The sequence below is a fragment of the Corylus avellana genome, chromosome ca10, assembly GCF_901000735.1.
Source record: "Corylus avellana chromosome ca10, CavTom2PMs-1.0".
NCBI lineage: Eukaryota > Viridiplantae > Streptophyta > Magnoliopsida > Fagales > Betulaceae > Corylus > Corylus avellana.
The window spans coordinates 7,218,429-7,289,801 of NC_081550.1; the positions used below are offsets into that span (position 1 = coordinate 7,218,429).

Below are 71,373 nucleotides of genomic sequence, written 5' to 3' on the forward strand. Positions count from 1 at the left end.
TACTTCCTGAGTCTAGCCGATCCGACTCAGAACTAGCAGAACCTCAACTCTCCAAGCATCTCAACCGGTCGAAGTGACTCAATTTTCAAAGAGATAACTCATTCACGATTCGATATGCCTAGTGCGATGTCGTTTCACGTTAGGGTTTATCAGATTCGTTCAACTCTCAAAAAAATTTCCTTTTCATTTCCAAATTGAAGAACGTATCGCATATTTAAAATTAGGGTTTGTTGATTAAATAATTTACCTTCTTCAACTGAAAATATCCTTATTGCTATTTCATTCGAAGATTTTTTGTTCTTAGAGCTTTCGTTTTTTCGAGTTTTTGTTTTTAAGTCGTAATTGTTGCGGCGAGAATTTGTGTTGGGATTTTTTTTTTTTTTTTCTCTCTTGAAGGAGGTATAAACTGTGGGTGTTTTAGCTCATATATTTTGAATTAGATTCTTTGCTGATTTTCATTATGTTACTGTATCTTGGTCTTGATCATGTTCAATGTTTTCCTAGATTAGAGAGGTTCTTGTAACATATTTTCTAGTTCTTATATGTAATTTGAGATATTTGAATGGACAATGGAATGGATAGATGGATTGAATATGAAAGATGGGATGATAATAGGGAATGGATACTTCGAGAAGCTCAAGAATCTCTAAGGCTGATTTGAGTAGAGCTAATCTAATTTCCATTCCATAACAACTAAAAGCCCAACTCGCAACCAGCAGAATCCTTTCCTCCAGCCCATAGACTAATTCCTCATATATCCCAACGGCAACGTTTCCATCCAGTTGTCAAGCATTATTGTAATGCTTTCCAACTCTTTTCTCTGCACCACGCAGAATGTGCCAAGTTGCCAGCCACTTCTTTCCACCACACTCCTTGCGCCATATGTCCCTCCTATTAGTTCTTCTCCCCAAACGCACAAGGCGTTCTTCTCCCTCTCTTCTTCTCAGTCGCCATAGCCACTTTATTGAACAACTGCAGACCAATTTTCACTTCCTCAAAAATGTTCATGCCTTTCTCTTTTTGCAAGCCAACCCTAGCCGTATCTTCTTCCTCCCTTCTTCTCAAACGCCCAAGTAATGCTTCTTGCCTGGATCAAAACACCATCTGAGGCATCAAAGAAAGAAGACACCATCATCTAACTTTCTTTGCGGAGTTTTATCAAACTGCACTTCATTGCAAGAAAGCCTCTCAAAATTCGAAAAATTTTTCACCAAATCTTGCTCCCCCAATTCTTCGTTCTTGATTTCTTGTTTGATCTCCACCTTCTCATGAATCAAGTGTAGCTTCTTACAATCCATGAACTCGCACCCGGAAAACCAATCTAAAGCATCATCGTTGTTGGCCATGTTCTGGCTGATATCGTCAAAGCTTTCTGTCGTTTGATCGTCGACACCCTCTAATGGAGTAGGGATTTTCCGGATTAGCATGTCGTTTGCGTCTTCTTGTACAAGATCTTGCCCCACCCCTTCGCTCAATATTTCATTCAGATTGTCAAAAGCCCTCTGATTTGCTTCTTGTGTCCTTGCATCATCTTTTTGAAACCTGAACTGTAATGCTTCAACAATTTTTTTCCACTTGTTATACAACCCAAGACCTTCAATCTCATGAAACCAATTGAGAGCTTCTCCTTTCATGTGAAATACAGCAATGGGAATTCGATCCCAAATTGCAGTTTTGTGATGTTCAAAGAACTTGTTGGGCCGTGGATCAGTTCTAAAAGCCCAACAGGCCCCAAGCCCGATCTTGACTAAACGGAATACCCGACAAGGCCTAAGACAATCTTTCCTCGAGGAGGTCTCGGATTCGAATCTGAGACCACTCCTCGGGAGGTATCTGATGCGAAGTCCGAGACGCAACTCGAAAGCAAATAGTCAAATGCCAAGGGTGAAACGGTCATTTTACAACTAAGGATATGCAAATATTCAAACTAGTCCCAGTGAACATTATCTCACATTCAAAAAAACCTTTCTATAGCATAGAAGGTTATCCACCTACGAACAATCCCTATACAAGCGGGATAAGCTGTTATTCAAATTCAAAAGGTTGTTTAAACTCAAAACAAAACCTTATCACCTTGTCCCAGGATTCCTACCTGTATCAAATAACTGGGAAACAGATATTTAGGGATAGGTATCCCGAGACGTACGGGGAACAAATTCCACTTCATGCCTATAAATAGAAGTCCCGATTTCCATCAAAGGTAAGCACAATCTTGATTCTGAAAATTTTGGTTGCTTAGCCATTCTGTCGTCAAATTCTAACTTAGGCATCGGAGCTCCCCCGCAGGGACACCAATAGGAGCTCTAATCCTGTTTGTTCTTTTCTGTGTGTGGCCTGAAGCGTTTCACGAAGTTGTCAGCACCACCTTAAGGTGTGCCACGTCACCATCCTGGAAAACTGTGTATCAACAGTTTGGCGTCGTCTATGGGAAACTTCCTTTTCATTTGATTAATTCTTATCATTCTGATATGGTGACTACACGCTCCCTCTCAATTGGTGCCTCAACCTGACATACCTCGCGCAGCTACTGGAGCACCTCCTGACTTAGCTGGATTCATAAAGCAGATGACCGAATCCATGAAGGCTTTGCAAAAGCAAAATGAAGATCTCGCCACTAGGCTCACTGTTGTTGAAGGTAGAAATAGCCGAGGGGATCAAGAACGGGAAGAGAGGAGGGCTAAAAGACACGAAGATAGGCGCAAGAAGGAGAGACGCGCTGAAATTCATAGGGGGAAGAGGCCTTGAGGTTCTGATCACGAGGATGACGCAACTTCAGTTCAAGCCAGCCATCATACAACTGTCCAGAATGTAGAAGACAGTCAGCGGGTGAATCCCAAGAGGTCTTGTCGTACTAGATCTCGACGGGAGCAGTCTCCCCGCCAGGAGGATCGTCATACTGAAGGGCATAGCGAGAGCAACGTTAATGCTGATTTGCAGGATCTTAAGAAAAAATACGAAGAGGTGGTCCTCCTGATAGCCAATGGCGGAGATCAGTCCAATGCAGGGGAGTTCATTGAGAACACGAATCTGCCCTTCACTGAATTTCCCCATCCCTGACAAATTCAAGATGCCCCGAGTTAATACCTATGATGGTATTGGGGATCCAACGCACCATATGGAAAGTCTTCATGCGCATTTCACCCTTCATGGTACCCCAGATGAGATTTCATGTAGGGCTTTCCCCTTAACTTTGGCTGGAGTAGCTAAGGATTGGTTTGGTAGGCTCCTCGCCAATTCAATAGATGATTTCAAGACTCTTGGACGCCTCTTCTTAAGTCAGTTCTTGGCTACCCGAAAGAGGAAGAAAAATCTGACTTATTTGCTATCCCTTGTTCAAGGGAAAGAGGAGTCACTAAAGGAATTCATGCTTAGATTCAACCAGGAGAAGCTGATTATTGAAAATCCGAGTGAGCAAACAGTACTTGATGCTTTGATGCACATGGTAAGGGCAGAAAGGCCACTGATGGCTGAGTTGTCGAAAAGTTCTAAGTTAGTGACTCTCAGTCAATTTATGAAAAAGGCTGACGAGTACATTAATCAGGAAGAAACTGTCAAAGCTCTCATGAAGTCTCAAAGGGAAGAAATTGAAGCCAAGAGTAGTATTGTGAAGGCAGCACCGGCTAGTGTTGGAAAGAAGAAAGAGAAGAATGTGAAGAAATCAGGGAAAATGGTCCAATCGTACCCAAGGATGGACCCTCGGAAGTTGCAGAGCCCGAAGTTCACTCCACTAAATACTAGCATGACTGAGGTATTCATGGAGATAAGGAGGGATCCTGCCTTCAAATGGCCAAGCAAGTTGAAAGGGGACCCTAAGAGACGTGATCCTCAAAAATACTACGAGTATTATCGTGACCATGGTCATTTAACCGAGGAATGCATAACCTTGAGATAGGAGATTGAGAATCACATCAGAAATAGGAAGTTGGTGAAATTTCTGGCAGATGAGAGGAATCGAGGAAGGAATGAGGAGCCCCCGTTACTAGAAGGAAACTGAGAAATTCCCAGAAACCGATAAGTAAGGCCGAGAGAAGATCGGTATGTTGAACTGATACACAATCAGCAGGCAGAACCGAGACGAGACCGGGATGCCCATTAGCCTCGCCATCACGATGTAGTAAGGGAGATTCACACCATTTCGGGAGGACTAGCTGGTGGAGGAATTTCTAGTTCATCTAGAAAAGCTTACGCAAGAAGAACGAAGGCTCATGACTAAGTATTGTCGATAGTTCAGAAGTAGCGAAGAAGGAGGTAATGGCTATATCCTTCTCTGAAGAGGACGCTATGGGGTAATATTCTCCCATGATGATGCAGTAGTAGTTACGCTAACGGTTGCCAACCATAAAATCCACCGAGTCTTGGTGGACAATGGTAGTTCGGCTGACATTTTATATTGGCCGGTCTTCAAACAGATGGGTGTTGACCGAGACAGGATGCAACCATTTGATTCACCATTGGTAGGGTTTGCTGGAGAACAAGTCCAGCCAATGGGACTCATCTCCCTTCCGGTTACAATGGGGACAGCTCTTAGACAGTGTACAACTATAGTGGACTTCTTGGTGATCGATCGACCATCTGCGTACAATGCGATCATTGGTCGACCGTCCCTTAATAAGTTGAAGGCTGTAACCTCAACTTACCATTTGATGATGAAGATTCCCACAGAGGATGGAGTAGGAGAGGTAAGAGGAGATCAAGCTGCAGCAAGGAAATGTTATAATATTTCTTTGAAGAAATCAGATCCTGCCCTTTGACGGTCGGCGTGGTGGGTAGCCGAAGCAAAGATCCCCTAAAAGGGGAACTTGCCGAGCCCTTGGAAGACGTGAAGCTGGGAGAGGGAAAAGTAGTAAAGGTTGGAACATAGCTCGCCTCGGGAATCCGAGACGCTCTCGTAACTTTCCTCCGAGGAAATATGGAAGTATTTGCGTGGACTCATGAGGATATGCTGGGAATCAGTCCCGATGACATTCTCCACCAACTCAATGTGGACCCAAGCATGAAGCCAGTAAGACAGAAGCGAAGGAAGTTTGCCCTCGAGCGGAATATGGCCATCGCTGGGGAAGTAGAAAAATTGCTCAAGGCCCGGTTTATAGAGGAGGTATATTATCCTGACTGGTTGGCCAATGTGGTGCTGGTCAAAAAATCCAACGGGAAGTGGAGAATGTGTGTAGACTTTACAGACCTCAACAAAGCATGCCCGAAAGACAACTTTCCTCTGCCACGCATTGATGCGTTGATAGACTCAACAGCTGGATATGGCCTGTTAAGCTTTATGGACGCTTTTTCTGGTTATAACTAGATCTATATGCATCCAGAAGGCCGCGTTTATCACTGACTGAGGCCTGTACTGCTACAAGGTCATGCCTTTCGGTCTGAAGAACACGGGAACAATGTATCAGAGACTGGTTAATAATTTTTTCCGAGACCAGATCGGGCGTAATATGGAGGTATATGTTGATGACATGCTGGTTAAAAGCGTGCTACCGGAAGGTCATGTAGAAGACCTACATGAGACGTTTAGACCTTTGAAGGAATACGAGATGAAGTTGAATCCCGCGAAGTGTGCGTTTAGAGTGGCCTCGGGTAAGTTTCTCGGTTACATGGTGTCAAACCGAGGAATAGAAGCTAATCCCGAGAAGATCCAAGTAGTCTTGGATATGCATTCACCTAAGAATATGAAGCAACTTCAGCAATTGACGTGTAGGATTGAAGCATTGAACCGGTTCATCTCTCGATCAACTGACAAGTGTCTACCATTTTTCAAAATCCTAAGGTAAGCATTTGAGTGGTCCGAAGAATGTGAAGAGGCCTTTGAGCAGTTGAAGAAGTACCTAACAAGCACACCCCTGTTAAGCAGGGCTGTTCCCGGAGAAGCATTGTATTTATACTTAGCTGTCTCCACAACAGCTGTTAGTGGTGCCCTTATCCGAGAAGAGAAAGGCATTCAAAAGCCAGTTTATTTTGTCAGCCAAGCATTGAGAGGAGCAGAAGAGGGGTACCCTCAGATGGAGAAGTTAGCATTTACGCTGACTATTGCTTCCAGGAAGCTACGCCCGTATTTCCAAGCTCACACTATAAGAGTCTTGACTGAGTATCCATTGAAGAAAGTACTCAGAAAGTTAGATCTGTCTGGCAGATTAGCTAACTAGGCAATCGAACTCGGAGAATTTGATATTAAGTTCCTCCCAAGGAACGCTATCAAGGGGCAGGTATTGGCTGATTTCCTAGCAGAATTCACCAACCTACCTGTCACCTTAGAATGGCAGAAAGACGAAACATGGGTGGTCTACGTAGATGGATCCTCTACAAGGAAGAATGGTGGAGCCGGTGTTGTATTAATCACCCCGGATGGAGAAGAGTTATGTAGCTCCTTGAGATTGGAGTTTAAGACCACCAATAATGAGGCCGAGTATGAGGCAGTTATAGCAGGACTCAGTTTAGCCCATGAAATAGGAGCTGAGTTCGTCAAACTACGAAGCGATTCGCAGGTAATCGTCGGACACATCCAAGGAGAGTTTGAAGCCAGAGGAGGTAAAATGAAGCAATACTTATTAAAAGTACAAGATTTACAGAATGCTTTCAAGAAATTTTGTATCGTAAAGATACCAAGAGAAGAGAATGAAAGAGCTGACAGGCTAGCCAGGATGGCGTCGGCAGCAGCTAACGAAACCGAATAGCCAATCCAGACATTAACAAGACCTGCCGTAATCGAGACAGTCTCGGTCTTGGTTACCGAGACCATACCAGAATGGCAGAGGAGCATAAGGGAATACTTGGAATAGGGAGTTCTCCCATCGGATAAGAATTTGGCTACACAAATCAGAACTAAGGCTGCCAGATTTACCATCGTTAATGGGATTCTTTACAAACAAGGCTTCAGGCTACCACTCCTCAAGTGTATCTCCAAAGAAGAAGGTGATTATGTCCTTCGCGAAATCCATGAAGGAATTTGCGGTAGTCACTCTGGAGCAAGAGTATTAGCACATAAGGCGATCAGAGCCGGTTTTTACTGGCCAAACATGAGTTGGGACTTATTGCAGACAGTCAGAAATTGTGACAAATGTCAACGCTTTGCCAACATTGCAAAACAACCCCCAGAAGATCTAATTCAAGCTTTTCGCCATGGCCTTTCTCATAATAGGGGGTAGATATAGTCGGACCACTACCTCGTGGGAAGGGGAATGTGCGGTTCGCAGTTGCAGCAGTGGTTAACTTCACCAAATGGGCAGAAGTAGAAGCCCTAGTGAACATAACAGCCAAAAGCATAGAACGTTTCTTGTGGAAGAACGTCATATGCCGCTATGGTATTCCACGTGCGTTTGTGACTAATAATGGGAAGCAATTTGACTACGAGTCATTTCGAGAATGGTATGCAAAGCTTCATATAAGAAACTACTACTCATCTCCAGCTCATCCCCTGGCAAATGGGTAAGTAGAAGCTACCAACAAGACAATTTTCAAAGTTCTGAAGAAGAAACTTGGAGATCGAAAGGGTGATTGGGCAAACGATCTTCCAGAAGTCTTGTGGGCATACCGAACAACGAAAAGAACACCCACCGAGGAGACCCCGTACACCTTGGCTTTCAGAACAGAGGCAGTCATACCAGCCGAAATGGGCTCGGGTAGCTACTGAATCGAGACTTTTCATCCCGAGACTAATGATGAGGGTCTCAAACTACAATTAGACTTTCTACAAGAGAAACGGGACCAGGCCCAAGTAACCAGGTCGGCATACCAAGAGAAAGTGGCTCGGTATTTTAATAAACAGGTCAAGCACAGAAGCTTCAAGATCGGGGACTTGGTGCTGCGCAAGACCACCATTGCCATCAAAGATCCGGCAGAGGGAAAGTTAGCCCCAAACTGGGAAGGACCCTACAGAGTGATTGAGTGCCGAAGGGCAGGAGCTTACTACCTTGAGAGCATGGATGGAAAAGCACACCTCAGGCCGTGGAATGTTGAGCACCTAAAAAAATACTTCATCTAGCTTATTTCAGTAAGATGATTCTTGTTTGATTCTCGTTCGATTCTTATTTTCCTTGTAATTTTCATTACATTTTATTTTATTAAATAAAAATAATCTCCTGAAGTTTCAAACACCTTTGAAGTCTTTCAAAAGCAAAGTAAATCAAATTACCCTCAGAGTAGACGGCCGAGAGGCCGTTAGGAAAATTTAGAACTTTTCCGAGACTAAACCTGTAAAGGACGTAAAACCTTTAAACAAGGTGTGTCCAAAGAAGGTTTAAACTAGTAACCTACAAAGGACGTAAAACCCTCAAACATGGTGTGTCCAAAGAAGGTTAAACTAGTGACTTGTAAAGAACGTAAAACCTTCGAAAAAGGTGTGTTCGAAAAAAGTCAAACGAGTAGCCTGTCAAGAGCAGAAATCCTTAAAAAAAAAAAGATGTGCTCGAAAAAGGTTAAACAAACTTCAGAAAAGTAATTTATTAAGAACATTAATTCATTCAAGGAAATGGGTGTTCGAAAAATATTGCTAGTTCACTCCAAGAAATAAATAAAAAACATCTCATTCAAGTCTCAAGTTTGTCATTTACAAAAGAACCAAATGTACTAACTACTGATTACAAGTCAAAAGGAAAAGTTTAGCCTTCCTTGGGGTCTGTAGATGGAGCCTTGGAAGCAGATCGGGTCTCGGTACCATGACCAGAAGTGGTCCCTTCGTCACCCAAGGACGCCTCGGAACCCGAAAATGGCTGATGAGCAAATCTGTCGATCCCCTCAGCATCGGGCATCAGATCCAACCCGAGACTGATAAGCTGTTTTAAAGCCTTGTCATAAACAGGAATAGTCTCGGGCTTGACCGTGTCAAGGTCAATGGTGCGAGCAGGATCCTTGGCCCAAGACCGAAAGGTCTTAAAACCGAGAATGATCCCATCGGCCCACGCACTATCCCAAGTCCAGGATGCATACGACAGTTGCTGCAAATAGTTGGAGGATTAGGCCTCGGCTTCTTTAAGTCATAGCTTCTTCTCTTCAAGTTTTTCGCGGAAAAATTTAAGTCGCTCCTCAACAACTGCCTGGCCTTTGATAGCCTCTTCAAGTTTAGTATTTTGGCCGGCAGCCTCAACCTGAGAAGCGTTCAATTGCTTCAAAACCTTTGCATGCTTCTCCTCAAGTTGGTGCAGGTCCTCATTTACAATGGAATGATCCTCTTGGAGTTTCGAGTGATCAGCACGAAGGGTCTGCAACTCAAAAGATAGAGCCGAGACCCGGGATTCGGCTTGTGCAAACTTAGCTTGAGTCTCCGACTGTTGCTGGCCAACAAGGAGCAGTTCTTTGTCCTGTTGAGCCAGCACATCCTTCAATTTTGCATGCTCATCCTCAGAAGCTGCAAGCCTGCTTCAGAGGCTCTCGGATTCTAAGGCGGACTCCTAGAAAAATTTCAGAAGTAGCAGTATAAGACTACTAACTTCATAGCTCCCTGCAACAAACAAAGTTAATCAAACAGAATACAACTCAGGCCAAAAGAAAGCCCTATGAAGAGTGATACTTACACACAACTGATTGAATAACATTGACTCTACCAAACCCCTAGTAGAGATGTCTCGTTCACCTGTCAAGCTATCTTGGGGAACCAGCTCCACTAAAGCTTGAAACGGGTTCCCCAGTAATTGTCCACCGAACCGGGACAGGGGCTTCTCCACGGTCCATTCGACGTTATGAGGTTTCACTAAGGAGTAGTGAGAGCAAGCCTCGAAACCAGTACCAGCCTCAGCCTCGGGAATCAAGGTCGGGGCCCGAGACGCGGCCTCAGCCACTTGAGTCAGAACCCCAAGCCACTCATCGGCTATCGGGGACAAGACCCAAGGTCTCACTTCTTCTCCCACCTCGGCACGCAGTCCATTCTCTTCCAGCTCCATCCCTATCGAGCTATCTGAGAATGGGTCTATTAAGAGATGTTGAATGTTGGGGCCCAAATGGACCGGTGATATCGACCCCACCGGGATAGCAGTAGTAGGAGTAGCTCCAGGAAGTTCTAAGGGGGTCGCTGCTGGAGGAGTTGTAGCAATAGGATGGTTTGCGAGAATATTCTTGTAGGCCGATATCAGAGCCACATCAGGCTCTAGATTAGCCTTCCTCCGAGCGGCCAAGAGGTCGGCGAAAAGGGATTTCCCCTTCTCAGCCTCGACAATAAGGCCCTTGCCCTTCACTAACCCCCTTTTCTTCGGTTGAGGAGCCTCACGCTCCTCAGGCTCGTCAACTAAGTGCAAAGCCTTTTCTACCCGAGACTCATCCACCTTCTTCTTGCCTTTGTCAAGCATAGGCTTCTGAGGGGTAGTGCCTCGGGTATTGGCTGCCGGAGGGCTCAGATAAACGGTTGGACGATGGTCTCTTCCGAGACCCACCGGTGTCCTCTCTGCCGGCATATAAACAGCGGTTCAGTGCACTAGTCGTAACCCAAGCCAGAACCATGTTAACTCGGACCGTCTCATCCTCTGAGAAACACAAATTCTTGTGGAGACCCAAATGGGGGGTAGTCATTTCCCGGGGCACTCAAGGCCCCTCCGCTTTCTCTCCAGGAGCAAATTCCCATTGCCCATGCGCAAAGAAATATTTGTTTTACCATCCATGGTTACTGGTGAAGGTCTTATCCATAAAAAAGAGTTTTCCCTATCTTGATTGAAAGCTATATAGCCCATCACTGTTGGGATTCTTCTGGAGTCGGTACATCTAGAGAAATTCTGAAACCGACAAGTCCTTTCTTTCTCCAAGAGCCATGGGCCAAACAACCACAGAGGCGAAGAACATCCTCCAGCCATTAGGAACCAATTGGTGGTGAGCCAGATTCAAGCGACTGAGCAGCTCACGGACGACCTTGGGGAAAGGAAGCTTGAGGCCTGCACGAAACATTTCTTCATAAAGGCAGACCTCATGGCTCCTAGCATCCGCGATGGTGCCCTTCTTCTCTTCATCAAAACGGAGTTTCACCGTTTTTTGGATATAGCAGTCCAATCTAATTCGGCGCTCGTTAGCCGAGGTCAGATCTGGCTTCCACAAGGCTGGGTAAGTTTTGCCCAAACCACCATCAGACCCTGATCCTTCTCCTTGAGACATGGTCGGAAAAGAGTGGAAGAGGAAAAGCAAAGTAAAAAAAGAAATAGCAGATTAGAAAAGAACAAACGGTGCAAAGACTTAGTGCGAATAAAAGAAAAAAAACAAAAAAAAAAAAAACCAAAGGATTCCCAGAGACACGCGTGCAATAAATGCGGCAAAAAAAGCACCTTTGTAAATTCCGCATAACAGCTCACAGCCGGCAACTGAAAGGACGTCTGTCCCGGCACTAACAAGTGGGGCAACCGATACGCCCTCGGTCAGTTCAACCGTCTAGGCAAAATTTGGTTTCAGGTTTCCTGCCGAAATTTGAAATCCGAATTTCCCACCTCAAAGGTCTCGGATTTTTACTTTGGTGTAATTTCAGAACACCGATCCACTAATGGACAAAAATTTTCATAATCTTTCAGATCAGGAAATTGGGGGGTAACTGTTGGGTCGTGGATCAGTTCTAAAAGCCCAATGGACCCCAAACCCAATCTTGACTAAATAGAATACCCGACAAGGCCTCGGACAATCTTTCCCCGAGGAGGTCTTGGATTCGAATCCGAGACCATTCCTCGGGCGGTATCTGATGCGAAGTCCGGGACGCAACTCAAAAGCAAATAGTCAAATGCCAAGGGTGAAACGGTCATTTTACAACTAAGGATATGCAAATATTCAAACTAGTCCTAGTGAACATTATCTCACATTCAAAAAACCTTTCTACAGCATAGAAGGTTATCCACCTACGAACAATCCCTATTCAAATTCAAAAGGTTGTTTAAACTCAAAACAAAACCTTATCACCTTGTTCCAGGATTCCTACCCTTATCAAATAACTGCGAAACAGATATTTAGGGATAGGAATCCTGAGACGTGCGGGGAACAAATTCCACTTCATGCCTATAAATACAGGTCCTGATTTCCATCAAAGGTAAATGCAATCTTGACTCTAAAAATTTTGGGTGCTTAGCCATTTTGTCCTCAAATTCTAACTTAGGCATCGGAGCTCCCCCACCGGGACACCACCGGGGGCTCTAATCATGTTTGTTCTTTTTTGTGTGTATCCTGAAGCGTTTCATGAAGTTGTCAGCACCACCTTAAGGCGTGCCACGTCACCATCCCAAAAAACTGTGTATCAGCAGTACTGATTTGCCATAAAGATCCAGGTAGAAGGATTTTTACTTGTAATCTTTGAAATTCCATGCATGCTATATGTTTTTCTTGATTATTTGATTTCAAGCCTTTATCTTTCAGCAAAGTATTGATGCTTGCCGTGAGTGCTGCCAATTGCTTCTTCATCTTCAATAATTCATTCTGGAGCCCTCCGCCATTGTTGAATTTATGAAATTTTTTTGTATAATCGACTGTCTCTGATACCACTTGTAACATATTTTCTAATAATTTGAGATATTTGAATGGATAATGGAATGGATAGATGGATTGAATATGAAAGATGGGAAGATAATAGGGAATGAGCACTTCAAGAAGCCCAAGAATCTCCAAGGCTGATTTGAGAATAGCTAATCCATGAAACTTTTACTGAATAATCCTATTCTCTTACGAATCTTATATAGAGTTAGCCCCTAAACTCAAGCCTAACTCTTTGGTCTTTACTCACTAAAGGACTTTGTCCCACTTAACCAAATACGTCCATTACACTTGGAGGAGCCCCTACTATTATATCCCTTACAGTTCTCTGTAATTAATGCATGTATAATATATTAGAACACTATAATTAGCAACGAATTTTTTGGAAAAAAAAATCCCGCAACAAGCAACATAATGTTGACACATATATTGGCCCTTAGTGCAGACTATCAGCAAGATCATCACCTGAGCTCATTTCACATTCTAGCCCTATAAATTTTAGTGTTTTCTCTTCTTTCTTTTCCTAGTTATCTTGGTTATGATTAATTTTTGAAAGCTAAATATTTATTCATGCATTATTTCTCAAAAGTTAGAATCTTCATAAGCAGGGGTAGGGATTGGATGTCAAAGAAAAGTCAGTAATGGATTGCTGTTGTATATGTCTTGAGAAATACTATTTAGTAGACTGTTATACGACTACCATACAACTGGAATAATATGACAGTGAAAATCAGCAATTGATTTTTCTTTTTTACAAGCTATTGTTGATCTAAAGCCTAATTTTCACTGCCACGTTATCTTAGTTGTGTGGTAATTGTATAAACGTTTACTAAATAGCATTACTCGTCTTGAGAAATACTATTTTACTGTTATACATTTTCTGGCATGCTATGCAGTCTAATTAAAGACCCAGCTTTCTTATCTGTGGATGCATTAGTTGTAACATATGTTTTCTTAATCATTTTTTTCAGGTCATACTTTTAATTTGCTATAGTAATCTCAATGTCGAGATCACGCAATGCCATTGTTGTCACTGGCTTAGTTGTTTTTGTATCTGCAGGCTTGGCATTTCCCTTTTACATGGCGTAAGTAAATTGTCATTTTTAAGGCATGTACTGTGGAGAGTTGTATTCTATTGAGTCAGTATTAATAACATGGTTTCTATTATTCAGATCATCAAGACAGTCTGTTATTGACCCATCAAAGCCATTGCCACCGCAGGCAACTTTACTAGGGCCGTATATAAACACCGGCTCGCGTGACATTGGACCTGACCATCGAACTTACCTGAAGAAATGATTTATATTGTGAAGGACCTGTTCTTGGTGTAAGTGAAATGTGTTTCAATCATGTACACTTTTGGCAGATAGACATTTTTGGATTCTGGACTGTTAAAATAACTAAAGAAGACTAGAGAATATAGGGATAAACTGAATATTGTATTTCTGTATATTTAGAACTGTATACAATGAGGCCTATTTATAGTTGAATAAGGCCAGACAAAATAGGAAATACAATCACGAAATTAATGTACAATATTACAGAATAATATCAATGTATATACAGGGAAAATATATCAAATCAGCAATTATGGTGATTATCAGAATATAATCAGAATATATTCTGATTATATTCTAACATCCCCCCTCAAACTCAAGGTGGTAATGTAGATGCCAACTTGAGTTTGGAAACAAGATCATGGAACCGTCCAGGTGGATGTGCTTTGGTGAACACATCGGCCAATTGATCAGCGGAAGCAATGGGACAGAGACGAAGAGTTCCCTTTAAAAGATGATGGCGCACAAAATGACAGTCGATCTCAATGTGTTTAGTACGTTCATGAAATACATCATTATACGCAATTTGAATCGCACTTTGATTGTCACAAAAGATAGGAGAACTGGAGGTCTGAGAAACACCCATATCATGTAGGAGCCAGCGAAGCCAGAGGAGCTCAGAAGTGGTGTCAGCAAGAGCACGATACTCAGCTTCGGTGCTAGAGCGGGCAACAACAGATTGTTTCTTGCTACGCCAAGAGATGAGAGAATCACCAAGTAAGAAACAATAACCCGTGGTGGAACGACGATCAGTGGGATCACCTGCCCAATCAGCATCTGAATATACATGTAAGTCTAATGATGAGTGAGAAGAGAAATGCAAACCATGAAACAAGGTGCCCTTCACGTAGCGAAGGATGCGAAGAACAGCCGCATAATGAACTGAGCGTGGCGCTGTCATAAACTGACTAACAAGGTGGACTGCATAGGCAAGATCCGGTCGTGTCACAGTAAGATAGATGAGACTGCCAACTAACTGTCGATAGAGAGTGGCATCAAAAAGTAGCTCACCATCAGTGGCACGAAGTTTGACATTTGTCTCTAGAGGGCTATCAACAATTTTGCAATCAGTAAGGCCAGCTCGTGAGAGGAGATCTGAAGCATACTTGGCTTGAGAGAGATAGTAACCATTTGGATCAGAAGACACTTCCAATCCAAGAAAGTAGCTGAGAAAACCCAAATCCTTCATCTCAAATTGTTGGCTCAAAAACTGTTGAAGGTTACGAATACCAACAGTATCATCTCCAGTAATAATCATATCATCAACATATAGTAAGAGGAGAATGAGACCAGCATCAGATCGCCGGATAAAAAGAGCAGAGTCATAGGGGCTAGAAACAAACCCAATCTGCGCAATAGTGGAACTGAATTTGGCAAACCAAGCCCGTGGAGCCTGTTTCAGACCGTACAATGCCCGGCGAAGTCGGCAAACCTTGTGTGGCGGATGATCGTACCCAGGAGGAGGCTGCATATAAACTTCTTCACTAAGATCACCATTAAGAAATGCGTTTTTCACATCCATTTGAAAAAGATCCCAACGACGCACAGAAGCCACAGCAAGGAGTGATCGAACAGAAGTAAGACGAGCCACTGGTGCAAAAGTCTCCTCATAGTCAATACCATACTCCTGATTGAACCCCTTTGCCACAAGACGTGCCTTGTATCGCTCAATAGACCCATCAGATTTTGTCTTAATCTTGTATACCCACTTGCACCCTACCGCAGTTTTGCCTGGAGGTAAATCAACTAAGTCCCAAGTATGGGTTTTGGAAAGGGCATTAAGTTCTTCTGACATAGCATTCTGCCAAAGAGGGTTAGCATGAGCCTCACGGAATGAGTGAGGTTCATGGAGAGTAGCAAGAGCAGAATAACAGTGATAATCATGAAGATGGGAAGGAAGAGATGTTACCCGAGTAGAACGACGAGGGATAGAGGGAGCGGCCTCAAGAGTAGATGGATCAACAGGCAGGGCAGTGTCATTGGGGTCGACCGTCGGAATGTCGTCTGGAGAGCTTGTCATCCCTGCATCAAGATCAGTAGTGTCGGGGAGCAAATCCACCGAGACATTAGTGAAGATAGGAGAAGAACTAGAGGGACGAGTAGGAAAAGACTCCATATCACTAAATAGCCTATGTTCCCAAAAAGTGACGTGCCGCGAGATGCGGAGCCGTTTGGAAATAGGATCATAACAACGATATCCTTTGTGTTCAATGCCATACCCAAGAAAACAACATAGACGAGAACGAGGTTCTAATTTTGTTCGTTCATGGGGTGGAAGGAGCACGAAACAGACACAACCAAAGATGCGGAGAGATTGGTAATCAGGAGGAGATCCATACAGAAGTTCATAGGGGGACTTATTTAAGGTAGTGGGAGATGGGACCCTATTAATGGTATAAACAGCGGTAAGAGCGGCTTCTCCCCAAAAGTGTTCAGGGATAGAAGCAGATAGGAGCAAAGCCCTAACAGTGTCTAAGATGTGCCTGTGTTTACGTTCAGCTCGACCATTTTGTTGAGAAGTATTTGGGCATGAGCGATGGGGAAGAGTACCATTTTGTTTGAGGGTAGTAAGGAAGGTAGATTCACGATATTCCATGGCATTATCAGAACGAAAAATTTTTATGTTTCGAGAAAATTGGGTTTGAATCATCCGTTGAAATTCAGAGTAAATTTTCGGAAGTTCAGACCGATTTTGTAAAAGATAAAGCCATGTGTATCGAGAAAAATCATCCACAAAAATGACAAAATAGCGGGATCCACCCATGGTGGGAATAGGCGCAGGGCCCCATACATCAGAATGCACCAAATCAAAAGGAGCAGAAGAAACAGATGCACTATTATTAAAAGGTAAAGCACTTTGTTTTCCAAGTTGACACGCAACACAATCAAATGACTCAGACTCAACAGACCCTAATTGACCACTTGTAGCTAAAGAACGAATACGAGAAATAGATGCATGTCCTAAACGAGAGTGCCATAAACTGAGGGTGGTAGAGGAAGACCGAGATGAAGTGGCAGCTGACACAGCAGGAGGAAGATGGAGTGATGAAAGCTCAAACAGACGTCCAATCTTACGGGCGGTCCCAATTAGCTGTCCCGTCTGTGGATCCTGCACATCACAACCTCGGTTAGAAAAGTGCAATTCTAAGCCAAGTTCACAAAGTTGACCAACAGATAAAAGATTTAACGAGAGATTAGGCACTAAGTATGTATCAGACACAGATAGTTGATTAGTAGAAACAGACCCGACATGACTAACAGCAAGATGGGAACCATTAGCAGTGTAAATGGTGGTAGGCCTAGGTAACACAGATTTTGCAGAAAATATGGAAGAATTCGGTGTCATGTGATTACAACAAGCAGAATCAATATACCAAGAGGAATTACCTAGTGTGGTGGACATGGCGGTATTAAGATTGGACTTAGATAAAACCTGATGAATGAGAGCTTCGATTTCTGCAGGAGAAAGAGTACTGGGTTGGGGTGCAATATCGGTGTAAGGCATATCTGATGTATCAGTATGAGTGACCGCAGCAGCCTTATGACTAGGAGCTCGATGATTCCCACGAGAAAGTCTTTTCCTGCATTCACTATATCTGTGGCCAAACTTCTGACAATAGTGGCACTGGATGTTCCGATTGGATGAGGAAGACCCGGCAGGAATAGAATTAGGAGCACGCGCATTGCGGGATGCAGTGGCCATGACCATCTCAGAAGTGTGTAACTTCATAGTAGAGAATCGAGTCTCTTCTGAAACAAGTTCACTAAGAGCACTTTCCAAAGATGGCAGTGGTGAGCGGTGAAGAAGAGAAGCTCGAGTATGCTCAAACTCATCTCGAATTGCCGCAAGAAACTCGGCTAGGCGCATGCTATCGCGAAAAGCGATGTACTCAGAGGCATCAACCTTATCCCTCCACTTTGGCTCACATAGTGCTAATTGATTCCAAAGACAAGTCATTTGTGAATAAAAATCAGTAATACTCTGACCTGGTTCCTGGCGCATGTGATGGAGCTTGGTCACAATCTGAAACCGCTGAGCAAGATCAGTAGTGCTGTAGCGCTGAGCTAACATGTCCCAAACATCTTTGGCATTGTCAAGATTGCCAAATGTCATGCTGATGGAGACAACACAAGTGTTGGAGAACCAAGAAATAATCCTGTAATGGATACTTTTCCATGTGCGGAGGCGGGTAGAGAAAGCCGCAGCAGGTTCCTCTTTTCCAGCAAGAGGCTTAGATTCTTCACCAGAAACATACTCCTAGAGACAATGTCCTTTGAGCCACCTACTCATATTTTGAGACCAAGCCGGGTAATTGGAGCCATCGAGAATGGTAGGAATAGGTTAGGTAATATCTTTGGTGTTTGGGAGAGTGGTAGGAGGTACAGCCATTTTTTTTTTTTCGGGATATAATCCGGTGTGGTTGGGTGTAGGATAGGTTCTGTGAGCCTGGTGAGAGAGTTGAATCTAGTGTGGCTGAGTGTATGATAGGGGATATGAGCTTGTTTTAAAGGGTTAGGATTTGGTGTGGCTGAGTATATAATAAGGAATATAGGCTTGGTTAAAAGGCTGAGATCTGGTGTGGAAAGGGGGCGGCGCGTGACGGCGCGTGGAAGCTCTGGGTGGCGCATGCTTCAGCTGGTTCGACAGATCGGCAGCCTCCGATCACGAATCTGTGATTCGTTTCTGAAAATGGTTGAGAGGGGCGGCACGTGGTGGCCGGAAACAGCGCGTGGCGGTGTTCAAAATTCCACAGAAAGTTGTGGCGGCGCGTGGGGACTCCTGGTGGCGCGTTCTTTCGGCAGGTCAGTAGATCGGCAGCCTCCGATCTGGATTCTGGCGGAATTTTCTGAGAACGGCTGACTGGGGCGGCGCGTGGTGGCCGGAGGCGGCGCGTGAATAGTGACACAGAAACTTCAGGCGGCGCGTGAGAGCGCGTTGAACTTCAGAACGTTGATCTGATAACTCCACAAGATATATCGGATCTTTTTGAGCCTGTTGGTATAATAATTATACCAAAACAAGATCGAAAAAGCTTTTGAACGGACTGACTTCCTACGTCTCTAGACAAGGCCAAAACTTGGCTCTAATACCATGTTAAAATAACTAAAGAAGACTAGAGAATATAGGGATAAACTGAATATTGTATTTCTGTATATTTAGAACTGTATACAATGAGGCCTATTTATAGTTGAATAAGGCCAAACAGAATAGAAAATACAATCACGAAATTAATGTACAATATTACAGAATAATATCAATGTATATACAGGGAAAATATATCAAATCAGCAATTATGGTGATTATCAGAATATAATCAGAATATATTCTGATTATATTCTAACATGGACCAAGGAGGTCTCTTCAATTTACTACTGTTTAAATGAGTGGGCTTAAGATTTATGCTCATGACCCAGCATTATCTTTGAATATGCAATTGACTGGTGTATGATTTTTCCTTTGTATTATGTATGAGATAGAGCATCTGATATAGATTTTATGCTTCAATTAGAACACAGAATAAATTTTGTTTTTCTCCCAAAGAGGGATAAATAAAGGTTCAAGCACTCAATAGGGCTTGGCTGATTGGGTGCTGCAATGTTGTTCCATGTTCCTGCTAGAAAGAAAAGTTTGGCGCTGCATATGATCTCTTTCTCTCACTGGAGAAGCGAAAAAAAAAATGGGTGAAAAATCTTATGCCGTTGTCACTTTGATAAATTTAGCGTGAAGCCATTCATGATTCCAGATTGGAGCCAAACAAAATCTAATCTCAACCTAGTTTGGAGAAAATTTGTGTCTGAAGAAGCATTGTTAAGGATCCAAAAAGAGGATAAAATTATGGTAAAAAGCCTTGAAAATGCCATAGGTGAGGTAGGCTTGTAGAGTGTTAAGATTGTTGAAATGCCACACCAACGTTAAATAAGACTTGAAATTGTTGAAATGCCACACCAACGTTAAATAAGACTTGAAATTGAAATTGCTTTTAGCCAAGAGAGATATCTAGCCAGCTCTACTGCAAACAGTATATCAAACAAGACGGATTTGGGCATAGATTCAAATTCTAGTTTGCTTGGTTTTTTCCTGTTTTTTTCTTTGAGCGGCAACAGTTTCTGCAATCGAGCTTGTACAAAATTTACATTTCCTAACTTCTGCATGTGGACGTGGTCAAATAAATTAAATAACGGCTAGAAAAATGCTATTCAGCATTTTTTAACTATTTTTAGTTGACGTGGCATGTTCAATTCATCATTAGATTTTTTTTTTTTTTTTAATTAAATTAGTCTAAAAGTGAATTGAGCATGTCACGTCAGCTGAAATATAACATATTTCTAATGACTTTGCCGATATGCCACAACGCTAGTGGACTATTACATAACAAGGCGAAATCACTAACACATTACATCAACCCCTTGGCAGGCAATTTGTAATTTAATTGATCTTTCCGGTAGTTGCTTGCAAGTTACATCCCTCAAAATTGTGGAGGTCATTTTTCTGCCAAAAAAATAATTTCTTACAATACCTGAAAATCAGCCGACAACTATTAAATCCTCCAAGAAAACTTTTCCCTCCGGAAATTGCGGTTGAGCTCTATTAGGCCGTGCAGTGGCCACGTGTTACGTTCAGCTTATAGATTCATCAACACGAAAAAAAAAGTCAGAACATTCAATGATGCCCATGGCGTGTGTGTAAAATGGCTGGAAAATAAATAGGTAACTATTTATCTTATATGTGTAAATATTCTTTATTACTCCCGATAAAATTTTAAAAGAATCCAATGGGTAATGGCAGCGCTACCCTTGGCCTCTGCTTAGGGGTGTAAACGAGCCGAGTTTGAGCGAGCTTTCCTTGTTCAGGTTTAACTCGTTTAAATTTTACTCGAGTTCGAGCTTAAGGGCGAGCCAAAAAAATCGAACTTGAGCTAATAATAAGTCGAGCCGAGCCAGCTCGCGAGCTGACTCTTATATTTAATGTTTTTGTTTTTTTTAAAAAAAAAAATTAACTTCAAGTACTCTTAAACGGCTTAAGAAGTTAGTTTGCATATGAGTATTTACTTAACTTGGCTAGTCGAGTATGAAGCTGAGTTAATATAGCAATGCATTTGGTTTCAAAGAGAGGATATGCATCCTTTTATAGATAAGCAAACTTGGAGATTAATATTTTCTTAACAATGTGGGACAAGTTAACAGGTTGCATTTAGACTGCATTGGGACAACGCCCCCTACAAAAAAACTATTTTTTCAACGTCTCTCTCTCAATCCCCCTCACCAGTCACAGTGCATCTCCCACCTGAACTCTCATTTCCCACTCTCTCACTCTCGCTCATCAAACAGGTAGTGATAGTGTTTGGGTTTGTATGATTTTTCAATAGTTTATGCCTTTTGCTATCTCCATCAATAGTTTCTGCTTGATTCTTCTTCCTTTCGTTTGGGTCTGCTCTAATTGAATCGAGATCTTTTTAATGATTGCTCTCTCTCTCTCTTTGATCACGAAGGGTTTAGAATTTTTCATTCTCTAACACTTGAATATAAATGCAATTTTAAGATTTTAATAATTATGAGATTTATAATTAATTATGTATTACTTAGTTTATATATATATATATATATATATATATATATATATATACGAGCTTGCTCACGAGCTTAGCCGAGTCGAGCCAAGCTTGCTTCGTTTAATATTCGAGCTAGGATTTGTGTTCATGAAATGCTTTATTTAATATTCGAGTCGAGCACGAGCCGAGCCCGAGTTTGCTCGTGAGACGTTTCGCTCACTTAAGAGCCCTACGGCTCTGCTTCTACTTCAATTGTTACAGCGCATTGTCATCACCGAGCAATAAAGCTCTCAAGACCACTACCACCCTTCCCTTCATCTCCGCCAATACCCCAACCCTCTTTTCAAGAAAATCACCCTGTAGAAATCTTTCTCTTCCACGTGTAGCTGCTCCTCCAGCCACACCAACATCTTACGAAAATCAAAAAGAAGAAGAAGAAGAAGATGTGGATGAGCACGGTGAGGAAAGTTCGTCAAGTTCCAAGTTCTCTTGGAGGGATCACTGGTACCCAGTTTCGTTGATTGAAGATTTGGACCCTAGCCTCCCAACCCCATTTCAGCTTATGGGTCGAGATCTTGTGCTCTGGTTCGACAGGTCTGCCAGTGAATGGGTTGCTTTCGACGACAAATGCCCCCACCACCTCGCCCCCTTATCTGTAACTTTTTTTTTTCTGACTTCCTTAATTTTTACGCTCCAATTGAAGTCGGGATCTCTTTGTTTGCTAAGAAAAGTGAGGAAAAGAAAAATGATGTTTTGAAGCTCACCCTTTATTCGGTTGTTGACAAAGGAATGAATAAAATAAATAAATAATTAGTTAGCTAAACAGGCGCCTAAGATATATTTATATTTTCAGTTGTTTTGGTTTCTAGAGGAAATCGTGCTTCATTGGGTCCCGAAGTAATATAATAAAGTTCACTGCAACGATTTCATGAATTCTTGTAAAATTTCCACAACTGAGTGAGGAATTGAGTTCTTGGAGGGTTTTATGATCCTAATGAGTTCATATGGTTCACAGGAAGGGCGGATTGATGAAGGCGGCAACTTGCAGTGTTCATACCATGGCTGGTCATTTAATGCGCGCGGATCTTGTGTTAGGATCCCTCAGACCTTCACCTGAAGGTCCTGAAGCTTGTGCTCTTCAGTCTCCGAGAGCGTGCGCTGCAAGGCTTCCTACGATGCAGTCTCAAGGCCTGCTCTTCGTTTGGCCTGATGAGAATGGCTTGGAAAGAGCTCGTGCTACCAAGCCTCCCAGATCATTGATCCACCTTATATCTACAATTTCTTTAGAATATTTTATGTTGATCTAATCATTGAAGTTGATGACAGGGGTTCATAATGATATCTTAGAAGTTGTTGGATATAATTCATCGCAATGAATATTTTGATAAACTTATGATGTTAATGTAGGCTGCCTGACGAATTTGATAAACCTGAGTTTTCATCGGTGACGATTCAGCGGGATCTGTTCTATATATGGCTATGATACCCTCATTGAGAATGTCTCTGATGCTTCCCACATTGATTTTGCTCATCACAAGGTATATACTTGACCAATTTTAACAATCAATTTTTAATTGAATAAAATATTTTTTTTTAAGAGAATTGCTACACTTACAAACAAATTTTACAAACAATCCTTACAAACTGACGTGGCAAAAGAAAAAGATAAAAACATTTTGGGACCCGCTGCCCGTGACTGCCCATGAGAGAGCACGCGGGTCTACGCCAGACCCACGCCTGGGTCTGGTCGAACCCAGGCTGCCAATCGACGCCCCAGCATCGCCAATCTGCGACGTGGTTCGCACTCCATGATCGCCAACCATTTTTTCTTTTCTTCCCTTTCTCCTCTCTCACTCTCGCTCACCACCATGGCACCGTAGAACCAAGGTAAGGATTTTGGGGTGATTTTTTTAGATGGGTGTCGATTTAGTTTGATGGGTGTTGATGCACGATTTTCACGTACAACAGTCTTCGAATAGTGTGATTTTTGTTTTTTGTGGTGTCTCTAATCTTAAGTTCCTATAAAATAGTAAGAGCGTTAAAGGGTTCTAGCTTGGTGCCGACAACTCTCCGATACTTAAGTCAGTGATGTATTTCACACTAAGAACTTAAGTAGGAAAGAATTTAGAGATTCAGAGATTGAGAAAAAACCCGCTGAAAACAATATGTAGCTCCCTTTTATAAGGGTTTAGAAGTAGCAGGTGTTATAACTGATTTTTACCGAGGATCCAGGAAGTGCCACATGAGTGAAGTGATTCGTGGTTTGATGACACGTGGTGATGACTGTTGATTTGAGGCCACGTTTATTATTCCACTTGAAAGGGTCACGTGTGTTGTTGAGGATGGGTCAGTGGGGAAAATATGACCCAACAATGGGCAAGGATTTTGTGGTGTGATTTTGAAACAGAAGAAAGCAAGCCAAGCAAAAATGCAGAAGAACAAATGCAGAGGAAACCCAGTGGCAATTTTGGGGAAGATGAACCAGAGAAAGAAAAAGAGGGAGAGAGATAAAAGACGAAACTGGCCGAATTGCTGATCATCATCCCTTTCGTAAATCATAGTTGCTGATCATCATCCCTTTTCCTTCTGGTTTTCTCCAAACTCTGCGTCAACCCCATCTCTTCTGTCTTCATCACATGCATCCAAATCCCAGATGAATTCAACAGCCACCAAATTCTCGCCCTTCCCAAAAACCTTGCCATTTTCTTACCTCGAAATGCTCCACTGCTACTTCAACACCATAAAGAAGAAAAAATGTAAAAACCTTGCCATCTGACTCTCTGGTTTTGGATAGTGAGAAGGGAGAGCTCGTGAAAGCTCCGGCGAGAGTAGGGAAGAAAGGTGTCGGAGGAGAAGACCTTGGCGGCTTTGAAGAGTCACAGCGAGGCGGAGAGGAGGAGAAGATATGGCAGCCTAGTCCCCTCCACTGACAAGGACGTCTGGCCACGGCCCGCCTGGGTCCGGCCAGACCCACGGCGGGTCTGGCCACGGCCCCACGCCTGGGTCTGGCCAGACCCAGGCGTGGGTCTGGCCTAGACCCGCGTGGTCTCTCACGGGCAGTCAAGGGCAGCTGGTCCCAAAATTTTTTTGTCCTTTTCATTTGCCACGTCAGTTTGTAAGGGTTGTTTGTAAAATTCAATTCGTTTGTAAGTGTAGCAATTCTCATGTTGGATTTTTGCTTTTCTTACTTAGTCACTTTGTGCTTTTCTTCTTGGTCATTGGTTCTTGAGTTTTTAAAAATACAAGCACTTCTATGGTCGGCCATCTTCTTCGACAGGAATATTGTAGGGGAACTTGTTAGGTAAGGAAAGGTGGTAATGTTTGCTCTTGTTATGTTGGATAACTTCTTTTTTATTTTATTGGTAGATTTACTCATACACCCAAGGGAACTTGGACCCTAGACATCATCCACCACTCCATTCTTATGGCAGGTGGAGGTGCCATTTGGCCTAAAGGCCATTGGCTATAATGAAGGACTTTCCATGTTGCTTAAAGGATAAGTTGCTCTACGGGTTACAGGTAGGAGAGATAGAGCCAAGCCTTTGCCTTTTAAGTTAAGAGTCTAGAGGGCATTGGGGCTTTGCTGGAGAGACGACTGATGGGAACCCACGGATCACTGCTAAGTTTGTTGCACCTTGTTATCATATCAATAAGTAAGTTCATCAGTATCACTTAAGCAGTCAAAGCTGCGTAGATCTTGGATGTGACTACATACTTCTCGCACTAGATTGTGTTTGTTTGTGTGATACTAACAGAATCTCATGCACATCAATCTTGCATGTTGTCGCTTAGGAATCTTGAGCAGCTTCTTAGTTTCATTATACAAGTTTTAAGCATCACTAACATGTATTTGGGAAAAGAAATATGTGAGCTGATCTAGTAAGCTTGGAGTTTCTGTTTTTCTCATAGCTCTTTCAAAGTTCTATTAATTCTAAATTATTCTTCTATAAATTATAATTATACTCTAGGATTTATGTAAGTGCAAAAGAGCACATTATTCTACCAGAAGCCTCTAAATAGACTCTTTTGTGAGTATCCATACATGGGATAAGGTACTTTAATTTACTGTCAACTTTATCCAATTATATCTTAATCCTTTAGTCTCAATTTAATAACATAATCATCATGAAAACTCCTATCAAAAAAATGAATCTTTAAGAGTATTTACTTTTGTAAAAATTTGCTAAAATTAACAAGTTTGGACTTAAATGATCAATTCCATTAAATCACCTTAAGGAGATATCTATGTCTCTTTATCGAAACAAGTATTCCAACAATCCTCAATGTTAGTTATTCAATATACCGAGATAGACTATGCAAGATTTCACTCGCCGGTAATTCGAAGCAATTGGAACTTAGTATTTGAGCTCATTATTTTCTTAAAATTGAGAGCCCTTGCGTGAAAAATGTATTCAAGTGACAATAATTTACAGAATACATTCTAATTGTGGTTCAGTTCAATGCTTTCTAAATGCACTAACATACTACTAGAAGTTTCCACATCAATGACCAAAATAAGTCATTCTATCACATAATAGTTAATATATTATACCCTTATCAGATAAAATGTCTAAATCTATCTGACCATGAGCTCAATTTTGAAAGTTATGAAGAATTTGTAGTCTAGATCTTGTATGCATGAGTTACACTCAATACACCTAAACTACATACAATATAATTTGGGGACTTCAATTTATCTTACAAATTATAACTGTTCAACTAAAATATTAGGATTCTCTAAATAAAACAGTTTTTCTAAATAACATCAAGTTCGAGATTGGCTTGGGGCACTGGTTGTAACACCTATAGGCTACAAAACAAGAGATAGCCTGGAAGTCAATCCCAGGTCCTGGCGTCAAGGGCATAGAAGCTAAGCCAAGTGGAACCTTCTGTTTGAGATCAATATGAGATGCACTTGAGGAATTTTTATACTCTGTCGTGTATCCCTCATTCGTTACCTCATGAAAAGTCTATCTAGAGGACTAAGTTGCTCTGACACCTAGTCAAGTTATAATATAGTTTCTTGTCCTACTACATATCAAAAAAATAGTTTCTTGTCCTATTGAAATCAGTTTCCCGGGATGTCATTTTCCCGTCCTAGATTCTAGAGAATTGTTATTTTTATTTTACACATATCTGAATCCTAGCGATCTTTGCATTGATTTTTTACAGAATAGAAATAGACACAAAGCTTCCTATAGTTGGTGATAAAAAATGGATAATATTGATTTGTACCTTCAGTGTGCCAAAGGCACCTGGGAAGACCCGATCTATTGCTTGTAGTGCTAGAAACTTCTTCCAGTTCACAATGCCAGGGCCTGCCTGGTGGCAGGTAAGAACTCTTTGAGCAGTCTTCTTATGTAACTTATAATTTGACTGCAGTAAGATGTGTTTTTCTGATGATTTCACTCTTTAGTTATGATCTAACTATAGCTATTTTCTCATCTAAATTATGATAATTGCTTTAGATACGTTTTGGCAAACTTGGTATGTTTCATCATGTCGTCTTCGAAAAAAAATTAAATCTCGCAGGTTCTTGTATTATAGTTGCTTGTTGTGGGATAGACACCGCCTTTCAATCAGGTCAATTTTGAATGATAAGATATTGCTAACATTATTCGGGAAGTGACTCTAGAGCTCCGCTTCCATATTATGAGGTTTGAATTGATAAATTTGTCCTTTACTCCATCTAAAATGCTGACCAAGAATAATTTTCTTTATAAGATGAAGGGGTTGCTGATAGAATTTCCTTACTCTTGACAGATGAATTTCCTTACTTCTTTAGCTCTAGCTTTTATAAGGATGTGCAAGCTTAGTTAAAAAAAATTAAATTAAAATTAAAGGATGTGTAGGTGAAGTATGGTATGGTTTGCTTGATATATAGCTTCGTGATTGCCTCCCAATAGTTGAGATTAAAAGGTTGCAGTTGTTTGTTTGTTGCATGAAATCATTACTTAGTCAGGATCTTTTGGTGCTAACCATATGAGGTTTAGATCCACCATTATATTTCTAGAAGCCAAATATCCATGCACCCACATACATCTACACTCACCCACACGCACATGCCATTGTGTACATAGAAGCGAATTTGTGTTGGGATGTGTAGTTCTTGAGATTTAGTAAGTTTATACATCTGCATTAAAATTCAAAGCAGCTCATCTTACTTTTCTTTCATTCCCCATTTTTTGCTTATTTTTCAAGTTCAAGTTTTCCATGTACGTTATTAACGAAAATCTCCATTTGTTTAATCACTGAATAATGCTAAATCTTGCACTTAAAAGGGAGTTTGAAATCAAAATCTGATTTTTCCGTTTCCTTTATGAACGATTTTATCCTTATATCTTGAGTTCCTCTCATGTATGTGGTGGTGTTAGGTGGTTCCTAGATGGCTTGAACATTGGGCTTCAAACAAGGTGTATGATGGCGACATGATTGTCCTTCAGGGTCAAGAGAAGGTCTTTCTTTCAAAGACAATGGAGGGTTCCTCTGATGTTAATAAGCAGTATAAAAACATCACATTTACACCTACCCAAGCCGATCGCCTTGTCTTGGCATTTCGAAATTGGCTTACGCAACACGGCAACAGCCAGCCTGAGTGGTTTGGCATGAACAACCAACAACCTGTGCCATCAACGGTTCTATCAAAACGTCAGGTGTGAAAAGCTTATTGTCACTGACCCTCTTGCATTCCCCCTTTGTTTTTTTGAGATCCTAGGAACAATAAAATAGACATGTTTCTGAGAGTACATGAAATAGTTTCAAAACATACACACACAAATACAAATATGCATTTTTATGTATTATATGTTTTATAATGTCCCCTTAATCTCACTAATAAAAAGAATATCGTAACATATGTCAGCACACATCCTACATGATACATTGATGTTATTACTGATTTGTTAGTTTCTGTTTTCATCTTGTTGCGTAGATGTTGGATAGATTCAAGCAGCACACTCTCAAGTGTTCGTCATGTAGCATCGCAAAAGTTTCTAATTGGTGCAACAGTACTTTTCTGTGCGTCAGCCTGGATTCCTTCCGATATGCAATTACGGATTTTCTTGGCTGGGCTTGCACTTCTTAGTGCTGGCTTGGCTTTTGCTTTGCACGAGCTACAAAAGAACTTTGTGGTCGTTGATTATGTGCATGCTGAAATTGATTAGAAAGAAAGAGACATGATGTTTGGGCAGTGGCTGAAACAATAGGCATTAGAAACTACTTTTGAATCAATCTTTGTCCAAAAGTAGAGAATTTAAACAGAATATATGCCCAAAATTGTATAGAGAACTTATATTAATTGGTCATGATACATATTATTGCACGTGCAAAAGCTGTTTATTGATGTGTTTGAAGCATTAATAATGGTGTTACAACTTACAGAGTACTAGTTATCACTAGTTTGATTGATATATAATAAAGTAGCAGGAGGTTTGGGACATCTTGGTGGACCAATTGGGTTGCAAGGGGCTCCGTTCTTAAAATTACAAATACATTGACTGAAAGGAATTCCTCCACCAGCAGGGCGGCAGAATGCCGAGATTATCCCGACACCCCGGTAACAAGGACGACTTGTCTCCATGCACGAATTCTTATCGGGACAACCACCACCAATCACAGCTAGTTCACAATTGGCATTCGCCGTTGGAACCATAGTTTTCGCTGCAAATTAATTAATACCAACAAAACAAATTAAAAAAGAAAAAAAAATGATGCATGGGTGCACCCTCTCTCCCTTAGTCAAGCATATGTAAACGTCATAAAGGGTTTGAGAGGAAGACCAACTATGGGTACTCTATCTGAGCATGGTCATAGTAGCATCTATCCATTGGGAACCAATGACATGAGGGCCATAGACAGTGAAAAACCGCATGCACTTTTTCAGTGAGACCCAAGATGACTAACATTGATCAGGCTTATGTAGAGATTCTTATTGCAGGATCCGAATCCGCACACTAGTACGTCAGGTTTTTTGAACATATAATACACCTAAGACGAATAGGAGTAGAAGCAAGTAGAAAGAAGCACATAACTCGGGCATCTTTGTACTTCACAAGTCACAATTGCAAAAAGAGAGATTGATCGAATGGATATTGGCTTTACTGCATGCATGCGGTTGGGTATTTATAAGTAGTGAAGAGTCATGAATGCTTGATGTTCAAATTCGTGGATTGTGTTTCCTTAATGGGATTGCCCCTTTTATCTGTAAAATCTAAATTAAATGCAAGGAGGATCCACATTCTTTGAATTCTTGATACAACTTTAATTACTGGCAGAATTCTTGTAACCTTAATCATCAATTCTTAATTAAATTATTCTATCATAAAGTTGTTCTAAAAAGTTAGGAGGGTCTTGATAATAACTTAATATGCGTATTAATATGCTGACTCATATCTAATTTGAATGTCATACTTAATCCACCATAGATTTTTTTTTTTTTTTTTTTTTTTAGAAATGATTTGTGTCAATAATTTGTCCGTATTTCTTCCATATTCTCATACAAATTCAATAGATCAACCATTAGATTTGTGGGGTCTACCATTGACTTATGCGGGTCCACAAATCTAATGATTGATTTGTAAGATGAGATAGAAAAAATATGGGCAAAATATTGACCCTAATCATTTCTCTCTCTTTTTTTTTTGGTTAAAAAATAATAATAATTATTATTATTATTATTATTATTATTATTATTTTGTTTAAGATTGATCTAATGATGAATTGAGCATGACACGTCAGCTAAAAATAACAAGAGAATGTTGAGAGAATGGCTAAATACCATATCTCTCATGGGATTGCCCTTGGAAATACAGAATTTATTATGAATTAAAAAAGGTCATGACCAAGAACTGAAGTGCTTTTAATTCTTGTATCTATTGCTTATGGTCTATCGCACGTGCATTTGTCTCCAAAAGAGGGTTTTCCTTTCAAAGGTGGACAGAAATTTCTTCCAAATCAATGAATGTCTCTAAAGACAACAAAAAGACAAAATTACATTAATTTTTTTAAAAAAAATAAATTTATTATTAGTTTCAAACTGTTTGCTAATAGGCATAGGCATTAGAAACTACTTTTGAATCAATCTTTGTCCAAAAGTTGAGAATTTAAACAGAATATAAGTCCAAAATTGTATAGAGAACTTATATTAATTGGTCATGAAATATATATTATTGCACGTTCAAAAGCTGTTTATTGATATATTTGAAGCATTAATAATGGTGTTACAAAGTACTAGTTATCACTAGTTTGATTGATATACAATAGAGTAGCAGGAGGCTTGGGACATTTTGGTGGACCAACTGGGGGGCAAGGGGCTCCTTTCTTAAAACTACAAACACATTGATCGTATGGAATTCCTCCACCAGCCGGGCGGCAGAACGCTGAGATTACCCCGATACCCCGGTAACAAGGCTGACATGTCAGCATGCACTCATCCTTATTAGGACAACCACCACCGATCACCGTCAGCTCACAATTGGCGTTTGCCGTTGGAACCATAGTTTTCACTGAAAATTAATTAATATCAACAAAAAAAAAAAAAAAAGAAAGAAAAAAAATGATGAATGCATGCATTCTCATGCCTTCCGTTAACTCACATAAAGGGTATGAAAGAACGACCAACTATGGATACTATGGGCATGGTCATAGTATCATCTACTTTTTGGAAACCAATGACACAAGAGGTCTAGACGGTGGAAAATCGCAGGTATTCTCTCAAGTCTCGCTGAGCTATAGCTTTACCAAGAGGTCAGTGAGACTTAAGACGACTAACATTAATCAGGCTTATGTGAGCATTCTTATTGCGGAATTCAAAATATACGAATTTTTTGGAACATATATACCTGAGATGAATACGAGTAGAAGCAAGTAAATGGAAGCACATAACTTGGCCATCTTTGTCCTTCACAAATTACACTGCAAAAAGAGAGATAGATTGAGAGGATATTGGCTTTGTTGCATGCATGCAATTGAGTATTTATAAGTAGTGAAGAGACTATTGATAAGAATGAATCATGCATGTTTGATATTCAAATTGGTGGATTTTGTTTCCTTAATGGGATTAATTGCCCCCTAATATTTGTAAAATCTAAAATGCAGAGGAGGATCCACATTCTTTGAATTCCCAATTCGACTTTAATTACTGGCGGAATTCTTGCAACCCTACTCATTAATTCCTAATTAAATTATTCAGTTTTTTTTTTAATTTTAATTTTTTTTTTTTTAACGTTGATTATTTTTTAAGAAAAATTATTAATACTTATTTAGTTAATTAATTGTATCTAACACGCTACCAAGATCTTCTAAAATTTTGAACTATTTTACCATGTCAAATCCCAATAATTTTTTCAAATTTAATAGCATTTTTTCTCCAAGAGCTAGCTCAATCGGCTAGGACCACGCCTAAAGAAGCAGAGGTCATTAGTTCGAATCCCCCTCCTCCTTCTTGTGTGGACATGTCAAAAAAAAAAAAAAAAATCATATATGGCAAACTTTCAACTATTCAATTTGAAAACAGTAGTTGGGATTTAAATAAATTTGAATTCATAAATTAGGATTAAGATCCTCTAGAATTCTTAAAGTATTCTACTAGGGGAAGGTAAATTTCTTAAAGTATTCTATTTTACATGGGTTTGAGGATATTTCTTCCAGATGGGTTTAAAGGATATTTTACATGGGTTGGATAATTGATAGGCATGTTCCTTTACTGAGATCAGATATGTTATTTAGCATTTTTCCATCATTCTTAGTTGACGTGGCATACTCAATTTACCATTGATTTTTTTTTTTTTAATGTTTAATTAAGATTGATCTAGTGATAGATTGAGCATGACACGTCAGCTGAAAATAATAGGCGAGTATTGGAAGCATGCTAAATACCATATCTCTTATGGGATTGCCCTTGGAAATCCAGAATTTGTTAGGAACTAAAAAAGATTGCGATCAAGAATTTTAGTGCATCTATTAATTAGAAGAAAAAAAATTATAGATAAAATGATTAAGGATTTAAAAGATTATTGTAAATTTAATGTCATAAGAGACATGTTACACATCATTCTCTCAACTATCTCCATATAGTTGAATTGGTGAATCTACCATTAAAATTTTGTTAGACCTGCATGAGTCCACAAATCTAATTATGAATTCATTAAATTTGTAAAAAGAGATGGTTAAAAGATAGTTCAGAGAATAATGTGTAGCATGTCTCCACTTTATAACTTTCATTACTGAATATGTAGCCCAAAAGTCACATATATAGATAGTTAGACCCTTGACTTGGAAGGTACAATACTCATGGGCTAGAGGCCACCACTCAGATTATGTATGTGTCACTCATTAAAATAATTATAAACGTATAAGTATATAAAAAAATATAAAAAAAAAAAACTTGGAACGGAGAGTGGTCGATCCACCCCTTTGGCCAAATTGATGGTTCGGCCACCCCAAAAATATAAACTTGGGAAAAACTGGTGAATATATTTCTTTTATATATAACTAAATAACTAACATACATGTCTCAATTATAAACAAGAGCATCTAGAAAATCTACCAGACGCAAGTCTCACAATGTTAATCATACAATGTTACAACAAAATCAATTCAATCAAGTCATATTTGTAATGCATTGGCTTTACTTTAGTGGTTTTTTCTGACTTATTCCCAACACAAAATAAAACCTATTTTCATAGTACATGCACATAATTTATTTTTATTTTCCTAGTATTCCCAGATGAATATAGCAATCAAACCCAAAAGATTGAATGTGCAAAGGAGAGAATATGACACTCCACAATAGCAACCAACTTAAACCCATTTGTGATTTTCTGCACGCGCCAAATACCAGAAAATATTTTCCAATAAATCATTTTTCTGGAAAATATTTTCTGCTGAAAGCATTTTCCAGAGCCTTAGATTGAATCAGAAATATATCCACCAACATATGGTATATGAACTGTTCTCCAAGACAAAAGATTTCAATCCTGTTCCTGTCTATAAAACAGAGATTGCAGCAAAAAGAAATAAATAGTGTAGCTATCAACATTGAGATCCTCCACATCAAATGTTCATTGGCTCAGGACTAGAAGCGTTGAGTATGTCCAAGAGTGAATTCTGCGGCTCCAATTCCTCGTGCCACAATGAAAGTTTGTCCCCAGGGTAGAAGTTTCTCGTCACTCCCTCAGAATTTATCTGCATCAAAAGTTTTTCAGTCAATTTATGAGCATGTGCAAAGTGTAATTGGCATTTCTTAGGTGAGAAATATTAGGAGTACTAACTCTTTTAACAAAAGCTTATTAAACTGATGTGAAACTTATTCATTGGTACTTGTTATATTTCTCTTAATTAATTGTTTTGTTTTTCTCCAATGAATCAGCTACACATCAGTTTAATAAGCATCCGTTAATTAAAGAGTTAGTACCCCTAGTATTTATCTTCTTAGTTACTATGAGAGTCCAATATAAATCTTACAATGACAGTGCGAACAACACCACCACTAGCACCATCTCGAGCAATGGCAAGGGAAACTGCCTTCACCACTAGTTGCTGCAGTAAAGCAAAAAAGTTTGATTTATTCCAAGGAAGGCAGCAACTGATTTTGCATTTGCATACATCAAGGGTCATCTACATACCTCAGCTTCATCCTTGGTCATTCCTTCCTTCCATGCCTGATCGAAAAATCCATACAAGTAACTAGAGCCAGATCCTGTGGAAGTGGAACACAAAGCATGTCAAACTGAATGCCATACTCAAGCAAACATATTGCATTCAAGTTGCTACTGAAGATTACATCATAAAGAAAGCTTTCCAAATACACATTATAAAAGCACTGCACATTTGAATGCTTAGCATGTAATTGGGGAACAACAACTGGCCCGCCTAAGATACAAGCTAAATCCCCATTTAATTGAATAATTTGTAATTTTCATCTAAGTAATTTCTGTCTGCCAATAGAAAAAAACTCCATATGACCGTCAGCTCTATTGAAAATACATATAGTAGTAAAAGATTACCAGATGGCAGTTAATGCAAAATCCTACGCAGCCCTTACTACACAAGGATGTTGAATGTAACATACAACAAAAAATTGAATGTGAAGCTTGCCTGAATCTTACAATATGTTTTTAAAAAAATAAAGTTTATATCTAATCATATGTGATTTTTATTTTAAAAACATTTTCAATAAAAGTTTATCAAACACATTATTAAAGGGGGAAAAAGAAGAAGAGGAACCTATTTTCTATATTTTTGTCTTAGAAACAAGTTTTTGAAAATAAAAAGCAGAAGACTTCCCAAACAAGCCATAAGTGTGCAAGGGTATATATACAAATCATTTACTGAAACAGAAGTAAACCATACCTCCAATCGCAAAAGGCTGCTCTATTATTGTTCCACCAAGAGGAATTCCATAAATTTTACCACCTTCATACTTGTCCCACCCACCAACGATTAGGCCAGTTTGTAACATGTTCTGCCAAGCCCAAATATCATGATAAAGCCAACATAGTTAGATCCTATTCTTCTCCAACAAAGGTTTTTTTTTTTTTTTTTTTTTTTTTAATAATAAAAAAAACTGTCAAAATCAACTCTATGTAGATCCTCAATGCACTGTAAAACACGATTAAATTTATGAGGTACAAGAAGAAAACCAAAATAGTCAACTATGAGCAAGCAATTTTTTTTTATATATATATTAATCTGTCCAAAGCAAGAAAGCAATCATATCAAACAAAGCAAACTAAAGCAGTAACCCCAGACCTTGTTACTATAGGATATTAGCCTGACAAGATTTGCAGCAACCTTGACGGTTGCAGGCTGCCCTAACTGTATCCTGTAAACAAAGATAATTGATCAAAAAGCTGTCAGTACATTGAAACTTGAAAAAATTGACTTAGATGGCAATGACATCAACCAAACAGAGTAAGGGTCTTGAAGTTATTGCCAAATGAGGTTAAAAAAAAACTACGCCAACTTTATCAAGCTCATAATTTTAATACAACTACATCAAATATTAATAAAATGAATTATGGATGACTCCTAAAAATTAAATTAATAACATGATTTAGAACCAAACCATTTAATAGAAGAAAAATAAACACAAAGAAAGCACCACAAAGGGCAGACACTCTAAATGATGGAGGGGTTAACTAAACTAGTGAAAAACAAAAGAATAAAAAGAAATTAAACAAGACACATAAGGAAGCAAACTCCAACATGTAGGACGGGAAAAAATATCACAGCCACCTGTTTAAAGTTTCCCAATCCAAGAGATCCAAACTGCCAAACTAATCATACAATCAAAATGGTCAAGGAAACAACCAGGAACAAAAGCACTTACGTGTGTTGATGAAGGAAGTAGCGCACATAGTCCGAAACAATCTGTGAATCTGCAGCCTGAAAAGGAAGACATGTTAATAATGCATGGAAGCAGAGGATTAATCATGCACTAGAGGCTTAGCATTTATCTCTTATTTCACTATTAAATGATAAAATTCATCATTTACTACCACTTTAAGATTATCTCAAGCCAATGGCTTAGCATTTACAGTTCGCCATATTTAACACAATCCTTAATTTATTAAATATGTAGAACCCAAAATTGTCAAACACACACATAAAGTAATCAAAGCCTTCATATGCTCATCAAAATGTGTGGGCAACATAAGTGAAAAGAACAACATCGAAACCAACATATAACCAAATGATGATTATGAATAACAAGTCATCGATCAAGAATATTAGAATTAGAGCATTACAACCATCACCACATGACAGGAAAGCAACCAAAAAAGGAAAAGATTAGGAACCACAAGGAATGTGAGTTGTGAGGAAGTATAGTACCGATCCGGAGCGGCAAACATAGACATTATCAGTTAGCTGTGTAATCTTGTCCGACGCACGGTTAGCAACATACACTCCTACCAAAACAACAATGAGATCGAATCAACCATAAAGCACCACTGTTACAATAAGAGAAAATTCCTTCAATTTTCTAAAATTCAATCAATCTATTGACCACCAATGTATACAACAGGTGTATTTTTGTAACAATACTTGACAAAACTTATAGAAAAAAAAAAAAAAAAAAAAAAAAAGAAAAGAAAGAAAAAAGAGTTTCATGTTATACTTCTAATGAATAGATTGACTAACAAAAGGAACTAATCTAGGGTTTGTTTTTTGGAAAAAGACAAGAAAATTTTGATTTCTTGGTAACCAAACACAAATAGAAGAAAATCGAAAATACCAGTGCTTGTCCGAGAGTCGGCCCCGAGAACAACACCTCCATTGTAAGTGACGCCGATGATGGTCGTGCCCATGGAGTGAGGAGCGCTTAGATTAACTTCTTTAAGATCCATGTCCCAAATATTACTGGAAAAAAACCCTTATACCGTAGAAGATCGATGGAAGACCTGTGCGTGTAGGTACCTAGAAGGTATTGTCTATTAGGGTAAAATTAATGTGTTTATGCTAATAAAAACTCAATACATTACTTATTCATAATCAAAGATTACAGAATCCCACATGGTTTAAGACCACTAGCCTGTGCAAACATAACCATAGATGTATGGTGTTTATTTGAAGAAGCCTGTAGGATATGCAAGAAATACAATAAAGATTATAAACCATCTAGCTGAGATAAATGCTTTTACTAGCAGGAAAATCAACCACGGCTTACATATTAACTGGTATAGCCTAAGAGCAATATATAATATATCATGTTTAATTGGGCTAGTGTTCAACAAGGTCCCGTGGTTTTATGCACATTCCACAAATGTCTAGAGTCACACTACCCCATGAAATTCTTACCACTCCATAAACAAATTAAGATATAGATTAATCTAAATCACCATAGTTTACACGCATTTGAAATTCGAAAATGATTTTTTCACTTATTTTTTTACCATAGTTTAAATAAAAATGTTATATATAGTTGTAGGAAAAAATCAATGAATTTAATATTTTCTGGAAAAAAAAAAAACAAAAAACAAAAAACAAAACAAAACAAAACAAAAACAAACAAACAAAATAGAAGAATTATTTTTCGGTGGGAAATCAGCTTAAGGTAGTTGATAGGTCCATCTTTTCCTTGATTTTACTGGGAATAGGATTCTCTCCGTCTCGAATGAAATCTGCATAACTGTTATTACTATCAGGGATGTAAATGTCACCGATACCCTAAGAAGCTCTGAAAATCGTGTACACAGTCAAGTGTTCCCATAACACATGCACACACACATACGGCCATGAATGCAACCCATACCCTAAGAAGCTCTGAAAGTCATGTACACTCTCACAAGTGTTCCCATAACACATGCACATACACATATGGATGTGAATGCAAAAGCCTTATTCCTTGTTTTTTCTTTCTTTTTTTTTCAGGGGCACATATTAATATATAGTGATTTTCATACCACGGGCCCCAAGAGAAATAAAAGTGGATAACATATTAACATCAAGGCGATTTCTAGCAATATATATTTCTAGTAAATAGGGATTAATTCTTAGGGCTCTTTTATAAGGCGATTACTAGCAAGCTGTTATTAATCTGATGTTTAATTAAGTTTGTAATCCCTGATAGTGTAACTGTAATTAAATAAAATTGGTTTTATGTATAGGATAAAATCAATGTGTTTAAGATTGATAAAAGAGATGCAAGGATAGTTGTAGGACAAAACCTGTGAAACAAACCCTTATACAGTGCTAGTGCTCTAACACCCAAGATACAATCAATGTAAGAAAAGCATGAATAATAGACCAACCAAAGCTTATATTTCTTAACAAATCTAGAATACATTATGAATAAAGAACCGATTTCAGGACTGCAAACATTTTATAGACAAATCCATTAGGGCTCTTTTCATTGCATATAACAAGTTCATCTTCCAGTATCTCATCTTTTCCTCCCAAACTAGCACTACCTATGACTTCTTGCAACATCATAGACGCTTCTAATTCCATCCTAAAAATGCATCGAGCAACTCATGTAATGAGCACATTTGCATTGATCAGGTAAAAGAATCTAAACTAGAGATAAATGATTGAATGGACTCATTCCACCCATCCCAAATGCACGGAAACAAAATCAGAAGGTAACACAGTCCATGTTCACAATACCAGGCAATGCCCACCTGAACGACTCAATCTTTCATGCGAAAGAAACTCAATACCAAGCTGCAAAAAATGAATCTTTGAAGCAGCAAAAGAATACCCATCTGAAAAAATCAAATCTTTGCCAAAAACAAAAATTGAAATTTTCCATACAAAAGTTGTTGCCGGTGTAGCTGAAGTGCAAATCATCGATAAAAGACCTGGGGTCCTTGAATTCTATATTCTATATTTGCACAGAGAGAGAGAGAGAGAGAGAGAGAGAGAGAGTGGTACCGAATCAAGTGACCGATGAGTTGGCTGGAGGTCGGAGGTCAGCGAAGAAGCCGGCGACGAAGCTGGAACCGGCGCCGAGGTATCGGTGGTGAGGCGCTTGGCTGGAGGTCGGATTGATTTGGGTGAATTCAAAATCGTCCGATGTATTATTTCAAGTTTACTTGTGCCTTTAGAATTCCTTAAGCCAGGAGGCGGGTTGGGTTGAAGGTGGGCTTGGGCCTTTGGGTCAGTATTAATGGGCCTCCACAAGGTAGTTGCTTCGTATTGTGTTAATGGGCCATTTGTATCTAAGTCCCTGCAAGTTATGGGCCTATAGATTTTTATGTTTTACGTAATGCTTTCAACTTTTTTTTTTTTTTTAATTTAAAAATAATAATAATGTTATTTAATAAATTGCTTTCGATGTTGTACTTTTCTCATACATTTGATTTTTTTTTTTTTCCTATTCAAACAGGAAAAAGGGAAAAAGAAAATTACAATGTTTGAAGTTTGAACATATGAAGGCTTTTGATTACTTTCTACGTGTGTTTGTGTGTTGCTTTGGGTTCTACATGTTAATAAATTAAGGATTGTGGTGTACATATGGCAAACTCTAAATGCTAAGTCATAGGATGGAGATACTCTAACTACTAATTGTCTCAAAAGTTTTAAGTTTATAAAAAATTATGAATTTAATCATTTAATTACTATTTTAACGCTCCTTTTTATGGGCTCAATCATTTAATTAATATTTTGAAGTGGCACTCTAACCATTTATGTAAAAAATTCAAGATGAAAATTGGGTGTAAGGACCTATTTGCATTTTTTGATTACCACATGGAGTATATATATATATATATATATATATATATATATATATATATTATAGGGGGAAATGCAAAATTAATCGTAATGGTTTCATCTATTTGCAATTAGCTCCCTATGGTTTAGAGAGAGACAGAGACAGAGACAGAGAGAGAGTTTTTTTTTATAAGAACATCAACAAAAGATTACAACAAACAACAAAGGGTTGGGCAACCCAACAATAGGCCTCAAAACGACAACATCTGAATTAGAGGTAAACAAAAATTAAAAGGAAATGCATCAAATTCATGATGCAGCCCTATTGCTTCTTGGTACAATGACCAAAAAACCTTGCCACCAATTAAGGTGGTTTGAAAAGGTGCACCAATGAGGGTGCAACCAAGAGAACAGTTGCAGCAAGCCCGAAGGAGAGCCACAGCCACAGAGCAAACACTGATGAGAATCGAATCAAAGCCTACGGAAGAGAAAGCCAACCGCTTGACGATCCGCAACCAGATCGAGAGAACACCAAAGATGGTGGTAAGGGCATCTAAAGCCCTGAAATTACAAGAGAAAGTAAATACAAAAATAAAACAAGAACTAAACCCACAAAACAACGACGCCAACAAAAGAGGAGACGGTAGCGGAATCATGGCTAGTGTACACTCACTTGCGTGTGAAGACCACGCGCCGGTAGTGGCAACCAGGAGACTAGAAACCACTGTTGGAATCCAGGAGAAGTGGCGGTGTAGAGATACGCGTAGTAGGAGAAGCACCACGCGTCGGTGCGTGACCGACACACACGAGTGAGTGAGATCCACTCGCTGGCGCGTGCACCTCACATTCTGGCTTGTGGAGGTTCGATGGAGGAGCGGCTAGCATCTACAAACGCAGAAGACCACGGGGATCAAGGAGAGGTGGCGTGTGATAGACTAGGACTGGCAGAGGGACACAAATCTAGTTTCAAAAAATTTGATTTGGAAACCTTGACAGTGCATAACACGGTGGAGGGGGGAGGCCAGTGAAGACTGTAAAGAGGGTTTAGATCTATGGGATATGATCTCCGAAGAGATAGATGGGGTTGTTTGGTAAAGGGCTTGGGGTCTCCTTTGTTACTATTCATCACCATTTCCCAACAAAATCAACATTAAAACATTCTAACTTTTTCACTTTTTATATCACATCATTCACTTTTTATTATTATTCAAATAAAAAAATCACTACAAAACAAAAACTTTTTACTTTTCCATACCACTTTTTTACTTTTTTAAACCAAACATTCTTACTTTTTCTTTTTTTCTTTCATATCAACAACAGTGTTTAAGCCAACTCCGAAAAGACAGATAAGGTCTCCGGAGAGACAGATAAAGCCTCAAGAGAGGCATGGGAAGCTAGAGAGAACTCTAGCAAGCTTTGGACCTCCAGGGAGGCAGAAAAAGAGGGGAATAGGAAGGATAGGAGAGGGGGAGAGAGATGGGTGGGTGAGGAGGAGAAGGTAGGAAGCATGAAGTTGCTTCCCACCTCCCATGGCAGCCAATGGAGAAGTTTCTGAGAAGGGTTTTCAGAGAGAGAGAGAGGGATTTTTTTGTCGAGGATGGGTTTTTTCATATACAATTCCTGTGTTTGTTTTAGAGAGAGAGTTTTAAATGAACTCAAACAAGCTTATACAAGTTTCGTTTGCGAGTCTAAATCGAGCAAAACCGAACTTATACGAATTTGGCTCATTTAACTTTCAAACCGAAATTATTATTCAACTCATTTATTAGATAAACCAAGCTCGAGTCAAGCTTACCCAAGCTAAGCTTAAGCTATGTATGAACAATACAGTTCATTACACCCTTAGACTTTGGTACATTTTGCCAAATGAATAGCCTTTGAGTTGCATATCAAAGAAACCAGCTTGAATGAAAATCTAGTACAAAGTGAAAAAAGAAGAAACCCTAAAAAAAACTTACATAATTTTGCCTTACAAAAGAATGTATTGTAAAATTTTAACTAGTGACATCATAATGAAGTTTTAATTTTAAAGCAACAAAAAAAAAAAAAAAAAAAGGCAAAGTTGTTAGACGAAAATACTCACTAAATGAATTGCTGGATTCGCTCGGATGGTTCAAACCCTCTTCTGAACATCTCTTCTACCCACCTCTTAGCCTGAGCTCTCCTCCCATGTTTAAAAAAGCCATGCACTAAGGTTTCATAAGTCCATTGATTAGGTTCATACCCTCTCTGACACATTCGATCGAACAACTCACAGGCAAGGTCCATCTCCCTCATGCTTAGCCTTCTCAACAACATGTTGTATGTGTATATGTCAAGCGGGAAGCACTTCTCAATCACTTCTTCCAAGTTGTCAATGTCTTGGCTAACTCTAACTTGGCCAGAAAATGCACCAATCAGCAGCCCAAGAATTGAAGTACGAGAAGATTTATCACTCTGCAACTCCCTCCAACGAGCCCAAGTGTCATAAAGCTCTCGGCTCTTCAAAGAGTGCAGCAAGAGTACATTGCCGATAAAAGAAGTTATCTGACGCCCAACTTTCTCCAATTCATCAATAAGACTTATCACCGTATCATACTCTCCACTTGAGCACAACAGCTTTATGAGATACTCGTAAGATTCGGTGCTTGGAACCACGCCATTGTCCCTCGTTTCCCTCATGAAATCCAATGCAATATTCAACTTGTTCATTTTGCAGAGACCAACAATCATGGAATTGGTTAGTTTTCTCCCAATGTTTCTTCTCTGGCGCAAATCAGTAAAGAAATTCAAAGCATCGGAAATTCTTTCGCTCCTTAAATAACTCTGCAGCATAAGAATGTCAGAACTCAGATTGGGCTTAATCCCACTTCTCCGCATCATCTCAAATACTTCTCTAGCCAGCTCAGGCTTTTTGGCATGCCCAGCTCCATCAATAAAGAAGTTGTAAATCCGGCAATCGGGTTCATGTTGAGACAACTGCATCTCCAACAATTTAATAAACTGCTTTTCCGGATTATCCATATCACACAGACAACGAATAACAGCTCTGAACAAGGCTCGAGTCGGAGCGTGACCCTTTTCTTGCATCTCAATTAGAAGCCTAGCTGCAATGTCTCCCCTGTTCGACTTGTTAAAACTGTGTATCAAGTTAAAGTAAGTATTCCTTTTACTAACTTTATTTATTCTGTTGAGCTCCCCATGTATCAAATACCCATCTTCTACCCTCCTAGCCCTACATAAAGCAGATATAAACTTATCGTATGTGGAAGTGCTTGGCATAAAATTCTTCCCCAAGGCAACAAGGACCAAGTCCTTCATCTTATCAACCTTTCCTTGTCTGCACAAAGCATCTGCAAGTATAGAAAACGTTCTTCTAACAGGGAAATAACCTTGGTCAATAGAATTCTTCAACACAGAAAAGGCTTCATCAATGCTTCCATTACCACACAGAGTATTTATCAAATAGTTATAAGCCATCCTATTAGGAGAGAGGGCGAATTCAGACCTCAAATTGTACACCTTAAGCGCAACATCCACCATCCCAGCTTTACAAAAAAAACACAATGCAGCATTCATGGTGACCTTGTCAGGGCATATCTCACCCTCCTTCATTTCCATCAGCAAATCGAAAACCTCCTCAAGCCGGTTCTCCCTCAAAAGCCGACATATCAAAACATTGTACCGGAAAACTTCAGGAACATACCCTTCCAATGACTTCTTCTTCCGCAGGAAGTCCAAAGCTTCACTCAACCTCCCAGCCTGAGCAAGATCCCTTATCCACACTCCATAAGCTTGCTCCATTGGCACCATCCCCAACTCCTGAAACTCCTCCACCAACTTCCCTGCTTTCTCGAACATATTATTCTTACAAAATGCATCCACGAGCACGCTCACTACATGGCCATTTGTGTCCCGCCCTTGACTCACCAACCCACGAAAGAAAGCCTCAGCCTTGTCTAACCGATTCTGCTTCCAGTAACACTTGATCGTAATCGAATGCGTAATCTCATTCTCGAAACCCCTCATCTGAATCTGCTTAAGAATGACCTCAACCGCGTCGAAACATCTCTCCTCCACCAAAGCATTCAAAAGCACGTGATAAGCAAAAGAATCCAAGTCAAGACCTTGAAACCGCATTTTACCAAACAGTTGGAGCGCAACCTCGGGCTTTCCCGCAACAGCATAACCCATCACCAGAGTGTCGTGGAAACGAACCCTGTGAAGGTAGCGCTGCCTCCTGTAGTTGTCGAGGAAGTCCAGCATGAGGGACATGAGCTCAGCCTTGGAGAGGATCTTCAAGATGGCGTTGAAGGTGGCGCGGGTGTGGTGGAAGCCAGGCTGGCGGCCCGCCCAGTCGAAGAACTTGAGGCAGGCGAGCACGTCTTTGCCGTAGCTCAGAACCTCCAACACGAGTTCCTCGGAGAGGCGCGGCGCGAGGTGGGAGAGAGCGAGGTCGGCGGCGCGGCGCGAGGCCCAGTCGTCGTCGACCTCGGTGCCTAAGATGGCAAAGATTTGATCCAAATGGGCGTTGTTGCGTTGCTTGAACCAGTCCTTGAAGGAGGAAACCAAAAGATCGGAGGAAGAACGTATGAACGTGTTGCTGCTGGTCGAGGTCGAGGAAAACGATGCTGCGTAGTAATACAAGTGGGGATGGAGGGACAAGGAAGAGGATGTTGGAGAGGTGGAGATTAGGATGAGAATTGGAGAGAGCAAGGCTCTAGATTTTGCTACATGTTTCAGTGAAGGCATTATTGGGGATTTCGGATTTGGATTGAGATTTCGAACCAGGAAGTTGTAGAGGAATTGGTATTATTGTTATTATTATTATTATTATTAATTTTTGTTGTTGTTGTTAATAAATAATAAGCTTGGTTTGCTTGATCGTCTTCTTCCTCATGAGGCGCAGAGGAAGAAGAAGAAGACAGTGATCCTGATACTGATGACAACCAGATGGGCATCCAAAATGTGATGAAATATGGTCAGAGGGGAGGAAGACACACACGATTATGAACAATCACGCACGGGCGGCGATTTGGGTTTAGTGTCGGGATGACGAGAATAGCTAAATTTTAATTTGATTTATTTAATTAAATAGGTTGAATTTTTTTTCTTTTTTTTTTAATTTGTTGATTTTGTGTTAGATTTTATTTTAACGACTTTTCATTGATACAACACGACCTGTGAACCCAACAAAAGTTATAGGGTTTGGGTTTGATCTTAAACATATATGGGTTATAATCGGGTCAACTCGTTTATAACCCGTTTATTGTTGTTTATGGCAAGTCAACCCGCTTCACCCGTGGATGACCTATCTAACCTGTTAAAAAAAATAATTGAGAAAAGACAACCCTAAAGCCTAACATGGCTCAAAAGCCTATCAAACTATACTAATAGGACTTCGATGCCTGATTTAGTAATTGCTAGAAAAAATGTTAGATTATGCTATAAAGCTTATTTACCTGGAGATCAATCATTCCTTCATATATATAGCTTTCTCTGGCTCTTCTACCACATGGACCTAGGGGCCCAAAATCCTCCTCTCTTCCTGTGTTGGACGTCCCATCCTTCGACTGCTCATCACTTGCCTGTCCTTTCAAAAGTTTTCGAAAACCTTTCGACCAATGTCGCCAGGTGACGTGAATTGCGTCACTCAAGTAGCATGTGCGCCATACAATGTGACACATTAATTTCAAATCATTGTCCTGGGAAGACGAGCTAATTTGACGGTTTATAGCAATAAGTCGAGAGCTCACCATTAAATCTCATTCAATGCATACCATCACCCAAACAAGTGTACCTAGAGATTTGTAATATTCCAAGTCCCTTTGGTTCCCCAACTTCGAAAGGCCTGTCTAGCAGCATTGCACGCCTATTTGATGATCAATCACACCTAGCCCCATAATAAAGTGGTGACATTCTAGCAGTAGTGATAATGGAGACGCCGGCGTGAGTGAACAGTCACTCACGCCAGTTTATTATAATATAAATATTATTAAAAAAATTATATTACAGTCACTCACGCCGGTGTCTCCATTATCACTACTCGACATTCTAGTGGCCTGTCAGTTGGTGGTGAGCCATGCTCATCCAACAGAACAATGTTCCCATGAAGCGTAGTGTCTCATTAGGGATAAATGAATGGCCACCAAGAACATAAGTGAAATTCCCACCATTCGATTAGAAAAGGCATGTTATCCTACAAGCCTATAACGGCCTATCAACCTTCAAGATGGACAAAATGCCCCATCACAGGTGGATCACCGACCGACGAAATCTCTACTGATAAATAACCTCTCAAGAAGTTCATTGGCCAACGAATTCCCAACTCACCATAACCCTTAAAGAGATTCATAAACAAACTGTCTGGAGACCATCAGTTACCTATCTAATAGATATATGGTACGAAGATCATAGAAGGAAAAGGTATCCCCTCATTAACAACCATACTTATTTGAACTTAATCCTATGAAGAAATGATCGACTCTATAAGGAAATAATTCGTCTCGACATCTCCAGAAGTAGAGGCATTCATGAGAATATACCACCTTCCACGATTGATTGCTATATTAGACCTACTTGCCTTACCCACAACTATCATATAAGGTGACAAACCCTAGGCTAGGGTATGCTCACTTCTCTCATTTTCTTGTTTCCTGCGCTCCAAGAAACCCTGCCTAAACTGATGTGTGTATATATAGATATACACCTCTTTCTATTAAAAAAAAAAACCCCACTCTTCTTCCTCTCATTTTTCAAATGTAAAGGGTTAGCTTCTCTCTCCTCTTATGCAGAACATTATCAACAACTCTCTGCAGCTTGGCCTCTCTCTCTTGTCGCCTAAGCTCTCAGATCTCCTACCAGATGACATCTTCCAAAGCTTCAGATTTATGGAACATTTGTGCTTTACTGTGAATAAATTGAAAACTTGCTCGGAAAAAGCAAGAAACCATTAAGTATGGATCTTCTAATATCTTGTCAACGAGGTATGGAGGAATAAATGATAAGAATAATACAATGCTGTTTTACATAATAAGAATAATACAATGCTGATCTGAGAAATTGCAAAGAACAAAAAGGCAGATCCTTCATTTGGTTCCAAATCTTTTTTACTCAACAAACCAGAGTACCAATCAAATCGTTTCGCTCTTATCTATATTTTGGATGAGGTCCTCTATCTCCTCTCTTTCTTCCTCTCTTCCCCAAGAGAGATTCCCAAATCTCTTTCAAATTCTCCCATGTATAAACATTGCTAACATGTTTCATTCTACAGCCTAAGTGAGGAAGACGAGCACAAATAAGATGATAAACAGAACCACCAAAAATAATATCAACATAATCTGGCCCTTCACACCAGCCTTCTTCATGACCATAGCAACCTTTTTCTGCAAGGAAAGATTAAAATTAACATTTCACCTCGTGCTACATATTAGTAAATTAAAGTAACAAAGTTCATTTGAACTTGTTTTTCTTGGACGTTGAGTAGCTCAACTCCTGAATTTTAGATCACTGGTAAGAAGCCCTATTCAACAAAGATCCGAAATAAACCTAGTTGAGACTTATTGCAGAGGCTCACCTGAACAAAATCGAGACGATTTGATGTACTGTCCATTTCCATACCCAATTCATCTATAATTTTCTCCTGGGGCACCCAAAGATTACATTATAGTCTAACAAATCAGCAAAAATGACCCAACAATGAAGTTTGACAAAAAAAAAGTTGACTTGCAGATACAATCATACAAGTGTCACAAATGCAACAAAATGCTTAAATTGCGGCCACTGTTATCTTTTTTAGAATTGTGGTAGAGGTATTATCAAGAACATTAAAAAAGCCTTACATGTGCAAGGAGCTCTTCATGTATAGTAAGCCCAACACCCCCGATTCTCTCCACGCTGGCACTAAGTTCATCTAACTCTTCATCCTGCTGCCTACAATCACCAATTGACAAACATACATAATAAAGAACAAACAAGATACAGAAAAAAGCTATGTTTCTCACCAAAAAAAAAAACACCAAGAGGTTTCTGATTAACATGGAGTAAACCTCGTCTAATCTACTATGTAACACGGGAACCCCTGTCTTGCCTTTTCTAATCCTATAAGCATAGCTTTACCAAAAATCTTGCTTGACTAAGCAAGTTTAGAAACACCAATTAAAAATATTATTAATCTTTAGTTTAAGAGAATAAATATATAGTAAAAATGCTCAAAATCATGAAAATAGTAAACGATAAATATAGCATTGCGAAACCAAATAAATCACCTACAATGAAAGTAAAAATGTTAGAAACAAACCCTTCTTTAAAAGGGTCTAAGGTGTAAGTTAGATAAGCAATATGTTGATTCTCTTCTCTAGCAACTGGCTCAATGTGCTAGCATCATGCTTGTCAGTAGTAAGGATTATAGTAGTCATCACAATAAAATGTTGCACACTAATTATTTTAATAAAAATTAGTAATTTGTTACAAAACTTGATTCATTCCAAAAATTATTTTTATTGGTAATATACACAAACCTACTGCAGTTTTATTGACAGAGAGTTATTTTAGTTAAAGTGAGAACGGAGCATAGTAGTCATCACAATTAAATGTCACAAACTAATTATTTCGATTAACATCGGTATTCAATTCAACTAAAAACTTAAACTTCCAATATTTTTTCTAGTGATACTTTACACAAACCCACAATGGGTCTTGAAACCAAGACCTCACCATCCACCTTGTTCTTACTGGCGGAGGAGATGCCATTTTCTTATTTTTTATTCCAGTGATGAGGCCAACATTATCAAAAAATCCAATTCCAAAATCAGAAGAGAAAAGTCGGAGATTGCAAAAAGCTTCTTAATATTTCAAAAATCCTGAGGGAAGTCAGAGATTTCTTTGTCTGCCTAGTCAAATTATAATACTAGATAATATTTACGGAATTCGATCTATTCTTAAAAAATAATAAACATATAACATGCAGATTCAATTTTAGCTGATAAATGAACAGGCCAACATAGATAATAGTTCAACTAATAAAATCCACACAGTTCAAAGGATAGGAGAGGTAGATATTAAGCTAAATATGTTGCATGTCTGTGTGTGGAAGGAAAAAGAACAAAGCAATAGAGCTACTTTATCAGAAGCAGCTGTCTATCTGACTCTGATGATATGAGGTCATCATTGTCTTGGGCAGCGTAGTGGTTAGATCTATCTGTCTGGTGAGAACCCGGCATCCTCATTAGTTCTCGGCGCATTCCACTCATACTAGCAGTGCCAGTCCCATTCAACTCCTTTCCCGCTTCTACTGCTCTCTTTACGGCACCCACCTATTATAGTCCAGTCATTTAGCCACCACGCACATACACACCAATGCCAAAAGCTTGCAATGTAATACAGAGTATAATTCAAGCTATACTTTCAGTTTTAAAAAATTAAATTAATTTTTTAAAATTAAAAAAAAAAAAGTGGTAACATACACGATGTTAAAAAAAATACACAAATTTATAAGTTAAATCAACCTGAGTACGAGCAGTGCTGGTCCATCTTCTTCGTTTTTCAAGTTCCACTTCATCAATGCCATACCAAGATGGATCTCTAGCTGCTACAGAAATTGTTTTGTCCAATTCATCCACCTTCCTATCAAGAAAGCAGGCTTTCAGTAGTTGCATACTGAGGTTAATTCATCGAACTAAGTCCAAAAACTCATCTAGCAAGCTTCATTGTCAGAGACTCAGTATAGGATCTTTGATTACTATTGAAATAGCAAGGTCTCAATGCAGGATGAGATCACATCAATAAAAACAAGAAAATGTATTTAACTTTAAATCACATGATAGACACCTATGGTTAATCTTTCCCATAATGTATTATAAGAGGTAAAATTAGTTTTAAGTTAAGCATGGTATTTCCAAATGTACCTGCCACACAATGCTCTCACAACCAGAAAGCAGCTCCTTTGTGAGATGTACTTGCTCTCCAGTATCAGAAGAAATACGCTCCCATTGGTGAAAAGTAGATTGCAACTTATCAATCTGAACAGGAAGATAATCAAATGGTCAGACACTCAATATATATTACGTAACTCCTAATGCCACCATCAGCAGAGTCCAAACAAAAAAAAAGACATAAAACAAAAACCAAAAGCTTTTCTAAACGAAGTCATGGATGTCATGTCAGTCAGCAGAAATGCAACTGTGCTTCGTGTGTGTGTGTGAGTGAGAGAGAGAGAGATTCATGTTGCAACACATGTTTTTTCTTCTCTAAAAGTGCCCCAGATTCCCAACAATTTCAATTAGCCCGAAACAATTATGGTACAATTATATCATCCCAATGAAGCCCTGACCGATATTTTAGCTAGGAAACAGCCAAAGGTTGATAAAATTAAATCATTTGCAAGGGAATAGAGAAGATAATTGAGAAAGCTAATCACTCTTTTAATTAACTAAAGCTAATCACTCTTTTAATTAACTAAAGCTAATCAGTGTTTTAATTAACCGCACATCATCCTCAACCATACAACCAAAGCAGCCTAAAAATCAATACAACAGCACCTTGATCACTCTCAATCCCAAAATATCCAGATACAGCAGCAGCCATAGCCTGGAACCACCCAGTTAGGAACCCCAGGAATAAGGGTTTGGCATTGTGCCAGTTAAGATCCCCACCTTACTTCAGAAGCTGATTTGGTCCGGGGTAATTGTTTGGGCCTTAGTCGTTATGACATAGTCTTCTTATATTAAGGTTACATATGTAAGAGCAGAATTTATGCCATCTCCTTACAGAACCAAATGCAACATCATCAGAATTAAGGACTCGGGAAAATTACAGTTTACCCCCTCAAAGTTGACAGCGTTTTTCAATTTGAACATCAAAGTTTCAATTTTTGCAATCTACCCCCCCAAAGTTCCAAATTTTTGCAATTTGACCAATTTTATCCAAAACTTCTCATATTGCTCATAATTTTTATTTTTTTATTTTTTATAAAAAAAATTCAACTGGTCATTTTTGCACCCCCAAATTTGTTTTCGTTTTCATAAAAAATAAAAATAAAAATCAGGGGCAATATGGGAATTTTGGGATGATATTGGTCAAATTGAAAAAAAATGAAACTTTGTGGGGGTGGATTGCAAAAATTGAAACTTTGATGTTCGAATTGAAAAACGCTGTCAACTTTGGGGGGGTAAACTATAATTTTCCCAAAGGTCTCCAGCTTCATTCAAAGACAAAGTAGCCAAAAAAAAAAACTGCACCTTTCAACTTTTTTTTTCTTTTTTTTTTTTGCATCACAGAAAGCCACTACATTACTGGAAAGTTACTTGGCAAGATTCTAAGTAACCTTCAATATATATATATATATATTTGATAAGTAAGTAACCTTCAATATATAATGGCCTCTATCCTAAATTATATGTTTTGATTTGAATTGGCACGGTTAGTAAACAAAAGGACAAAGATATAGTGATCTCCCTAAATGCATGACTTTCTAATAAGAATCATATTTATTTTTTAAAAAAGGTAAGGCAAAAATAGGAAATTGTAAAGTAAAACATTCCACTTTTAGAAAGTGGACATGTATTTTCTGGCTTACCAGAAATAAAAACAAGACATTTAAATTGGAACATAAGAAGTAATAAGTTATTTACATTAAATAATCAGATTTTCATAAGCACACCATAACTGCGCAAACCATTGAATTGTTGAGCTACAATCAATGAATATAAACGAGCGACTGATTTTTTGAACATTACGGATCTGCTAAATTTAAAATGTTAACCTAAGATGATATATTATGTTGCTCTTGTATCCTCCTCATTTACTAAAGGTGATGTACCTTTTTTTTAGCGTGTTTGATATATTTTACTACTTATCAAAAATAGGTATACAAGCAATAGGACCATCTTCTATAACATTGTGACCATTAAATGAAATTGACAATTCAAGAAGAGTAGATTCCACTTCCCAATTTGTCGTTTCTTCCACTTGTGTCAGCTACCAAAAGTTTCCTCCATTTCCATGTGTATGTGGACAATGAGCTTTAGCTCAAATGGTACTTCCTCTCTGTGTAGCAAGGTGGAGGGTGAGGTCGTGTGTTCAAGTCCCACTGGGTGCATGTGTAAGGTTGGAAGTAACCTCTTGATCCAGGATAGGAAACCTAAGTGGCCTCTAATACCAAATCTGATTCAGGATCTTTTGGAATTCAGCACTGGAATTAGGTTTCTTAGTGTTATCTTGATTAAGATTTGATCTGAAGGGTTTCAAGGTTATTTAGGTATGAAAAAAAGAAAGGATCTTCTATTACCACTGAAATTAGGAATCAAGGTTGAATTTCCCGGCAGCAGGTTGTTGAAGTAAGAATTGAAAAGAAGAAGAAGAAAACAGCCCAAGCAGTCAGACACCTAGGTTTCCTAAGCAATCAAACCTAGGAAGTAGAAGGCAATCACACCCTGAAAGCTCTGAGAAGAGCTGCTGCAATTTTATTGAACTTGATTGCTCTATAGCATATTATATAGATGTCTATATAGGCTATTTTCAGTCTTTCCTACAGTTGAGCGTCTAAGAAGCCCATTCCAGCAGATCCTGGAAATAACCAGATTGCCCTGACAAAACAAAATTAAGAAAACTCGATTGGAACTAAACCACCAACTATTTGACCAAAATAAATAACAAAAGCAAGACATTAATGACTGAATTAGCAAATGGAGGGTGCCGATGCGGCCCCATTATCAAAATCAGACCATCCTCTTGAAATGTTTTGATATATATAAGCTTGCTCCTTTTGTAGCCTGTACGAGCTCTAATTGATAAATATATATTGTTACATCACAGAATTTTACCTTAAGACTATTCAGACACTACAGAGTAATATATGATTTCCAATCACGCCATAAACCTTTCTAATTCAATCAAATATCTCTAACCACTCAGGCATATTGGCTTCTCAGCCTCCTGAAATGAGTCACAGAGCAAAGTCTGCACCAAAATCTTGGCTAATACAACAAAAATTCATAAATGCTCCACACTTGTAGAGATGAATAACCGTAAGTGACCCCACACATTCCTTGATCCAAAAGTGAATACCAGTTTCAAATTGTATTCAGAATTGCAGCTATCTATCACATCACTGATCATAGATATGTATACCAATGCTATCAAAATCCTAATTAAAGCAACTAATGAATAAAACCATAACAGTATCAATGTAAATTGAGCACCACATTTATCCTCCCCGTCTAGTAATTCACATAATGTAGCAGATTCCAATAATTCACAGTATGTAGCAGATGCATCAAAAGTGGAGTGGAATGTGGGTCACAAGAAATATACAGAACCGCCAAACTAAAAAGTAATAGAATGCAGATTAAATTAAATCCCATATTTCATAAAACATATAAAAATAGTATTTGAAGTATAAAAAAACCAAGGTACCACACTGGCTCGATCATGTACGCCTAACTTCTATTTGTTCTCAATAGAAGTTTTAACAAAAAAAAAAAAAAAAACACTTACAGATTCTTGAATCTCTTCTTTCACTACATAAAATGGATCTTGAGCAGAAGGCATCTCGTAACTTACGACAGAAATTTAACCTACATACATCCAGAAACAAACTTGCATTAGCAAGATTAGATCAACTATATGCATGCTGAAAAGACAGAATACACACATACATATGAATAATTTGGAATTAACCACCTTTAAAGGTTCTACACCATTACGTAAAACAAATAACAAAATGTAAAATAACATAAAATTTCAACGAGGGAAGAATATACTGACTTTAAATCAGAGAAATTTCAAGGGTTTCTAAAACCAATTAATTTGCACTTATTCTTTCTTGACTAGCTCTGAGTACCATTGTATAGAATCTACACAGAAACCCATGAGTTAATGAAGAGAAAGAGGAGCTCTATAAATCAAACGAAGGGGGATCGAAATCGCCTTTTTGAGAAAATTGAATTAATGAATAAAGCTTGTTCGTCAAACAAACCCAGAAGCTTGTGCTAATCAATACTAGGGACTGTTCGGTGTTGTTAAAAGCTAAGCACAAAAACCTCATTGGGCCTAGGTGCACAGCACAAAGCATTAAAATCAGAAAAAGAAAATCGGAAACCGGTAAATCATCACCGATCCAGATCACGACCAAAAGCACTAAATTTATACAGAGATCAAGAAAAATTGAAAAACATAAATTGGCAGTAACATTAATAAATGTAAAGGTAGCAACCTGAGAGAGAGAGAGAGAGAGAGAGAGAGAGAGAGGGAGGCATGTACGGACTGACCTGAAAAGAGAGAGATGAGAACTTTTCGGTTGGTCTGAGGCGGAGATGGGAGAAATGGAGAGGACGAGAGGGAGACGCTAGACACTCAGGGCCGTTTGGTTCGTGGAATAAATTTCTGGAATTAAATACTCATTCTTTTTTCCTGGTAAGAGTCTAATTTTAAGAATGATTATTTCCGTGAAAATTATTAATTCTTTATACTAAAAAATTAAGAGAAATATCTATTAAGGAATGAAATATATTTTCATAAATACTCACATTTTTTTTTTATTTTAAACTTAATATATATATAAAACATGAAAATCAAGGTCGCAAGTCCCTCGGACGCCTTGTGGGACCACCCTCAAGGCATCCGATAGTGTGACCACCCCGTGGCATCTCAAGGTGGCTACGACCACCCCTGATGCTCATCGGGAGTGGCCATAGCCACCCCAGATTTGCTCTAGGGGTAGCCATGGCTGCCCTTGGAGCTCCTCTAGGGTGGTCGCAACCACTCTTGTTGATTTTGGCGGGTGGCCAAGCCACTCCTGTTGGCACCGGGGGTGGTGTGACCACCCCCCGGCCACTTTTGTTAGTGGCTGACCACCCATTTAGGTTTTTTATTTTTTATTTTCTAATGAGTTGAAAAAAATAATAATAATGTGGGGTTTTAGTATTTTTGATTCAATTTTAGTTAAAACATGTGTGTTGTTACCAAATTAAAGAATATGAATAACTATTCTACTCTACTATATGCCTAGTAATAACTATTTAATTTTTTAATAGAATACGCATTATGCAAATCTAACAAGGCCTTAAATGGAGAAGGTTCACAGCTAATGTAATTTTAAAACGATATAAGGTTAATAATTTGCTACGTCATATGAAATAAAGTGGCATCATCTCACAACAAAGAAAGTGCCATGCGACTTCACTATACGAATGCTACCGGCGATCTTCTTGACTTCAGCTTACGACTCGTCGTCGTTGTTGTTTCTTTCACGTGAGATGATGCCATTAATTTTATTTTATATGATGTGGCAAATTATTAACCTGAGGTTGTTTTAAAATTATCGTAGCCGTGAACCGGCTTGTATCTAGTTCAATTCAACTAAAGAGGATCTGATTCTACTATTGTGTTGACGTTCAAAGGATTTCAACTAACCTTGGCCCACGCTAGGCCCTAATGAATTACTGATTTTTTTTTTTTTTCATGCAATTTTTTCAAGAAATTACACATCAATTTCATTTTATATATCAAGTAAATACAATCTAATTGATTTTGTTAAGTTATACCGTTCATTAGTGCTTTATTGTTTTCGTTACGAGAGAAAGGAATTTCATGCGCAGCATATATTAATATTAGAATATATAATACGTTATGATATTTTCTTTAGGTTAGAATTATGATATAGTAGGATACTTACCTTATAGGATAATTTCCTTTTAGAGAATTTATTGTAGTTGATGGTAATCAAATCATTTCTGCTAGGGTTATAATACTTTATATTTAAGTGATGAAATAATGAAAGAGATATCGAAAAATTATTCTCAAACATTGTGTTTGAAAATGTTTTAGGTTATCTTTAACAAATTTAAAGGGTTTAGGTTTACTCAAAACCTAATAATCCATCCCGCCCTCATGGCTCGGGAGTGATCGCAGCCACCCCCCAATGATACTTTAATAATTTTAATTCAATTATAGTGAGAGAATATATATTATCACCAAACAAAAAGATAAAAATAACCATTTCATTCTAACTCTTTATTCCGTATATCAAACTTGCATTGCTTCACCTCGGTAGTTTTCCATCTTTCAACACCACCTCCCTCTTCTTCACACTAACATCTTAGAACATGTTTGAGATTGTATTTAAAAAATAGAACTTTTAAATAAAAAAAAAAAAAAACACGTTTTTTTGGCAAAAGCTTCATTTTTAAAGTTTTGTCAAAAGTGCATCTTAACAATTTTTAGGGTAAAAAAATCAAAGAAATACTTTTAAAATTTTTTACCAAACATGCCAGCTTTTGTTTAGCACAACTTTTTAAGTACTAAAAATACTTTTAAAGCTATCTAACGCAATACCAAACAAACTCTTCTTTCTCCATCTGTTTGTGGAATAAATTTCCATTACCTCTATCAGGACTTCTACTTATAATGGGAGTCCCACAGGCAGTTCATGAAGAGTAAAAATCATAATGGGAGGAGTATCTCAAATTTACTGCAATCTTTTTGTATACCATTTGATTCAGATGCATTCAAACAAGAGCATTGGTAAATTTAATAATCATAGAAAGAAAGTACCAATTACTTCTAACTACAACAAGCTGGAAGGAAAGAAATAAATATCCTTGTGAATATCAAGTTCCAAACTTCCTGTTCCTCAAAAGATGATCAACTTGATCAAAAGGGAGGTGAGAAATTCCATGAACATGCAAGCATTTCATTCCATTTTCACCAGTGGATAAAACCACTTGCAAATGCCTTACCTCTTCCTTGTTCATATTTAACAGCTTAAGAGTCTCTTTAATACAAGGGAAAAATGCTTGGGGCCGAGCACAAAACGGCTGAAATATACATAACAATGCTTGCATATCAGTTTCAAACTGACTCACCCCACGGTCAGAAAATTGAATCTCACTTGTCAGACTGCTGCAAGAAATGAAATGGTCGAGCCCTTCAGCTACACTTCTCCATAAATCTAAAAAGTCTCTTGGATTGAGACTCGTTTTCAAAACGTGCAGCTGACTTCTAAGAACGTCTAATGCTTCAACAAAATCAGTTGATAGAGGTAGATCCACGGTTGCTGGTAATCTAACTGGAGTCAAAGCTGCTTGCTTTTGCTCAAAATGATCCTTATTTTGGACATATTCCCAGGAAAGATACTCGAATTCACGAAGAATAACAGCAATTATCTCCATAAGCCAATTGGTCTCAAGCTCAGATAAGTTTTCTATTTCTTGTCCAAAAAAGCAACTGTTGTCAATACTTCCATCTTTATCGCGATGATTAGAATCATTTTCGGCAATTCTCATCTCCAGAATCTCCACATCATCACTCCATTCTTGCAGTCTAGATTCAACATATCTGGCAGCATTAATTAATCCGCATAATCTGATCAATGCATCATCATTAGAATTAACAGGAGGGAATTCGGTCCTCTGGAACCGCAAACGCAGTACTTCAAAAAAGTACCAGAGGAATTTGACTGCAGCTGATCTGATAAATTTTAGACGTGGTAATGTGTCCGGCATAGTTTGGCATCGCTCAATCAATTCCCAGGAAATTTTAAGGGCAGATTCTGAAATGGATGGAGCTTTATGGTATTCTCTTGTAGAAAGAAGATATTGCTCAGTGTTTGTATTGATGTGCAATGCAGATCCATGTTTGTTATCAATTATCCAAGCTCTCTCATCTTTCAGTTCTGCTTTTAGCTTCTTACAAGCAACCTTGAGCTCTATCTTTGCCCAAATCTTTAGCCAATCAGGCCTATCACAGAATATCATTAATACTGATATGCCTCTTGAAAGCCCTTCAAACCTTTCAGACTCTGCCAGGAAGAGACATGTTTCCAAATTTGCAAGCGATTGCATCCGTTTATCAAAAGCAACTATGAGGTCTATCAGATGAAGCCATGAAATCATAACTTCAGATTTCATATGCTTTTGCCTGTATCTTTCAGCAAGACCAGAGAAAATGTTCTTTGCTAAATACCCAGACAGCATTTGGATCATTGCAGAAAGCCAAGCTTCTTTAGCACTACAACTTAACAATCTTGCTCTATCAATCAAAGGCTGCAACAAATCATCCACTCCCACGATAAAATCTCTTGTAAATTTATACACAAGAGCAAAGATAAACTCGGGCTGATCATCCCATTTTGAGAAGTGATACTCCATCCGGGATGCAATAGGAGATACCAGTTCATCAATCGCCCAGAGCTGCATATTGTACTCCTTTCTTCCTAAAAGATTAAGCTGTCGCTCTTCCCTCCGTTTCTGCAGATGCTGCAAAGCACAAAGATCGACAAAGCTATGAGAATAACTCTCTCTTTTGTCTCCTTGCATCAGACCTAGAGGGTTAGGGATGCCAGATATTTGTATGCTTTCAATTTTAGATGTCAAAAGTTTTGGTGGCCATCCAAGGGAAGCAAGAACAGCTCGGTGATCTGCAAAAACTTGTGCCCTGAGAACAGCCAAAATTTTATCTACTCTAGCATCAACAGATTTCAAAAGATTACACCACTGAGGCTGGAATTTCACAATGTTGATCAACACTTGTTCAATATCATTCATGGTTTTTATGGCTTGCAGCAACTTCTCTTGCTTTGGTCCAGAGTCCTGCATTCCAAAAACATGTTCATGTTCAACATTTTGGCACCCATTACCTAATCTACCATTTGAAAATGCAAGCAGCAGTGGCGAAACCATTTAGTAGCAATTGATGAATTTGAAACCTTTGCTGAGAACAAAGTCCCGGAATGGCTATTCATGACACGAAAAACAGCATCTTCAAGATCCCCAACCAGAGCTTCCAATCGTAGAGAAGTCTCTGGAATGTTTAAGAAGGCAAGCTTTCATAATGATAAAGAAAATTAAAGGAAATAAAGAAGATAGAGACAAAACTCAAAAGTATTTACGGGCTACATTTTCGCTTTTATTGCTGGATTGAATTACAGTACAAATTACTCAGAATCAAAGATAAGAGATGATATGTACTCAGAATCATTTGATTACAATCATATATTCTAATAGATTCTGGCTCGGTAACCCCCAAAAAAGAAACAAAAGTTATCTGGAAAATTTTGGCCATATGAATCAGACAACAAAATCAATCATGGCAAGAAAGATAGACACACCATTTACTAATAAGAAAAGAGGCAGAAGTAAAGACATCAAACATCTCTGTCTTCGCCTCTGTCTCATGACGCATACCCACAATGTCAAATTTGAAACCCAGAAACAATCAAGCATCACAATCGTTTGGAATTACGTAACTCACCAACATAATTGCGAATACCCTCTATTTGCCTTACTTTCTTAGCAAGCCAAGGCAGCTCTTCACGCCATACCTTGGAACCAATCCCATCTACAATCCAAAAAAAGAGGAAGACCCAGTTGATATAAATTATTCAAAAACCTCAAATCAAACTAGAGAGTGCAAGGAAGCAGTGACGAACGTGGAGCACTGCGGAGGCTGAGATTCTCAAGCTTAAGATTGAGGCGGTGAATGGAGGTCCTGGCTGCGAAGGAGCGAGAGATCCAGGAAACGGCGCGATTCGAGAGGTCTCTCTGGAGGCGGAGGAGATCGGCGTCCAGATCGGCGCAGCGTTGGTTGAGTGCCGCCGAGACATGAGGAGCTCCGACAAGCAGATCTTCTCGGGTCCGGAAATGTTCCTCCAGGAAAGCAAACTGCTGTGGCGAGAGCTCGGTGTGTTTGGGCAAGACAGGTGGTGGGGGTGGCACTGGACGTTCCATTTTAACTGCTTCCTCTGTGAACTGAAACCTCGTACTACCATTCTGAGAAATATCACTTCTACGGTTTTACCATGGTTTGGTTTTTAAACGTATGAGATAATTATTAAAAAAAAAAAAAAAATCATCAGAATAACAAATTATTTTGTTTGTTCACTTTTATTTCTATTTTAATTTTTTCTTTGATTTTTTTTCCCCAATATTCTAAAAATTGAACTGGAGAGATTGTATGCACTCTCAAATCTATATCATTTTCAAATATTTTATCTCAATTTAGTTAGAATTCAAGTTTCACCAATTTTACTAATTCAAATGGTAAATATAAGAAAGTTCAATTTCTATGGAGTTTACCTATCCAAGCACGGAAATGGACTTCTTGAGATGATTCTTGATTGTTGCTCAACCTCAGCATCTACAGGTAAAACTTCAAACCCATTTCTCAGTTTCTTTTTGTGTTGTTTGGGGTTTTGTAAATTTTCTGGTCGGATGGGTTTCTGGGTTGTTGACTTTTCTTCTTCTTGGTTGAGCTTTTTGATACAGTTACGCGTGTGTGTGTGTGAGAGAGTTAACAATATAGCTCACCAAAGATATCTCTGGCAAATATATATATATATATATATATATTTGTGCGTATATCTTGTATTTCTAAGTTGAGTTGCGTTAAAATCAGTAGGGGTGAATATCGGTCAAAACAGTCCGGTTTTGACTCTTATCAGTTATTAACCGACAATTTTCAGTTAAACGATTTTTTAACCGATACTGGACCGATAAAGATTTTAATCGAAATTATCGGTTATAACAATATACAGTTAAAAGGTTCGATTAAACCGGTTAACTGGTTAACCGGTTATAAATCTCATATTCTTTAGTTTTCTCTACTTTTTTAACCTTCAAGCACCAAAAGACAAAAAACTCTTACCTAAATTGAATCTTTGATGCTAAAAGAGAGTTTTGCGATTTTGAGAACTGGAAAGAGAGAAAAAAAAAAATGGGAAAGAAGCCCATTCTCCTGCAATGGTGAGAAGGAAAACCGGAAAAGAAAGAAAAAAAATGAGGAAGAAACTAGAAAGAGTCTGAAAGTGAAAGACAGCTGCTTGCCTGCGTGCTTGCATGGGAGGAGGAAAAAAAAGAAGAAAAAAAAAAAGAAGAAAAGAAATATGTGGCGGGACTGCACAAAATTTTTAACCAATAAGAATATCGATTAAACGGTTATGATTAATATCGGTTCGGTCGAAATCGATAGACGGTGGATAATCAGTAACTAATCAATTTACCCGCCACTAAAAATCAGTCATAGAAAGAAAAAGTAAAGAAACAGATTCTTCATCATTGAAACTTAATTTGTACTCTTATTGGTGTGTCTTTTGCTAGAAAGATCCAACTTGTAGTACTATGTGCCTAGACATCTATTGAACAGATTCTCCGTGATTGAAACTTTGTACTCTTATTGGTGTTTCTTTTGCTAGAAAGATCCCAACTTGTAGTACTATGTGCCTAGACATCTATTGAACAATTCTCCGTCATTAAAACTTTGTACTCTTATTGGTGTTTCTTTTGCTAGAAAGATCCAACTTGTAGTACTATGCGCCTAGATATCTATTGATAACTATCTTAAAAGCTTAAGTTCACGTAAGGGAGATAAATTTAATCATTTAATTTATAGTCTCACAATTTAGCCATTGAACAAGTTAAGGGATTAGAAATTCGAGGAGCCCATGTCTCCCGACAAATCTTAGTTTTGATGGGATAAACTTTTATGATCTTTATTTATGAGAGTCACCTTTTTATATAGTCTTTAAATCAAGAAGTTGATAACATGCGGAATCTTTTCCAAACTCAAACTAACTAGATATTATTCAGTTATTCAGTTAGTTTTAGTGGAAAGGGTATTTTTGTCTTTTTATTTTTTAAATGACAAAAATACCTATCCACTATAATTAACTGGATATTATCCAGTTAAAATGAAATGGAGAGGATCCTAATTCATAACATGTCTATCACTTAGCATTAAGATCAATCCCAACCCAACCGAAGGAGTTCTAATCCTATTGTTATTGAATTATTCTTATCTGTGCGTATCGGCTACAAGTAACTCTTCTTCTACTACATGTTTGGGATTGTGTTTGAGAAATAAAATTTTTTAGTCAAAAAATACTTTTTTACAAAAGGTTTATTTTTAAGCTTTTGCTAAAGTACTTTTTGGTCATTCAAACAGACTTTTTGAATGTTAAACGCACTTTTAAACCTTTCAAACGCACACCTAAACCTATCCTTAAGCTTATTCCATGTAACATCTCCCTCCCTTAAGGAAGACCCTTGTCCTCAAGGGTGTAAAATGGAAATCTAGTTGAGACGACTTCATAATCTTCCCATTTGGCATCGGCTGGTGATAATAGTCCTTCCCAGTGAACCAATAACTCACGTTTTCCCTTGGAGGTCCTTTAATCCAGTATGGCCTGCAGCAAGGGAGTCTCACTGACGTATTCACCAAGTTTTGTTTTAGGAGTGACATATGAAATATTGGGTGAAGCTTGGACTCTTCTGCTAGTGCTAACTTGTAGGCAACCTGGCTCACCTTTGCTATTGTTTTAAAGGGACCAAAATACTTAGGAGCCAGCTTTAGAAGTGGTCTTGTTGCTGTTGTTTTCTGTCGATAAGGCTGGAGTTTTAAGATGAACACATTCTCCCACTTGAAATTGCCCCATCATACATTGTCTTCATTCGATTTTGAGGGTCCTTTAGATTGAGCCTAACTTGCCGTAAGAGTTGGCACCTTTCGAGTAGAAGCTACTCCTTAGACTTGGAGCTTGTGAAGCATCGTAGATACATTTCAATTGTTCGGTTTACCACCTCAATTGTTCGGTTTACCACCTCAACCTGGCCGTCTATTTGTGGGTGGTAAGCTGAACTAAAGTTAAATTTTATCAAATTTAATAGAAAATAGAAACTTTGAAAATAGGCTTGTAAACACATGATCTCTATTGCATATTATAGGTTCACACATACCATGGAAAAAGATACTTAGGGCTTGTTTGGGTGTGCGTTTGAGGGGCCTAAAAATGCGTTTAACACCTAACAAGTCTATTTGAAGAAAAAAGTATTTGGTTTGATAAAAAAAATTGAAAGCACTTTTAAGGGTCCAAAAAGCCCATAAATGACCAAAAACGCACTTTTGGTAAAAGCTTAAAAATGAAACTTTTGCCAAAAAAACACTTTTTGATTTTAAAACTCTATTTCTCAAACGCAATCTCAAACATGCTCTTAAGCAACCATGGAAGCTGTGTAATGATGCCCAAGTGGTAACAGACTTAACAAGCATGTGGGCCACGTGAGCTCGGTCTTCTGATGTTGACAAATTTATCATTATAGGATGAACTTTCGAATTTGATTATGCATATTTTTTCAATAAAAAGTGGTTCATATCCTATGGAGGGTCTTGGGAAATCCCTAATGAGTATTTAAAGATACTCGTTTATGATAGTTGGGATTAAGGTGGTGGCCACAAAGCCGCAATCATTCAATCCCAACTCTTGACAAGTTGTGTTCAATTTCATACTCGACATTGTAGCGGTTCTGATACCAAATTATACAAATCTCAGATAGAACTCACAATTGAAATTTGGTTTGCAAATGAAGGGTGCCTAAAAGCTTATATATATATATATATATGGTTAAGATTGTAATTAAACTAGTCACAAATGGCCTGGTCTATAGCTGAATATGTTGACTGATAATGTTCTTGAATAATTTAGGTCTATGCTTTTTGCTCTAGTATAAGGCTGAGATGGGTTATGTACTTGCTAACTTTTATGGACAATTGTTTATGATCATTATTTGTCAATCTCCAGAGTACTTGCTTTCTTCCAATGGAGGATGGAATGGAAGTAAATAAAAAGAGTAAGAAATCTACTCCCGCAGAGTCTAATTTGCAGTGGAGTCAGTGGCAATTGCTTGATTCCCTCCCCCCTACTCGGGACAACTTTTGTGATCACTTGTTAGAGAATTGAGCTAATCTTTGGTGATAACTTTTTTTTTTTTTTTTTTTTTTTTTAATTTGTGTAAGGCATGAAAATGTTTTTTTTAATAACATGTGTGTCTCACATGTTTTTTTAACAATAATGGGACACGGACCATTGATTAAACCACTTCCTATAGGTGAAAATTACTTGAGCACAATAAAAAGTTGCACCAAGCAGGCAACTTTTGCCAAGAACAAGAAAAATGTTATGATCTTAAATTTTATGCAATTTATAATCTTTTATATATATAACAAATAAATTTTATGCTTTGCAGCTTGCTTTTGGAAGGGAAATTCACCTGAACCGCATGGTATCTATCAATTACCACTCATAGCATTTTTATAAATAGAAGTCTATGTAATACTTCATATTAGAACATAACTCAATATAATGTAGTCCTTACGTGTTTCCGCTCTCTCTTTTATCTCTTTCTATAATATATATCTTCAATATATTTAACAATCGGCATGTCTATTTATCACACTCATATCACATTGGTTAACGTAACGTATTTTAAGTAGCTTCTCATGTTAATTACTAAAAAGAGAGTTAGACACTTAAAAGTCAAAACACGTCAGCCAATCTGACATGAATGTGGAAACTGCATTTCTCAAGTACTTGTAAGCTATAGCATTTTATATAAGGTAGAAGTTAACATTTTTTACATTCACACGTTTATTCTCAACCTTCAAAGTTTCAAGTTTTAAAAGATAATTAGTCCAAAAAATAAAAATAAAAAAAAAGTTTCAAAAGATCGGAAACTTTTTAGGAGTAAGATAAGACAGAATATTTTATATACCATGATATTGAAGAAAATACAAAAGAAATCGATTAATTTTTTTTTTAAAATTGAATGTTTTTGTCTCCAGCTTAAGCTACACGGCTTGGGCATACATGTAGGGCCCGGTTCAACACCGATTGTAGTGCCCACCCTCCCACGTCTATTGTCTCCTTCAGTCATGCGAATTGCGAGGTACATGAAAATGGTACAATTGCATGCTCACCCCCTCACGTCTAGATGGGCTGAGGGCCACTATATATATAAAATTAGATTTGGCCGCCGGTTAATGTGTTAGTGTCCGTTTAAGATTACGATTTTAATAAATGAGATTTTAAAAATTGCGTTTTTTAAATCGTTTATTTTAATTTTTTTTTTTTTATATATCAAATATTTGTTATGTGAAATAATGATTTTGGTTTAAATTCATGCTGTTTCAAATAAGTACCCTCCTTCTAGAAATTGCAATTTTTTTCCTTTCTATTTTACATGAGGATTACTAGGCTTACAAACAAATTTTACAAAAAAACTTTTACAAACTGACGTGACACAACATGATTGGATATAAGATAAATTCAAATTTTAAAAAACCTAATCATGTTATGCCACATCAGTTTGTAAAAGTTTTTCTGTAAAATTTGTTTGTAAGCCTTGCACTCCTCATTTTACATTTAGTGTTTTTTAAATCGTAATACCAAACACCTTCTGTTTTACTATATCTTTTAAAAACGCAAATTATTTTTATAAAATCGCAATCTCAAACGCACCTTTAGCCCTTTCCGATAAAAAAAAATAAAAATAAATAAATAAATAAAAGAGTTTTGTTGGGTTCCAATCCTTGAAGGAAACTCCTTAGAATTTTCTCGGCATTTGTTATTTTTAAATTTATTTTTCTAAATGTATTTTCTGCTTCAATTCTTTTGGGATGTTTTTGAATTTTGTGAGGTCGGTAGAGCTTTGGAAATCATTAGTGGCTGATACATCTTGTTTGAGCTTTGCAACTCTAACAGTCTTCAATTATTGGCAAATACCAACAAATATTTAAAGTGATCCCAATAATTAAAACATATAAATGAAATTTGAAGTCACATGATTCTAGTTGCTTTTAGTTTTTAGTTTATGTTGAAGTGTCTGGCTTTATGTCTAGTTCCTGTGCAAAATGAGCTCGATAAGATGCCAGCACATGTTTAACAGGACATGGCAGACACGAGCCGGAGCTGGGTCCTATTAGTAGCTTCATCTCAGTTCTCTATAGTACCATCACTGCAACAATCATTTAACAGTGATTATTGCTTTTGCCATTTAAGACTCTTCACGGAGTTCTTATGCTTTTTAGTACAGCCTTCTGCGGCTCAAGAAAAAGCCCGGCTTGTTATGGTTTTTTTGGGACAATGAATGAAACTATTGCCTACTATTTGGTCATTTTGGACCATTCCCTGTATCTTTCCATGTATCATTTTTCGTTTGGCCTTTATTGTTGGGATGCCCACACTTTAGATGTTGTTTGATCTCTGTAACCCACTTTCCCTTATTTGATTAAAACAAAAAAAAAGAAATTATTAGTAGCTTTAGGTTCACCTCATTGACAACTTTGGTTTCTTAGGTCTAAATCAAGGAAAAAACTTAAACAATCAATAGAGAAATCAGATTCATTAATTCACACAAGAACATCAAAATAACTAATTGCAGTAATAGCAATAATAATTTCAACAACAAATAATAAGGAAAATGACTAGCCAACCTAGCGGTTAAGTGGGGTTATACACTTAGCACCGCGAAATTATGAGATGGATAAATTGCTTGCAATTCGGGGGTTAAGTGGGGGTATACACTTAGCAATGCTAATAAGGGAAAAATAAAAATGACTAACCATAAATATGATAAATGAATGTGTAATGTGTAAAATATGTATGAAAACTTCACAAGGAACCAATCAACAAGAGCCTAGTGATTGCTAAGTGTATACCCCCACGTACATTACACATAGTGGGGGTATACACTTTGATTGTTGAAAACTTCACAAGGCTCATCAAATTTATCTCAAACAGATCAGGTGGCAAATGTCTTCACCAAGGTCTTTCATCATCTCGTTTCCTGTTTCTCAAAGCCAAGCTGGTGGTGGTTTCTCCCCTCATCACCTTGCAGGGGTGTTAGATTTTATACAATCCTCTGTGTAGTTGTATTAGGACAAGTTGTGTATATATATTAGATGTTTTGTATTGTAAAGTTTAAGACTTTGAAGCATAATAATGCCAAAGTTTACACCACAGTCCCTTTCATTTCTGACCCCACGATAGCGGAGGTAGTGGTAGCATGAAAAACAACAGTTTTCTATTACGAACTAGGGCACCAATGAGCCATTATTGAAGGATGCATTCAAAATAGTGAACGTCCTTCGACAAGAAACATCCTATTGGAGTAGATACGACCAATTAATAGAGGATATTTGAGTAGTCCTAAATAGTCTCCAATCTTTTTTTGTTCATCATGTTCGCGGAGATGCCAACGAAGCAGCTCAGATTGGCAAAAACAGCTCTTATTCAATCTCTTGATCAAGTATGGAGGATAATTTTAATTTCATTTAAAACATTATACTTGCTTAGCAAGATGTGTTCGTTCCTGATTTCTAATGAAAGTATTATGTTTCCCTTAAAAATTAAAAATAAATTAAATTAATCATCTGTGTAAATTATTAGGGGTTTACTTGTTGATTTAAAATTAGGGTAAATGTATAATAAATCTCTGAATGAATGAGTGAAAACTAAAAACACCCTCAAATTTATTTTTTCAATTTTAACTCCCTAGGTCAATCGAAAAGGTATCTTAAATCCCTTCGTTATATTTCTCCTAATTTTCTAACGTCCGTCCATTCATTCCAAAACAAATCGTTTTGGAATCGTTTTGCCCAGTGGAGAAAAATGAACATGCTAAGCTCTTTCACCCCTTTTTTTATGTTCTAAAACAGAGGAAGATCTCAAGCGACTAGGTTGAAGGTTGTTTACGGGAAGATTAGAGCTGGTACATTTGGTTGCGGCCATGGAACAAATGAGTGTGAAATGTCATTACTCACAAATGACGACATGGGTTGAGCAAATAGAGAATGAGGTTTGTTTATTGGATCTGGGTTGGAGTTTCAAACTTGAAAAGTGCAAACCAATTTAAGATAATTGTTAATTGCATGTTGATAGCTTATTACCTGATTTTATGTACAAGCTGAGAGGTCATGCAAAACGGATGCAGTGCTAATAAGCTTCCATAATTCTAACTCTAACTCTCAAAGACACGTAGCTCATTGCTAACTCTCAAGGACAAGACACCTAGCTAACTCTCAAAGACACTAGGACACATAGCTCATATCTAAGCTGAATTCCTGCATCACACATTGTTGGTCTCATGTTTACTTGTGACAACATCTCACAGCAGCTGCTATGAACAACTGCTATTACTGATTCTCAGATGCAATTCCCATTACTTTGCCATTCTTGAGACTTCTCATTTTCCATTCTTTAATCTTCTATGAGATATAACTGTCTATTTTGAGGTAATAAGGATGTCTTTTTTGGTGCTTAGAGAAAAAACAACAAATGTCGTGGTGCCTAGAGCTCATCAACCTCCCATAAATTTCATGATACAAGTTTATTTGACCGGCTCTTAATCTTCCCGTAAACAACCTTCAATCTAGTTGCTTGAGATCTTCCTCTGTTTTAGAACATAAAAAACATTGGTGAACAGAACTTAGTATGTTCGTTTTTCACCGCTGGGCAAAACAATTTGTTTTGGAATGGATGGATGGACGTTAGAAAATTATCAGAAAATATAACATAGGGATTTAAGGCACATTTTCAATTGGTCCTGAGAGCTAAAATTGAAAAATAAAAAAAAAAATAAAAAAATTTGAGGGTATTTTTAGTTTTCACGCATTGACTCAGTGATTTATTATATATTTACCCTTAAAATTAATTAACTAATGAAGTTGATTCCAATTCATCATAATGCTTTATTTATTTATTTATTTTTATGAATGGGTTTAATGGAATTTAGTTTATTAACCACTAAATCTAACCTCATCTTTTTCAAATCAATTTGAGATGGAATATCAATTTTCAAAAGATCATAAATTTTTTAGGAGTAAGATATAAGGGATTGCATATTTTAATACCATGATCTTTGAGGAAAAAAAAAAAGAAAAAAAAAACGAGTAAGATAACAATAAATAAATAAATAAATAAATAAACATTAATATGAATGTTTGTGTTTCATAAAATTCTTCCCATCAATTTGGTCCATTGAATTAATGTTTGTCTCCAGCTTGGGCATCTAGGGCACGCCTGTTCTTACTTTCGGTGCTCACACTCTCACGTCTATTGTCTCCTTCAGGCATGCCAAGTACGTGAAAATTGTACTTGCATGAAGGCACGCAACTATATAGGCAGATAGCCATTTTTTTAATTAGTTTTTTTTTTTTTAATGGGCAGATAACCCTTTTTTTTAATTATTATTTTTTTAAAAAATAATTAAAAATATTAGTTTGGTCTATATCTAAATTAGATTTGGCCGCTCATTAGTGCTTTAGCCCTCTTGATAAAGTTATAGTTCCGCCTAATGCCCGGTGTTTGCATAATGCATTTATTGCCTTAAAATGCATCTTAGGAATGAAGTACTACTTGAACTTATTTGAAAATTGCGTTAAAGAGTTTAAAATGTGCTTTTAGTATATAAATAGTTATGCCAGATAAAAATGAGTTTGCTTAGTAAAAAAAATTTAAGAAGTTTTTATTTTTTGGGTACTTTTTTGTTCTATGAAAACCTAAAACTGGGTTTTGGAGAAGCTTCGAAATGATGATTTTTTTTTTTAGACGAAATTCTATTTTCAACACAGTCCCAAACAAGCTTTTAGACCTAAAAAAAATATAAAATTCCTAGCATAATTTTATTTTTAAAACCTTTGACGAGATCTTGTGAATTAGAGACTAATTTTGATTACAAAGAGATTTATGGGGGACAAAATTTTCTTCCAAACTAGGTTGGAGAAATTTCATTCAACCTACTTTTTTTAATAACATGTGAGATGTACCTGAGTTTTTAATAAAATTTATTCAACCTTTGTTCCTGCTATTAAAAAAACATGTGTATCTCATATGTTTAAAGGACACATGTCACTTTTATAGATTAAATTAAAGAAAATTTTTTCAACTCAATTTAGAGAGAAAAACTTTGTCCGTCATGGGCATTCACTAAAAATTAGCCCCCCTTCCATTAAAAAAAGAGAATGAAGGTTCTTTTAAGGATTGAATGTCACAATCTAGCAAACATAATATTAATTATTTACAACACTCAAATTCTTTTGACCTTTGAATATTCTCAACAACATTTTTCTAAGTCAATTACCCTTTTTAGATCTACTTTTGATTATTTTATTTTCTAAGTCAATAAACTATTTCCATTTTCAAAAAATTAAAAAATAAATAAAAAAATTTGGTAGCAAAATCTAGAACAATCTAATTGGCATATAAGGCAGCCAATATAATAGCCAAAAAAAAAAAATCGAATATGCTTGTGAATAAACTTGCCACCTCGGTCACCGGTCAAAGATAAGTAATTTTGACTGAGGAATACTCTAACGGGTGAATCACAATTCACATGCACCATTTTACATAAAAACAAATTAAGTGTCCAAATCTAATATTCCTCTCAACCTATCACTATCATTTTTAAATCATTCTAATCAATCATTGGGATTTCATTTCTAAGTTTTTTTATTTTATTTTATTTATTTATTAATTAATTGATATGAAATATGCTATAATGCAATAAAAATATTATTTTTGACTCATAAAAGTCTCAAGTGGCAAGAGATCATAGGCTTGTTAGTGGGTGGGGCCACAACAACTATAAATGAGGTCTATGATCTCTTGCCACCTAATACTTTTATGGGTAAAAAATAGATAAAAAATGATCATTTTCTTGAATTATAACATTTCTCCTTTTTTTTTAATAATAAATCATATCATGCTATTTAAAAAAACAAAAATAAAAATTAGAAAGTAGATGGTGATCTCTCCTCTCTTTTCTCACCTATTTGTTCTCTCCTAATGCCACCACATTTTTCTATATAAATTGGGTTTCTTTTAATTTTTGTTAAAAATCTTGCCATCACAATGCCATGTATTTTTTTTTTTTGTTAAAAAAAAAATGTTACGGTGCAGTAAAAGACTATTTTTGGTCCATAAAAATGCTAGGTGGCAAAAAACTATAGGCTCCATCCGTAGTTGCTGTGACCCTACTTACTAATAAGCCTATGACCTCTTGCCACCTAGGATTTTTATGAGCAAAAAATGGTCTTTTTATTGCACTATAGCATATCTCTAATAAATGCACAACTTTAGTACAACTTTTTCTTTATGCGGTCATTTTTTAACAACCAAAATAAAAAATAATTTTTTTTTTAAGCAATAACATCTTATATAATCTTTTTTTTATTTGGTATTTTTTTTTAAAAAGATCTTTTTCTTCATAATAATAACCTTTTTTTTATAAAAAAAAATGACAATTTTTATGAAGAAAAATACCCATTTATTTTTTTTAAAATATCAAATAAAAAAGGACTACATATTATTGTTTCAATTTTTTATTTTATTTTGTTTTTAAAAAATAAAAAATAAAATAAAAGTTGAGTCAAACTTATGCTAAAAGAGTTTTCCCTTTATTATAACTCTATTTTTTTTTTTTTTTTCTTGTCATTCAAAATCTTTTCAATTCCTGTAACCCAGCTCTCCTTCTGTGCCTCTCTCTCTCTGTCTCTCTCTCTTCCACAGAGAGACACTTTCTCTCTCTTTCACAGCACAAACTCTCTGTGTTTTTTTTTTTTCTTCTGTTCTCGGTCTCTATGGTTGGATCCTGTAGTTTCTTCTCCACTGACTACGGTTAGAGTCAGGAGATTTATATGTAATATATTTATATATGTTTGTATAGATATATGATCATATATTTCTCTTGATTCACTTTCTTTTTTCATTTTCGTTTTGTTAAATTTATTTTTTAAAGTTTCTTAGATGCGTTTTTGTTAACTGGATTTGGGGATTTTCTTTCTGTGATCTGTTCAGCTGGTTCTTTTTTTTTTTTTTTTTCCTGGGCTTGAACAAGGTTGAATTTGTAGAATTCTTTAGTTTTGTTGGTTTCAAGAAACTCCTTAGATTTTCTCCTCATTTCCCATCGTTTTCTTATTTTTTAATTTTCAATTTGGCTTGCTGCTTCAATTCTATCTGAGTATCTTGGAGGTTTGTGGAGCCCTTTGGAAGGGCTGATACAGCTTGTTTGAGGTCAATTAAATGAGGTAAATTTTTTCCCCCATTTTATGACATATCAGAAAGCAAAAATCTCTCCATGAAATTTGCTCTGCTTATATGAAAATGAAAA

At 37.8% G+C, this 71,373-nt stretch overlaps 6 protein-coding genes and 1 pseudogene across 9 annotated transcripts in view; 3 read left to right on the forward strand and 4 right to left on the reverse strand.

Moving 5' to 3' along the window:
* The first annotated feature begins 3,067 nt into the window (after positions 1 to 3,067).
* On the forward strand, positions 3,068 to 3,892 carry LOC132162845 (uncharacterized). Its single transcript, XM_059573065.1, has one exon. It carries the CDS (start codon positions 3,068 to 3,070, stop codon positions 3,890 to 3,892), a length of 825 nt encoding a protein of 274 aa, XP_059429048.1.
* A 16,538-nt stretch (positions 3,893 to 20,430) lies between these two features.
* LOC132162846 (pheophorbide a oxygenase, chloroplastic-like) lies at positions 20,431 to 28,736 on the forward strand (annotated as a pseudogene).
* Positions 28,737 to 33,095: 4,359 nt separating this feature from the next.
* LOC132164629 (proteasome subunit beta type-6-like) lies at positions 33,096 to 38,837 on the reverse strand. 2 transcript variants are annotated; one of them, XM_059575168.1, is made up of 9 exons: positions 38,681 to 38,837; positions 36,543 to 36,708; positions 36,140 to 36,216; positions 35,637 to 35,692; positions 35,057 to 35,129; positions 34,658 to 34,769; positions 33,931 to 34,004; positions 33,770 to 33,844; positions 33,096 to 33,490 (listed from the first exon to the last, which is right to left on the reverse strand). In XM_059575168.1, exons 2-9 carry the CDS (start codon positions 36,652 to 36,654, stop codon positions 33,359 to 33,361), a joined length of 711 nt encoding a protein of 236 aa, XP_059431151.1. In that variant the 5' UTR covers positions 36,655 to 36,708; positions 38,681 to 38,837; the 3' UTR covers positions 33,096 to 33,358. The 2 variants fall into 2 exon arrangements, with proteins under 2 accessions (XP_059431151.1, XP_059431150.1); XM_059575167.1 differs by having other exon boundaries at positions 36,543 to 36,724.
* A 1,944-nt stretch (positions 38,838 to 40,781) lies between these two features.
* On the reverse strand, positions 40,782 to 44,420 carry LOC132163193 (pentatricopeptide repeat-containing protein At1g71210, mitochondrial). Its single transcript, XM_059573378.1, has one exon. The coding sequence runs from the start codon at positions 44,189 to 44,191 to the stop codon at positions 41,543 to 41,545; it is 2,649 nt and encodes an 882-aa protein (XP_059429361.1). The 5' UTR covers positions 44,192 to 44,420; the 3' UTR covers positions 40,782 to 41,542.
* A 2,010-nt stretch (positions 44,421 to 46,430) lies between these two features.
* Positions 46,431 to 53,805, reverse strand: LOC132164495 (syntaxin-61-like). Its single transcript, XM_059575018.1, has 8 exons — positions 53,707 to 53,805; positions 52,934 to 53,013; positions 49,345 to 49,458; positions 48,946 to 49,059; positions 48,560 to 48,753; positions 47,281 to 47,371; positions 47,016 to 47,081; positions 46,431 to 46,824 (listed from the first exon to the last, which is right to left on the reverse strand). The coding sequence occupies exons 2-8, from the start codon at positions 52,985 to 52,987 to the stop codon at positions 46,714 to 46,716; spliced, it is 744 nt and encodes a 247-aa protein (XP_059431001.1). The 5' UTR covers positions 52,988 to 53,013; positions 53,707 to 53,805; the 3' UTR covers positions 46,431 to 46,713.
* A 2,134-nt stretch (positions 53,806 to 55,939) lies between these two features.
* On the reverse strand, positions 55,940 to 59,724 carry LOC132164417 (RINT1-like protein MAG2L). Of its 3 annotated transcripts, none has more exons than XM_059574926.1 (5): positions 59,512 to 59,724; positions 58,866 to 59,197; positions 58,688 to 58,774; positions 58,143 to 58,237; positions 55,940 to 58,026 (listed from the first exon to the last, which is right to left on the reverse strand). In XM_059574926.1, the coding sequence occupies exons 2-5, from the start codon at positions 59,161 to 59,163 to the stop codon at positions 56,047 to 56,049; spliced, it is 2,460 nt and encodes an 819-aa protein (XP_059430909.1). In that variant the 5' UTR covers positions 59,164 to 59,197; positions 59,512 to 59,724; the 3' UTR covers positions 55,940 to 56,046. The 3 variants fall into 3 exon arrangements, with proteins under 3 accessions (XP_059430909.1, XP_059430908.1, XP_059430910.1); XM_059574925.1 differs by having other exon boundaries at positions 58,866 to 59,205; XM_059574927.1 differs by having other exon boundaries at positions 58,866 to 59,221.
* A 10,998-nt stretch (positions 59,725 to 70,722) lies between these two features.
* The window catches only part of LOC132164039 (transcription factor GAMYB-like), a 7,133-nt gene continuing 6,482 nt past the window's right edge, over positions 70,723 to 71,373 (forward strand). The window contains exon 1 of the mRNA XM_059574446.1: positions 70,723 to 71,290. Within this exon, the coding sequence (XP_059430429.1) occupies positions 71,286 to 71,290 (5 nt within the window). The 5' untranslated portion in view covers positions 70,723 to 71,285. The remainder of the gene's footprint in view (positions 71,291 to 71,373) is intronic.

Coding starts and splice junctions, on each gene's coding strand:
- LOC132162845 (XM_059573065.1), top strand. CDS start 3,068: ATGCCCCGAGTTAATACCTATGATGGTATTGGGGATCCAACGCACCAT.
- LOC132164629 (XM_059575168.1), bottom strand. CDS start 36,654: ATGGATCTTAAAGAAGTTAATCTAAGCGCTCCTCACTCCATGGGCACG. Junction 35,693..36,139: donor ATGTTTGCCGCTCCGGATCG/GTACTATACTTC, acceptor CTTCCTTTTCAG/GCTGCAGATTCACAGATTGT. Junction 34,005..34,657: donor GCAGCCTTTTGCGATTGGAG/GTATGGTTTACT, acceptor CCACTTCCACAG/GATCTGGCTCTAGTTACTTG.
- LOC132163193 (XM_059573378.1), bottom strand. CDS start 44,191: ATGCCTTCACTGAAACATGTAGCAAAATCTAGAGCCTTGCTCTCTCCA.
- LOC132164495 (XM_059575018.1), bottom strand. CDS start 52,987: ATGCCTTCTGCTCAAGATCCATTTTATGTAGTGAAAGAAGAGATTCAA. Junction 49,060..49,344: donor GTGAGAGCATTGTGTGGCAG/GTACATTTGGAA, acceptor CTTGATAGGAAG/GTGGATGAATTGGACAAAAC. Junction 46,825..47,015: donor ATCGTCTCGATTTTGTTCAG/GTGAGCCTCTGC, acceptor CTTTCCTTGCAG/AAAAAGGTTGCTATGGTCAT.
- LOC132164417 (XM_059574926.1), bottom strand. CDS start 59,163: ATGGAACGTCCAGTGCCACCCCCACCACCTGTCTTGCCCAAACACACC. Junction 58,775..58,865: donor CAGCCTCCGCAGTGCTCCAC/GTTCGTCACTGC, acceptor TTTGGATTGTAG/ATGGGATTGGTTCCAAGGTA. Junction 58,238..58,687: donor GGGTATTCGCAATTATGTTG/GTGAGTTACGTA, acceptor TAAACATTCCAG/AGACTTCTCTACGATTGGAA.